General features: G+C 40.2%; 2 protein-coding genes across 4 annotated transcripts; one reads left to right on the forward strand and one right to left on the reverse strand.

The window, feature by feature from the left end:
• The first annotated feature begins 7,392 nt into the window (after positions 1–7,392).
• LYSMD2 (LysM domain containing 2) lies at positions 7,393–18,917 on the forward strand. Of its 3 annotated transcripts, none has more exons than XM_069459783.1 (3): positions 7,393–7,865; positions 16,619–16,950; positions 18,286–18,917. In XM_069459783.1, exons 1-3 carry the CDS (start codon positions 7,593–7,595, stop codon positions 18,326–18,328), a joined length of 648 nt encoding a protein of 215 aa, XP_069315884.1. In that variant the 5' UTR covers positions 7,393–7,592; the 3' UTR covers positions 18,329–18,917. The 3 variants fall into 3 exon arrangements, with proteins under 3 accessions (XP_069315884.1, XP_069315903.1, XP_069315894.1); XM_069459802.1 differs by lacking the exon at positions 7,393–7,865 and adding an exon at positions 8,129–8,252; XM_069459793.1 differs by lacking the exon at positions 7,393–7,865 and adding an exon at positions 8,248–8,435 and having other exon boundaries at positions 18,286–18,790.
• Positions 18,918–22,516: 3,599 nt separating this feature from the next.
• SCG3 (secretogranin III) lies at positions 22,517–57,956 on the reverse strand. The gene is made up of 12 exons (XM_069459816.1): positions 57,866–57,956; positions 57,177–57,229; positions 56,522–56,567; positions 56,211–56,426; positions 51,496–51,638; positions 50,535–50,684; positions 47,804–47,981; positions 43,919–44,035; positions 39,292–39,375; positions 37,236–37,373; positions 26,536–26,616; positions 22,517–22,635 (listed from the first exon to the last, which is right to left on the reverse strand). Exons 1-12 carry the CDS (start codon positions 57,954–57,956, stop codon positions 22,517–22,519), a joined length of 1,416 nt encoding a protein of 471 aa, XP_069315917.1.
• Positions 57,957–60,114: the final 2,158 nt, after the last annotated feature.

Here is a 60,114-nt window from a genome sequence, read left to right on the forward strand (position 1 = left end):
ACTTAGTACGCAAGGAAATAGGACATTTCATACTTAATAACCTTAATAGTACATCCTCTATGGAAAACAGTTTCATTGTTGCTCAAAAAGCTAAACATGGAATTACCCTGTGACTCAGCAATTCCACTGTCTTGTATCTACCCAAAGGAATCAAAAGCAGATATTTGTATAACAATGTTCATAGTATACCAGTTGGTATACTATTGGCTATTGTATATACAAACATTATATATTGTACATATGACATATATATAATGAACATTATATACCGGTGTCCATTATTCACAATAGCCAAAAGGCATGAACAATCCAAGTGTCCATCAATAAATAAATTGATAAACAGAAGGTAGAATATCTATACAATGCAGTATTACTCAACCATGAAAAAGAATGAAGGTCTGTTACATGCTACAACCTGGAAGAACCTTGAAAACATTATGCTAAGTGAAATAAACCAGACACGAACAAATATTGTACCCTTCCTTATATGAAATATCTAGAATAGACAAATTCATAGAGACAGAAAGTAGGTTAGAGGTGACCAGGGACTGGGGGAGGCAGGAATGGGGAGTTATTATTGAATGGTTATAGAGTTTCTGTTTGGAGTGATGAAAAAGTTTTAGAAATAGATAGTAGTGATGGTTGCACGTTGTAAACAATTAAGGCCACTGAATTGCACACTTAAAAATAGTTAAAATGGTGAACTTTATGTTATATATGCCACAGTTTTAAAAATTAATAATGTAGCCCCCCCTCGCCCTGGCACTTCCCTAAAACACCTGTCCGCATCCAGGGCAGGGGACTATAAATAAAAAATATATAAAAGTTTTAAATAAATAAATTATTAAAAAATTAATAATGTAATATAAATATGCAAAAAATAATTGACTCATACACTTTAAATGAATTGTATGGTGTGTGAATTGTATCTCAATAAAGCTGTTAAAATATGCAATTATGTAATTATAACACAAATTGTATATCTGTGCTGCTATTGATGAAAAATTGTTTCCAGTTTTTTGTTATTTTGAACAATGTTGCTATGAACATTCTCACACATGTCTCCTGGTGGACAGGTACAAGATTTTCTTTTTTTTTTTTGAGACAGAGTCTCACTCTGTTGCCCAGGCTAGAGTGAGTGCCGTGGTGTCAGCCTAGCTCACAGCAACTTCAAACTCCTGAGCTCAAGGGATCCTACTGCCTCAGCCTCCCGAGTAGCTGGGACTACAGGCATGCACCACCATGCCCGGCTAATTTTTTCTATATATATATTTTAGCTGTCCATATAATTTCTTTCTATTTTTAGTAGAGATGGGGGTCTCGCTCTTGCTCAGGCTGGTCTCGAACTCCTGAGCTCAAACGATCCGCCCACCTCGGCCTTCCGGAATGCTAGGATTACAGGCGTGAGCCACCGCGCCCGGCCAGATACAAGATCTTCAACAGAACATAAACAATATTTAGCATTGCAATTTCTACAATAGGGCATATACAGTATCTAGTATTAATTTATAGGAAATGCATGTGTATAATTTTGCAAGATAATGGCAGAGTGTTTTTCAAAGTGGTTGTACCAAATTGTACTTTCCCAGGCAGAGTGTAAGAATTCCTATCTTCACCAATAACCAGTTTTGCCAAATTTCTTAATTTTTGCCAATCTGCCATTGGATTGTCTTTTTTTATTGATACGGAGGAATTAGCTCTTTAAATATTCTAGATATTAATCTTTGGTTTGTTGTATATGTTACAAATAAAACATTCTTGGCCACCATAATTTATGTAGTTTCTGAATTCAGATAGCCAGAGTTCAAATAATGAGGGATACCTAATTTTCAGAATCTGTTTGGGTATGATTTTCATGTAAAAATTAGATGGAGTTTGGATAATAAGGGATAATTTAAACATTTTATTCAAATATTTTTGGTTCCTTAGGATACCAATATCTTGTCTTAGTTTCTAAGTTGTCTTTTCATTTTCTTTATGATTTCTTTTTGTTAGGAGATTTTTTTAAATTTTAGTGTTGTCATGCTTATTGATCTTTTCTTTTATGGGTCATCCTTTTTTTGCCTTACTGAAAGAAATACTTTCTTACTCTGAGATCACAAAGATATTTTTCTATATATTCTTCTAAAAGTTTTAAAGTTTTTACCTTCCACAATTAAGTCTTTAATCCATCTGAAATTACACTTTGTTTACAGTACAAAGTAGAGATGTGAATAACGAGTTGTCCTGATATCCTGCGCTTCAGAGACCATTCCCCAGAGATATGCAGTGCCACCTTTGTCATAGGGGAAGTGCTCGTACATTTGTGATTCTGTTTTGTGGCTGCACTATTCCTATCCATTGGTCTCGCAGCATCAATATCACCCTGTCTTAACTAATATAGCTTCATAATAATTCTTGATAGCCGGTAGGGAAATTTCCCTTTGCTTATTCTTAAGCGATATCTTAAGGTGTAGCTCACAGTAAAGGCTGTCTGTGAGTGTTTACTTTTCCATGTCAGTTTTACAATTAGCTTGTCATGTTTCTTGAAAACTCATATTGGTATATTAATTGCTATTGCATAGACTCTACAGATCAATTTGTAGAATATTGACTTTTTTTAGATAACAAATCTTCCTACCCATGAACATGGCATAGACTTTTCATTTATTTAAGATTCCTTTAATATCACAGTTAAATTTTAAAGTTAAAATTTTTTCTCTATAAAGGTCTTGTTCATCCTCTATTACATTCATTCCTTGGTTCTATTTATTCAGTTATTAAATCTATTAATATTTTAACATTAAAGCACCCTTAAATTTCTGGGATGAAGTCATCTTGTTCATGATGGATTATCTTTTGTAGGCACTGCTAGATTTAGATTAATAATATTTTAAGAGTCTTGTATCCAAGTTTGTCTTAGTCCATTTGCACTGCTCTAATAAAATACTATGGACTGGATAGTTTATAAACAACAGAAATTTATTTCTTACAGTTTAGGAGGCTGGGAAGTCCAAGGCCAAGGGGCTGGCAAATCCAGTGTCTGGTGAGGGCCTGTTTTTTGGTTCATAAATGGCACCTTCTCATTGTGTCCTCACATGGTGGAAAGGGGTGAATGAGCTTCCTTGGGCCTATTTTATAGGAGCCCTGATCCCATTCTCTGCTGTTATGCCGATCATCTTTTCAAAAGATCCCACCTTGGTATACACTGGCCTTGAGAGTTAGGATTTGGGGGCGGGGGAACAATCAGACCATAGCAATATATTTATGAGTGATGTTAGTCCATAATTTTCCGTCCTTATACCTTTCTCAACTGGTTTTGGTGTCATGGTTATACTATGACATACTTGGGATTTGGTGTATGGTTGTACTGTGGACCCCACTGGGGATTGTTCCTCCTAGTTCTGTTCTCTGAAAGAGTTTACATAAGAGTGGATTGATCTGTTCCTTGAAAGGTTGATAGAATCTTCCACCAAAATCTTCTCACACTGATTTTTTTTTTTTTTTTGGTAGTGAGATTTTTTAACACTGGTACTGATTTAATTTCTTTAATGGTATTTATTTAATGGTTATTTGGGCTTTCTATGTCTTCATGTATTGGTTTAAGCAAGTTGTTTATGGCTCTGTTTTTTAAGTCATCCTCTTTTTGAGAACTTGTTTGGAGATTCTAGCAGAGGAGTGCAACTACTCATACACCTTTGACCAAAGACTATCCTGCTATCAGGGAAGGTCTTCCTCTTTGACCAAGAGCTCAGCTTTGAGAGAGACGCATACAGAGCAATGAGGGAGGCAGGGGACGACTGCCTAGCTTGCCAGATCAGCCCAATCAACCCTGGCGATCAATGGGGTGACAGATGTTATAGCCAGATTGCCCTCACATCCGTGGGTGTCCCTTTTTAAGCCACCAGCTCAATTATGAATTTTATTTTAAAAATTTAATCTAAATTGTAAATATTTGTAGTAGGAGGGCTTCTGTGTTAGTTTAGACTGTCAGGTTGCCAGAACCAGAACTCTAGTTATGTACTTGAACTTTACTAGATACTGCCATTTAGCTCTTCCAAGTGGTTGCACCAATTCACATTGCCATCAACACTGAGAGTTCTTCTTGTTCGACAACCTCACCAGTACTTAGAATTATCCAATTTATTAATTTTTGTTAATATGATATCTATGAAATTATGGTTTTTAAGTTGAATTTCCTTGCTTACTGGTAAGGTTGAGTATCTTTTCCTAGGTTTATTGGCCATTTGAGTTTTCTCATCTGTAAATTGTTCATGCCTTTTGACCATTTTTCTAATGGGTATTTCTCTTTTAATAATTTGTGGACATTTTAATATATTCTGGATACCAATATTTTGTCAGTTATATTTGTAACAAATATCTTCTTCCATTTTTATCTTATCTATTCAAAGTTGTAAGATGTCTTTTGATGCATAGAACTTTTTAAGGTTGAAATATAGAATTTATGTGTCTTTTTTGGTATGGCTTGTATTTTTGGTATCGTGTTTAAGAAATCCTTTGCTATACCAAGGTTATAAAGATATTGTTGCAAAAGTATTAAAGTTTGCTTTCCCCAAGTATGTCTTTAATCAATCTGTAATTGATTTCAATGTATGGTATAAGGTAAGGATCAACCTTCATCTTTTTTCACATGAATCACTAATTGTTCCAGCAACATTTATTGAATATGTAATCCTATGTCTGTTATCGATTAAGTTCTCCAACATGTATGGATCTGTTTCTGGGCTTATTTTGTCCTTTGTTGCATTTGTCTATCTCAGCATCAGTACCACACTAGTTTAGTTCTCATAGATTTATTCTAAGTTTGATGGCTATGAGGATAAGTCCCCTTCCTCATTCTTCTTCAGGAATGTCTTGGCTCTTGTCAGCTCTTTATCTTTTATATGAATTTTAGGATAACCCTGTCATGTCCTTTGAAGAATCCTATAGGGATTTTGGTTGGAATTTTAATGAGTATTTATATATTCATTTGGGAAGAAAAAGATGTTTTCATTATATTGTATTTCTCATTCATAAATATGATATATCCCTGCTTTTATTTATAGTTTATTTTATGTACATCAATAAAGTTTTTTATTTTTCCATACAAGGAATGCTTCTCTTCTGTTAAACTTATTCCTGGAGATTTTTGTTGGTATCTGGAATGTCATCTTTTTCACACTCATATTTCCTGATTCATTGATATCATTGATGTTTGCATATTGATTGTGCATTTATAACTTTGATGAACTCTTAATAGTTGAACTGTTCCAGTGTAGACATTATCTGTGTTGCCTGTAAGCATTTTAGTATTGCCTACCATCTGCAAACAACAGTTTGTTGTTTCTTTTCAATCTTCATTTCCCTCTCTCCTTCTTTTTCTTATTGCATTGGCAAGGACCTCAGGAACAATGTTAAATGGAGGCAGTAATAGAAGGCTTCCTTTTCTTGCTCTTCTCCTCAAATGAAATGTTTCTACTGTTTTACCTTTAATTGTGAGGTTTGCTCTATATTGTAGGTAGATACATATAAGGGCAATTTTGAAGTTCTGGTTCAAGAAGAAAAACAAATAAAAAATTCGGTATGAGCCACAAATTGTATATATTAACTTTGATTCTTTGAATTTGGGAAAAATAGATATGAAATTCACAGGAAGCCCCGATATCTGGAAACAGCCCAGGTATCTAGGGGAACAAAACTCACCAAAGACCCTAACTATGAAGTATCAAATAAATATTAATTCAAGTTGGTGAATTTTGGGGATTAGAAGAAACTCTAGTGCAGAAAACCAAAAAGAATCATGGAGAAAATTCTGAGTATTGTGTGTATTATATTTCAGAGTATTTTTAACTGTTTTGGAGATGTTATATTATTAAGGATATTTTATGGCTAGAGAAATTAAAAATAACTGGGGATAGCTTAGAAATTAGCCCTAATAAGACAGAAGTGGGATGGCTTTCAAATCTCTCTAGATTTTTGGTGGTAAAATTTTTCCTGCACTTTTACAGACAGCTTGGCCATTTTGTAAAGTAATTAAGTGATCATCACCTAACTTCTTTCCTATTGGCTCATTTTCTCCCTTTACTTTAGGTACCTACTTTTTGGTCTTTTGGTAATCTCTGACTTTTCAAAATTATCTTCCTGGTTTCTTATTTAGGCCTGTCTTTCCCCTTTAATTCAGCATGTCTCAAACTAGAAATTCTAAAGAAAAAAGAGGTTCTATAATTAAATGAGTTTGGGAAATACACTGTTAAGCAAAATCCAATAGCTTACTTCCCTGCAGGGCTTCCAGAGCCTTCAGTTTTCTGATGTGCATTGTGAATCTCCAAAAAGGAAATATAGCTTGCAATGTTACCCCAAGTAATACAGAACGCTTTCTAATGAACACCTAATAACACCTCATGTAACCCAGTTCTTTAATCTTCAAATAGAAACTTCCAGTCCTTTAGCAATTTTTTCTTAGTGGAAAACATGTTATGTGCTGTCTCATTACTAGATTGTAAACTCTTAGGGAAGTTACCCCAAAGTTATCCAATCTTGTCTATATGTTGAGACTCAGGTTCCGCCTCTCTCCTAGGTCCTGGAATGGACACCCGAAAGTTCATGTTCGGCAGACTTGTGCTAAACAATCTCATTTAGCCTTCAAGATCTTTTTACTACACCTCAATTCAACTACTTGTGATCATGTATATTTTTTATTTCACTGAGGTAGGCAATGCTGGAGCTAAAAAGATGAGTAAGAACTAGTCTTTGGTAGATTTAATGGTAGTATCTGGGTGAGTTAAGATTTCGGGTGTCAAAGAGGAAACTGATAAGAAAAAAAGACGGATGCAGATAGTAAATTAGTGAGCCAGGAGAATGAACTGTATGCAGTCGGGCTTTCACCGCAGCCCAGGACTAAAATTGGCACCGGTGTGCAAAGAAGAGTGAAACTCAAACAACTGGAAGGTTATTTTGAGGCCACCCACCAGGCCTTAGAAGCACTATAACTTTTGGTGTAATGTTGAAAGGACTGCACCCTCCAGGCTGTTGAGATGGACCTGGAGAAGCTGTGTGTTTGATGCTATTAAATTTTTCTGTGACGTGGACTTTGAGGTCACTAGGGCGGGGGCAGAAACGTACCCTTGGCGTTAGCAGAGCTTTCAGGTCTGAGCAAGCTGGCCCCTGCTGGAGAGTCAACAGAGGGAGCAGAGCAAAGCTTTGTTTTTTTGCCGTGGCCAGGGTCCTGCCCAGGTTCCGTCTGCAAGGCGCAGGAGACCACCTGGCTCCCAGGACGCCTACGGATGGGCCTCTCTTAGCCGCCGCGGCTTCAGCGCGCCCCCGTTTCCTCGCAGGACTGGGCTTTCCTTGGACTGGCGGGCAGGGACGAGCCGCGGCAGTCGGCCGGCAGCTGCGGGAGCTCGTTCTGCTCTTCCCCTTGCGGGTGCGCGAGTGGCGCGGGCCCCCGGGGCAGGCAGGACGCGGAGAAGGGAGGCACCAGCCATGCCCGGCCCGCCGCCCCCGCGGAGCGGCCAGCCGCAGCCCCTGTGAGGAGGCAGAGGAGGCGGCGGCGGAGGAGGAGGAGGCGCCGCCCCCTTGGCGAGCTCCCCGACCTGGCGGCCTCGGCAGGACCCATGGCGGATTCCTCGCCCGCGCTGTCCCTGCGGGAAGGCGGCCCCCGCGCCCCGCGGCCCTCGGCCCACTCGCCACCGCCGCGCTCGCGCTCCGGCTCCGAGTCCGAGGAGGCCGAGCTGTCGCTGAGCCTAGCCCGCACCAAGACCCGCTCGTACGGTAGCACGGCCAGCGTGCGGGCGCCTCTGGGCGCCGGCGTCATCGAGCGCCATGTGGAGCACCGAGTCCGCGCCGGCGACACTCTCCAGGGCATCGCGCTCAAGTACGGAGTCACGGTGAGCAGGGCGCGCCGCCGCGGCCCGGGCTGCCAGCTCCAGGGCGGGGGAGGCGCTGCGGCTGGACGAGGGGGGAGGGGAGGACTTGGGGTGTCAAGAAGGCAGCCATCCGTCCCCCGGCGGCTCTGCTCCACGCGCTCGCTCAGCGCGCGCTGCGGGCGACTGCAATGGTCGCCAAAGAGGGTCCTGCAGCCAGGGGGGCGGGCCGCCAAGACTCCCTCCCCAGGTAGCCGCATCGAGTTCCCGGTGTCCTGCCCAGACTCAGACCATATCTGTCGCGTGAGGAAGGCCAGGGAGGACTAGGGCTTTCGCACCACCAGGAGCCACAGTCACCTGATTTTGCAGTCCCGAGCATGCTACAGTGTATTTACTGAAAGCAGAACTGAGGTGAATTTTATACTCTGCATAAACAAGCTCTATGATGAGTCAGGAATGGTACAGTTGTACCTACTGGATGGTTCTGGTTCTATCGATTATGCTTTATTTAGAAGTGAAATTACACCCCTGGGCTCGCTGGCAACCTTGAATGTGACACCTGTCGCTAAGCAGCAGCCAAGAACTGTGGTCTAGGTGAGCTGGGGGGCTGTGTTTATTACAAATTTATAAGTGTGTGTGTCTTGCGTGTATTTCATTACACCTTTTGGAAGAACATGGAAACCTGAGGGAAAAAATTGTTTCATTAAAATTACTTATAATTAACTCTGAGCTACGTGATGGCCTTTTTACATTTGAGTTTCGTATCAGTTTTCAATGTTCTTTCCTGAAGCACCTTAGACAGCAGTGGGAAGAAAGATGATCTTATCTATATCTTTCTCTTAAAGTGAAACTCTTTCTGGCCCTTTACCCAATGAGAGAGACTGAGTAATTTATTTTGCATATTTGAGGGGGTGTATGTTTACCTATCAGACCCTTCTATCATTTAAACGTTTTGAGAGCAGGAACGTTGCTGTGCAGTCATATACTGACATTATCATGCCCTGGAGAGCCCCATTCTGCCCTCTTGGGAGTTCTCTAAATGTGAACAGAGACCTGCAGTTCTCCATGTGCATTAATGGGGCCTGATTTGGGTCAGAGCCAGAGGAAAGTAGAGTTGGGAAATATCAGTAGCTACCCTCTGCTGAATGCCTGCTGGGTGCCAGGCATTGCATTTGTCCTGTTTCATCTTGATCTTATTTAATTTGACTTTCACAATAAGCCTAGGAGATAGGTGTAATTAATCTTTTTACAGATGAGAAGGTGGATGAGAGGTAAGGATATTTTCCAAGTGTGATTATTTATTGAGACCATCTTGAGTGAACACAGTGATAAAGCATTTGCTTTCCTCTAGATATTACTTCTGATAACCACCCTTATTTTTATCCTGGTTACCAGAGAAGGAAGGTCTTTTCTGTTTTTCATGCATCATCCCTATTAGGCTCGGGTGTCTGTACCTAGGAATCTATGATATCCATAGAAGTGTTATTTCCCGTTGTCCCTTATGGCAGACTCTGCAACCCACAGCCCTCTGTGGTTTCACTTTAGTTGCCTATAGCTCCTAGACATCTGCTGCTGAAGACTAAAACTGCAAGATTTAGTTTGCGGCTAGTTCTCAAATCTCTAAAAGACAGCTGCCTTTACTGGTGTGTGTTTCCTCCCCCCACCAGCAGTGGGTCTTTACACTGAATTACATTTAGGTTTAGGGTTGGGCACCTCTACCATAGTAAGAGGCAGCTGAGGAAGTGAGTCTGGGAAACCGAAACTATTTTGGCTGAGTTGAGAAACTATTAAATAAATACAGTTCAAACCTCAAACATGAACTTGACTGGCTGGAGTTTCCCTGGCTGTTTATCTCCACTGAGACATTAAGGCCCCTTCCCTAGCTCTGTATTCAAGATTTAGCTATTGCTTTTTCAGTGATCCCGGCTAATCCCGATTGGAGTCACACGTCTGGAGGAAACCGACCTGTTCCACGCTGCCACTGTCAACTTTTTGTTTAGAAATCCTGAAAAAACCTCCAGAGAGCAGTATAGGAACTGCAGGTGTTAAGGAGGCAGCCCAGTGGACTTTGCTGTGCGTCAACTTTTTCTTTGTCTCTGCTTCTCCCAGGCAGCTCACCTGTCCTCTCTCCTCTCCAGAGGCCACCTCACCCTCCCAGTACCCTCAGTTAGTTCCTATCCAGTTTTACTCCCAGGGTTTTCTCTTCCTCTTCCAATTAGCTGCTAAGCCAAGTTGTTGCTTAACATTTCCCCTAACAAGTGACCTTGCTGAGAAAAGGCAAAATGATCACCATTTTTAGGAGAATGAGCATTGTGAGTTAGAAGCTGAAGTATTAACATATGTAAACCTTTAGTGTTTATAACTTTAGCCCCTGCTGCTGGTGGAGGTTGTTGACCCTTGCTAGGTCAAAGGGAAGAGAACTGTAAATAGTGCCACCGGAAGCGAGAGGTATGGTGAAGTGGACTTTAGTAATTTGGGGTTTTAGTAGATTCTCATGTATTCTTTTTTTAAAAAAATAGCTTTATTGAGGTATAATTACAAAATTCACCCTGCTTAAGTGTATAATTCAATTATTTTTATTAAAGAGAGTTGAGACAGCTCTCTAAGTTGCACAACTCAATTTTAGAGAAGTTCCATCACCCTGAAAAAGGCCCTGTGTCCATCCCATTCCTCTCATTCTCTGTTCCCCACCTCAGTCCCAGGCAGCCACCAATCTACTTTCTCATTTATAGATTTGCCTTCTCTGGACTTTTCCTATAAGTGGAGTCTCCTGTACTCTTCTAAGACAGCATAGAGAAGGAAAAAGCCTTTTTCCCATGAGCACGTGGCAGTGCTGAACTATGATTGCCACCAACATCTAGAACATAACAGGAGACAGATGTGGGGGTGAATCTTGGGAGAATCATTTAATTTTTTTTCTGTAAAAATAATAATAGTCTGTTTTCTATAAAATAATAATCAAATGGGAGTTGTATGTGTATATGAAAATGTCCGTAAGCCACACAGTACTGTGAAAATGTTAGTTATCTGGAAATGTTTTTGGAAGGGCTTGTCTATTTTAAGGAATGGAGAGGAAGAAAAAGAAGTTTTGAATATTGTATTCACTGTTAGGTAGGTGAACTAGTGATGCTGGCCCAAGTGTCCTTTTTTGTTTTTTTCCTTAATAGCTACTCTTGTGAACCAAGTGTCCTTTGGGGGGAGTTCTCAGCCATGCCCAGTGGCTGCTGTTGAGATACCTTCTAGAGGGGAAGTTTTGCAAATTCCCTCCAAAGTAAATTCACCTTTATAAAAGTGTATTTACCAGGGAGTCATTTTCAGTAAGTTGTTTTTAAATTATTGATGGCACTCATTCTGCCTGCTTTTACCACAACGACCGACCTTGTGGCCATCTGTTAGCTTTCACTTTCTGTATTCAGTAATCTGTTTCTTAGTGACCAGAGAATAAATTTGTATTTCAGTGAGTCATGCTATTCAATCCTGATTAGCAGAGACTTGGAAATGAGAGCATGTGATTGATGTGGCCCGTACCCCTACTCATCCGTCTCTAAGAAACAGAGGGTAGTTCTGCATCACTTTGAAAAGGGCACCCTTTCAAGTCGCAGCATTCACAGGATCTTAGGAAATACTGAACAGAGACAGGTAGGAAAGCTGTAGAGTTTTCCAGCTCTTCCTTGGTTTGGATCATGACTTTCCTTATCTTTATGTGAGGTGAAATTCCCAGAACAGTAGATGCACCTATGGTCAGATAGAAGTATAAAACATTCCAAAGCAAAGGAAAATAACATTTCACCATTTTGGATCCTCCATGGTTTCTTGTCTGTGCTACCACGGTTACCTCCATAAATGGGCTTCCTGTGTCCACTAATGCCTCTTGTTAATCCATTTTTCCGCACAGCTGCTGGAGTGATCTTTAACTGTAATCAGATCATGTCACTCCCTTCCTTCATCCTCTACTGGCTTCTCATCACATTTAAAATAAATTCCAAATTCCTTACCTTGGCATCCAAGGCCCTGCCTGGCCTGAAGTTTGCTAATTACTCTCTATACTTCAGCCACATGGTTTTTTCCTGCTCTGGGCATTTGCTGCTGTTCTTTCTGGCTGAAATGCTTTTTTGTTTTCTTTTCTAGCTCTGTGCACGTCTGGTTTTATACCATAACTTTAATAGAAGTGACAGAGTTTAAAGCCTATGTAGTTGGCCCAAGCCATTGCTTGCGAAAAAGAACAAGTTAAGATCAAATTTATTACCTTTTGATAAAACATTTCAAAACCTTTTGTCACAGGGCAGTGACAACATATTATTTATCTGGGCTTCTTTATGTGAAATTTTCTTTATTTATTCTTACTTTAGGGGAAAATTTTTTTTTATTTTTTAGTTTTTTTGAGACAGAGTCTTGCTCTGTCGCCCAGGCTGGAGTGCAGTGGCATTATCATAGCTCACTGCAACCTCAAACTCCTGGCCTTAAGTGATCTTCCTGCCTCAGCCTCCCAAAGTGCTGGGGTTACAGGTGTAAGCCACTGCACATGGCCAAAAAAAAAATTTTAATGGGAAAAAATTCCTACCTCCTTCCTTCCAACATTTTTGGGTATTTCTTGTGTGCCATGTGTTGTTCTTAATACTCGACATGAATTAATTAATGATCGTTCATATTGTGAGGAAGGAACTATTACCATCCTTACTTTGTAGATAAGAAAACAGAGAATGATTAGAAAGTGGCAAAGTTAGGATATGAACCCAGAAAGTGTGTCCCCAGAGCCTGTTCTTTGAACTCCTACCTTATATTAAACTCTTTTACCTGTTTTCACCTTCAGACTCAAATCTTCCCTGTTCTCATATTGGTTCCCACCTTGATGGGAACAAGCTATGTCTCTATGTCCCTGGTCCCCTTGGTGCTACCATCTTGTGTGTCATCTTTGAATCCAGACCACAAGGGTCAACATATACCTGAAATGTTTACTAATGATACTGATATGAAGAAGATGCGGCCCCCGACTTCAGGAAGCTTGTGGACTGGGTAAAAGGGCAATCAATAGTCAATCAGCATGCAGTGGTAAGTGTAAGAGCTCGGGGGAGCCTTGCCCTTCACCGCCCGTGGACTCCCTGACCACACCCAGTCTCTGACTCAGTCTCCTTGTCTTTGCTCAGTATCTTTGGCCCCTTGCCTGGCTTTAGTGGCCTGTCATGCTCTGCGTTCAGAGTCCCAGCAGGATGCAGTAGCACACTCAGAGGATGAGGCCGAACCGGGTTTAATGAAGGGACGTTGACAGAGTGTGAGCAGGGTTTAGGGAACCAACAAGGGATGGTGAAGTTCCCAGAGACTAGCTATGGCAGGGAGATGTTACCCCTAGGCCTGAAGGGCCAAGGGAAGACTGGCCAGATCTGGAACCTTGGATGGGGGGTGCCTGGCAGGAACCCTGGCCACCAGTCACGGTGAGGTCGTGCTGCTGCGGTTGGAATACCAAGTATAATTCCAAGGACAAGGGGCCTAGGGTAATGCAGTTCTTATTATAAATGGTCAGCCTCCTAGGGTTTAGAGCAGGTTCAAAAAAAGTGGGGAATGGATTAGGAAGTGAAGGGAGGTTTAAAAGGAGAATAATCTGTCTTGAGTTTTCTGCAATTAATAAAAAATAGAAAAAGAAAATAAAAGGAGAAGATACAGCCTAACATACAACTTTTACTACCCATTTCTGGTTACTTCCCTGGGTTCGTCTTCTACACCTGTTCCTCTGACCTGTTATTAATTTATCTATCTATCCGTCCAAAGCACTTAGTGTGTATAAGATCTTTGTCAGACCAGGGAGGCTATAGCAATAACCAGTTCTCGCTCTGAAGGAATTCGCAGTGTACTCTTGCTGTTCCCAGCCCTGCTCAGCAATTCAGATCCTAGTGCTCCCATCTGTTTCTGTCCTCCATCATTATTCCCAGGAAACAATGACTATTAGCAATCACAGGCCCCTTCCAATAAGCATTTCAAAGGTCACTGTGTCAGCAAGGGCTCTTTCTGTTACAAGTGACAGAAAACCTAACTCAAATTGGCCTGAGCAAAAAACAAAAAGAAAAAAAAAAAAAAACCCCGAAACCCCAAGTGGAGCTTATTTGCTCCTGGAACCCAAAGGTCTGAGCTAGTCTGGCTTCAGGCTATGATCCAGAGGTCCCCATGCCCTCCTCTAAGGTAGCTTCATTATCAAGTTCCACACGGTGGCAGGATGACTGCCAGCATCTCCAGCCCACTGCTTCCAGCAGAAAAAAATAGAGAACTTTGTCCCTGACAGACCCAGCAAAACTCTCCTTGCATGTCTGAGTGGTTCTGAGACGCGACTGTGACCTATCAGGAAAGCCAGGGTGCTGTGATGCTTCAAAGGGCAGGACTGAGTCACCTCTCACCTGGAGCCAGGGGAGCGCAGTGCCGTTGGAAGCCTGTGCAGCAGGAGAGGAGCTGGCTGCTGTCTGGAAGAACTAGGGGTGCCACAGGCAGAACAAGGAATATATTTGAACTTGCTATGGACAAAGCGTTCAAGCTGTTTAACCCTTTCAGGTCTAAACCTAAACTAGAGCAGAAATACTTGGGATTTTTAGATTTTAATTTGGTCTCTAAAATGCAGCTGCCCATGTTTATGTTCTCTGTTTCTCACCTTGCCTTTTCTCCTTAAACTAGAACACAAAAGACCATCCCTTCTCTTTTCTTTAATGTAGTATCTGTTAAAGTAAAAAAGAAAGCTGTGTTTGTACTATTTGCATGGATTCAGCTTATAATAAAGCAGGAGAAATAGGGCCCATTTATATGACTGTTGGTCTTACAGGCTTTTTGAAGTAGAAATATAATTTTTTTCACTCAGAATTAATTTGGCATTAAATATTCCTCATAATGTGGTTCCATTAGTCATGTGCTTTAATCTAGGTGTTGTATGGATTTTAGAATCAGACAGAAATCTCAGTTCAAACATTTAAAGAGGTCAAATCAGTCATTTCTGTGGGCCTTGATTTCTTTATTGGAAAATGGAGAGTAGTAAGTATTATCCACTGCCAGGCACTCTTCTAACTACTTTCGTTCTCTCTCTTTCCATGTGTGTATAAATATATGTATGTATACACACACACACACACACGCACACATACATGCACACACACACGCACACAATATTTTAACATTCTCTCTCTCTCTCTATATATATATATATATCTCCTCTATGTGAGTGTGTATATAAACTCTCATTTAATCCTCACAACATCCCTGTGAAGGGTAGATGATATCTGTGTTACACATGAGGAAATAGGCTCTGTAAGTGACAAGCTCATGTTCGTACAGTCTGTGTTGGTGGAGCTGGAATTTGAAGCAGGCCTGTCAGATTCCAAAGCCTGTGTGTTTAGCTATTGTACTACACTGTCTTGGTTACAGACTTTGCAAGAAGGAGTTGTGGTGGAAATTAGATGCTACAGTGCATGTAGAGTGCCTGGCTTGGTGCAGGTTCCAGGCTTGTACAGTGGAGAAGTCTCTAGACAGATTATAGTAGGGTGTGATGAATATCGAAGTAGGCATTTCTCCAACAAACTCAGGACCAGCATAGTTTGGGTCCTGTCTGCACTGACTCGTGTTGTGGACTTAGGCATGCCACTGAACTCTCTTGAGTCTCCGTTTCCTCATTTGTAAAAAGCGCTATAAAAGAGTTTGAAGTTATAAAAACCTGTATTAAATTCTAGCTTCTTCATCTGCCAGTTGTATGATGAGTCCATGGTACATAATCTCTGTGAGCTTTGTTCTTTTTATTTGTGATGTGGATCTTCAGGTACCCACTCTACAGAGTAGAAAGAATGAGACACTGTATGTACAGTGCCCCCACCTGCTTTCTTTACCTGTCCCACATCTACCCATTCTTCAAGGCCCATCTGGAATCAACAGAATCAAATCAGAACCACCACCTTCTCTGTGAGGCCTTTCTTAATGCCTGCAGCCCTGCCTCCATCATTCTTCCAAATACTGGTACTTATGTCTCTACCACCTCCTGTATCTGTTATATACTCAGCCTTCTGTATCCACGGGTTCTGTGTCTGGGGATTCAGCCAACCTCGGAAAATTAGTTAGGCGCACAGTGGTTGTGCCTGAACATGTACAGACTTTTTTTCTTGTCCTTATTTCCTATTCAATATAGTATGACAACTGTTTATACAGCATTTACATTGTATCATGTATTATAACTCATCTAGAGGTGGTTTAAAGTGTACAGGAGGATGTGCGTAGGTGATATGCAAATGATATGCCATTTTATATAAGGAACTTGAGCGTCCTTGGATTTTGTTATCCAAGGGAGGTCCTGGAACCAATCCCCCACAGATACCCAGGGACGACTGTATTCGCCAAGCACAATTCTAGAGACATGGGAAGCATTCCATAAGTAAAATTGCAGCGATAATATTTGTTTTAAGTTATATAACAGAAATGTTAAAACAAGAATGGAATTTCCTAAATAAGTGCTAAAAATTTTACATTTTTTAATTTCAGGGATTTAAGGCCACTGACATTAAAAGCTGCCTTGTTGGGGAAATAATGTAGTGTGGGAAATTAGTCTTTCCTTTTTTGAAATTGGGAAACAGTATTTCCTGACATCTCTTGAAATAACTAGGGCTTTCTGGGGAGGTGACCACACTGGAATGAAGAATCTCAAATCGAGAGACAGTATTGCATACATTTAACTCACAAATATTTGTAGTTCTGTGTTGTATAACAGGCCCTACTCCTGGACTTGCTTATGTTAACTCTGTGTTTCCTTTTTTATATTTTAGATGGAGCAGATTAAAAGGGCCAATAAACTGTTTACCAATGATTGTATATTTCTGAAGAAAACTTTGAACATCCCAGTTATATCAGAGAAGCCTTTGTTGTTTAATGGACTTAACTCCATTGATTCTCCAGAAAATGAAACTGTTGATAGCAGTTTTTCTCATGAAGAGGAACCAGTGGTAGCTGGGGAAGACCTCCCTCCTCCCAGTCCTCAAGAATCTGATGTTCAGCCCATACAGCCTGAGGAAGTATCAGCCAGAGATTTCCTGCAGAGACTCGATTTGCAGATTAAGTTATCAACACAGGCAGCCAAGAAACTAAAAGAAGAGAGCAGGTAAAAATACCCTGGTTCTAATGTCAGAGGCTAAATAAATTACTATTAAGATGTCCTTGCTGGGCCAAATCTTTCTTTCTTTCTTCCTTTCTTCCCTCCCCTCCCCTCCCCTCCTCTCCCATTCTCTTCTCCTCTCTTCTTCTCTTCTTTGAAACAAAATCTTGCTCTGTCGCCCCGTCTGGAGTGCAGTGGCATCAGCCTAGCTCACAGCAACCACAAACTCCTGGGCTCAAGTGATCCTCCTGCCTCAGCCTCCCAAGTAGCTGGGACTACAGGCATGCACCACTACGCCCTGCTTTTTTTCTATTTTTAGTAAAGATGGGGTCTCACTTTTGCTCACACTGGTCTCAAACTCCTGACCTCAAACAATCCTACTGTCTTAGCCCAAATCTTTCCTTACTTTCTTTCCTTTTTTGCTTTAAAATCTATGTTTTCATTCTAGAAAGACATTTTAAATATATGAAATCTACCAGAGCTACTGCCTGCACAAGGCTTTATCTGTTGCAGTGCTTTTGTCTCTGTTATTTATTATAAAAAGTTTGCTGCTTTGCTTTAATAGCATCACTATCCAGCTAGCAATTCTGGATAGCTGCCAAGTAAAAGCATCTCATTGACACCTTCAAGGGCAGTAGTGCCCTAGGAAATACTTGTAAAATACTGATTCTTAGAAAATTTGTCAGACCTTGTCTGTTATTTGTTACTGGGTAGTCCCTACTTAAGAACTCATGTGAGCTTTTTTGTTTTTTAATTTGGTACTAGGGCTAACCTTTCTCTCTCCTAAAAAATTGGTTTCCTTCTTCCATTAAGATTTCAAGAAGGCACAACCTACTGTGTTTTTCCTTTTTTGCCTTGGCTACTGAGAAGCTTGCACCTAAAATTGATACCCAGGTTCAACTACTGTAATATTTGTTATGGTTAATATATTTGTTTCCTTCTCCTTTCCTTAGTCCTGATTTTTTATTTCTATTTTATTCATCTTGTCATTATATTTGTATACAATTTGTTAGAGGTCACTCAAATCCTTTTGAGAAAGAGGTGGAATATAAAAAACATGAACAAATATAAATATGAATATAATGTAGTCTATATTAAATATATTTAAATGTAATATAAACAAATTAGATATGATGAACAAATACCATTATTTTTTTCAATAACTGAGACACCAGTAAAATGGAGACAATAAGATATTCCTTATTGCATGAAACACCAAGCCTTAATAACTTTTTGTGTTCCGTACAACTTTGAAGGCATGCACAATATTCTAAGTTGATATACTCCCGCCCTTCTTTGGCAAGTATAAACACTGATTGATTCTGTATTTCTCTTTTTCAGAAGTGAAGAAAGTCCCTATGCAACTTCCCTCTATCACAGTTAGGTGATTCGGGGGCATGACTCAAACCTGGATTAAAATATGGTTGGACCGTGAAGGATGCGACGACTGAAGACTCGGAAGCATCCCTTCTGGAATCCCATAGTGTACATCTTAGAATCATAATTTACCTACTACAATTGCACTGAAGTGATTAGTTTCCTCTGGCTTTCTATAAATTTAAGTCTTTATTATGGCATGATGGCAAAATTGTATCCTAAAGCTCATCACTTTTGTAGGTGACGATAGTTTTTAGACTAGCTTTTGTAAATACTGGTTGACATAAAGCATCAAAGACTATTTATATATTTAAGCTAAAAACAATGGTTATCTCCTTATGAAATCCTAATTATGTGAAAAACATGGTTGCTGTTGAAGTGATGCTGAATTTGCTGTGTGTTTATAACTTAAGTGCTATAAATATATATTTCGATATGTATTACATATTCTGTATTAAAATAAAGAACCAAATTTTGTCTGCTATTTTGTAAAAATAAACTACAAAGGTCTGAATGAGGAAAATAAACTATGTTTTCAAATTTGAGTCTTCATTTTTTTTGACAAATGGGAAAATAATATTGATTTTTAAATTCTATATTTTAAGTGGTGACAGCTTCTCCGCCACTATAATGGTTTTTATTATTATAAATGCAATTTTGAAAAAAGTTTTAATCTAAAAGTAAATCATCAACAGAGTAGTGCCAGCTAGAAAATAATAATAAAAAATAAAATAAAATAAATTACAGTTGATTTGCTTTTAGATTATTAAAGCTTGGAATTTTAATTGACTTATTGTATTTCAGATATAGTCAAAACATGGAATAGAATCAAAAGAACAAATAAACAATACCATAATCTGACACATTGCTGAATTCTAATTTAGATTTCATTGCCAAGTCATTTTATAGAGTGTTTTGTAGTCACTGTACTCATTTGAATTGAGAGTTAGGTTTTTATTCACGTAATTTGTCTTGCCTTTATTATATGTATAGCTTACAGCAGTAAACTTTAAGCAATATATCATCTACATTTAAATATTTATGTGGTCTTGATTTCTATTCAACTACTAAGATAAATAAATCTTTGAACTTCTACAAAAATTCCCCATATTTACCCCTTACCAACATCCCAAAAAGAGTCTGCTATCTGTGGGGCAAAAAGGACTTTTTTTTTCCTTTTTTCTTATTTTTTAGAGATGGGGTCTTACTGTATGCCCAGACTGGATTTGAACTCCTGAGCTCAAGTGCTCCTCCCACTTCAGACTCCCACGCCACTGTGCCTGGCTTCCCTCTTCCTGTTCTCCCTTTTTTCCTCTTTTCTCCTTCTCTTCTCTTCCTTCCTCTTCTTCCTCCCTGTCTTGTTTTTCCAGGTCTTCCATTAAGCAGGAAACAAGTGCCCTTAGGTGTTAATATAGCAGAGCTTGCAGAACCAGAACTGCACACACCCAATCCTTGAGACTAACCAACAGGCAGTAGATGTCTGTGTCTTGCTGATTTTCCTGTTTGTTCATAACATATATAATCTCTTGAGTTTTTTTTTTCTCATGTTATTATAGCATCTTTGCAATAGGGTGCTCTCTTGATCATGCTTTGCTGTTTTCTTGTATGCACTACTACCTGAACTGTAGGGAGTTAGTTGGAAGAGGAGAAAACTAAAAGAAAAAAATAAATAAAGGAAGAAAATTAGTTATGTATTTAAGGCTCAAGCAAGCCTCTGCAGAGGCCTAGGAACTTTTAAAAATGTAGAGTTATCATGCTGTTTGCCATAAAATGATTGGAAATTTGAGAGTAATCCAGAAGATATAAATCCAAAGACACTATCCAAAAGATGTAACATAAGCTCAAATCTGAAATTACGACATCTCAATTTTTTTTTTTTTTTTTTTTTTTTTGAGACACAGTCTCGCTCTGTCCCCTGGGCTAGAGTGCCATGGTGTCAGCTTAGCTCACAGCAACCTCAAACTCTCCTGGGCTCAAGCAATCCTCCTGCCTCAGCCTCCCAAGTAGCTGGGACTACAGGCATGTGCCACCATGCCTGGCTAGTTTTTTTTTTTTTTTTTTTCCATTTTAGTTGCCTGGCTAATTTCTGGCTAATTTCTTTCTATTTTTAGTAAAGACGGGGTCCTGCTTTTGCTGAGGCTGGTCTCAAACTCCTGATCTCAAGCAATCCTCCCACCTCAGCCTCACTGACTACTAGGACCATAGGTGTGAGCCACCACACCTGGCTCTCAAAAATTTTTTTCTGAGTGGTTTATTTTTGCCTAAGGTCTCTCAGCAATTTCTAGCCAAAACATCATTCATCTTCAAGGTACTATTGACTTTGAATTCTTTGTGGCCACAGCTGAACTGTACCGGACAAGAGTACTTCAGTCTCTACCTTGTGCAGAGAATCACTGTGGAGGGGGCTGAGAAACAAAAAACCTGGGTTCCAGTCCCAGCTTTACCACTTCCTGACCACATGAGCTTAAACATATCCTGTGCTCTTGTTCCCTTTGTGAACTAGTTTCTAAAACAGAACTGATCATCTTCCTTTCATCTTGGTCATCGATAGGAGCTAATGAATGCCAATGTCCTTTGAAAGCAAGTAAACTCTCCAAATAAATTTCTTATTTTTAAAAATATTGCATAAATATTTAGATACATTATAGAAAAGTGAACCAATAAAAAGCTTTAGTCAGAGTCAGTTTATTGTCTGATGGAGAAGCAGCCTGTTTGGACATGGCTGAAGTAGAGTTAGTCATGTTATCAAAAATGACTCATTAAAACAATCTGACTCACTGTGCTTTGGCAAGTGTTATTTGGGAGAAGGTGTTTTTAGTTCCTTCTCCCCACTCACCAATGGGCACTGGCTTCTCTAGAACATATTGAGTTTAGTTTGGTGTATGTCAGGCTTTGGTTTTTGTTTGTTTTTGCAACTCTTTGGAGAGGACAGAAAAGAGAAGCAGCAGTCCCCGACCTGTGAAAAACAACAGCCCTGTGAGTTCCCTGGTCCTTACCAAAGGTGCCGTAGCCTGGAAGGGCATGAAAGACAGCAGTGTAGGTACAGAAGGCTGTTTGAAGTAGTGACAGCTAAGACACAGAGCATTGTGTTATTTTTACTATTTTAAGCAAATATATAGAAAAATATTTATGTAATTAATTTACACTGAATAATCCATTTTCAAAGCATTCTTTGGTGTGGGAACATTGACCGTTAACATTTCAAGAGGACCTCAGGCCACTGTGTGGTTGTTTCCAGGGCCGAGTTTGTGGTGGTGGCTGAGGAAGAGGAGTTGAAGGGACTTGCAGGGACTTGAAGTTCATTAACCTCTTCCTCCAGGGAAGCTCCTTTATCCACTTTGGTTCACAGGGAAAGAAATGATTTTTATCTCTATTTCTACCCTACTGCCCGGCCCTTTGCTCTCTGTCGAGACACCTTGACTTGGGTCAAATCCAGTTTAGATAACGGAGATCCGGCATACATTTTTACCTTGCTTTATGTAGTGTTTATGACCTCACTTGTCTTCTTGGAGAGTATAAATACCCTGTTTATGAGTAAACTCAATCTCTGAAAACTCACTAGTAGGAAATGTTAAGAGCAAGAGGAAGTTGTTAATAAACCCAACACATCCTATGCCTATTTTTTAGGTCCCTTTTTGTGCCACTGGGCCTCATAAAGAGCTAGCTAAAAAGAACAGCCAAAAAAGCAGATGGTCCTGCTCATGCTATGAGGCTTTGCGTAAATGGGAATTTATTTCAACTCCCCAAAGGGATCTGCTAGTGGAAACATCTTGTTACAGCCATATTCTACAGGGTGCTTCAGGGAGTGTGTGCGCGCGTGTGTGTGTGTGTGTGTGTGTGTGTGTGTTAGAGAGAGAGAGAGAGAGAGAAAGAGAGATAGTGGAAAGAAGGTTTAGTTTTAAGTTCAGTCCAGTGGAGGCTTTTCCAAAGCAACATATCTGATTATAAAATGTACATCTATGAGGAAATAAGGATTCTATATACAAAATCTCAGCTTGCATACAACTTTACTTTTCAGATAGTTTGTACGGCAAGAAGGCTATGTTTTAACCACTTCTAAAAGGTTAACTACTGTAAATTCAGCACTTTCTACTGATCCTTGGGTCAAAAAAACTTTAATCACAGAATTAGAAGTGTTTTAAGCTATATTATGTTTTCTCAAACAGCCGAAAGACTCCTGGATCTGTTGCCGTTTTTACAGGCTGCTGTAAATTCGCTTGATGGCCTTGGCTTCTTCCTTATCAAGAATGCCTTTCTCCACATACGCATCGGCTTGTTGGTTGATGAAGTCCCTCATCTTTGAAAGGTCATAATCTGGAAAATATTATTAGAATGTCAGGAGCAAAGATGAGGAAAGACCAGTCCCGTTACGGTGATTATCATTAACTGAGAGGCATTTTGTACGATAACACAATTACCATTCCTCGCCTTTCACATTGGAAAACCTTTTAATTCTTGGCATCTGCACTTTACAGTTTGGAATGATGTTTATGTGTATTATATTATCTCATCTGCTCTTCATCACAACCCTGTGAGGTATTCAGGTGGGGAGTACCATCCATTTGACCAAAGAGGGAATCGGCTCATGATCAGGACTTTGCAAACTTTAACGTTTATACCAGTCACCTGGGGTTCTTGGGAAGTTGCAGATTCGTATTCGGTAGGTCTGGGGTGGGGGCCGGGTTTTGCATTTTAAGCTCTCAGGAGATGCCAATGCTGATGGTCCGGGAACCACCCTTGGGGTAGCAAGATCCTAAAGCTTAAGTGCCTTGTTCACATAGGTAGTAAAAGTTATTATCAAAACCAGGTGTTCTGACTTCTCGATCTTGTCAACACCAGGTTAAGTACCTGTGGATGTGACAACCCACATTTTTTTTTTCCAAATTAAGAATTACCTTGATTACTTCATGTTGTTTGAATGGTATGCATAGAGCAAAAAGCCAGCTGTAACCTTTTAATGGCTTCTCTGTCCCACTTAAACAAAATCTATTTAAATCATCAAACTACCACCCAAAGTAAAGAGGCTGCCTCTGGCATCTTTCTGAAGGCTTAAAAAAACTCCACATCTTCGTTTGATTCTTTAAGTACTATATGATTATAATTGTAAAAGACCAGAACGGAGCCCTGCCTCAGTCTGTAAAGGGGAGAGAAAGGAGGGACAGTGGATATAAGAGCGCAGAGGGATTCGCAGGCACCATTAGCCAGCCTCAGTGTAATCCGAACCTGGGTCGCTTGGGTATTTTTAAGTCCTTACATAAAAGGAAAACAAAGCATGAAGGACTCTCCACAAGCACTAAGTGTTTACCATGTCAAGGTGAGCGAGGCTTAGAGAGAGCTCGTCCCCCTCGGCCAGCAGGCACTTGCTCCCCATTAGGGCACGGCCATGAGGACTTAGAGAGAACTCCCAGCATTGGGCACTTGACAACCATCATCTTATTTATGCCTTACAAAACCCCACGAGGTATTGTGACATTATGTTGGGGCACTTTAGGTCTCAGGTAACAGAATCTCTCTCTTTGACCTTCTCCTGCCCTCCTTTCACCTGCCCAAGGCAGGATCTCATCTGAGTGTGGGTCTGTGGGTCATAAGGGCCTCATCTCAGAAAGGGTCCTGCCCCACAGCCTGGAGGAAGGAATGCTACACAGAGTGCGAGAAGAATCTGAACGGACAGGGCTTGGCGGGTTTGTCCAATCACATTTCTATGGTTATCAATTGTGCCTTTTCAATGAAGTCTCCATAAATGGCCCCAGAGGACAGGGTAAGGGAGCTTCCGGATAGCTGGACACGTGGAGCTGCCAGGGAGGCGACTGAGAACTCATCCATGTGCCGGGAGGGTGGAGCGCCCACCCCAACTCCACAGGGGTAGAAGCTCCCGTGCTCGGGACCCTTCCAGAGCTTGTCCTACATATCTCTTCACCTGGCTGTTTGTTTTCATCCTTTAAAATATCCTTTGTAATAAACTGGTGAATGTAAACTGACCTCTGTGAGCTGCTCTAGCAAATTAATCAAACTCAAGGAAGGGGTCATGGGAACCCCAACTGGAAGCTGGTCGGTCTGACATTCTGGAGGCTCAGATTCGAGACTGGTATGAACAAAGGGGTGGTTTTGTGGGACTGAGCCCTCAACCTGTGGTTTCTGAGGCTGCCTCCAGGTAGACAGTGTCAGAATTGCACTGAAATTGGAGAACACCCAGCTGGTGTCTGCTACCGAATCAATGGCTTGCTTGGTGTGTGGGGAGAAGCCCTCCCACATTTGGTCACTGAAGTCCTCTGCGTCGAGTGTTATTTTTTCCACACCCCCAGGTAAGCATTAGTATCCCCATTTCAGAGACAAAAAAAAGGACAGAGGGGGTAAGTCACTTGCCCAGGTCTGTCTGTAGTCCCTCCTTGCCCATTCTACGGCCTTGCAGTACTGAATGTTAACACTGGCTCTTCAGAAGTGGTTGCAGTGTCAATCAATTCTGGGACAAATAATGGGACAAAGGGCAAATTCCCAAGGATAGATGTGGAGAGGTACAGTGATTTGAATGGACAATCAGGCAAATATTTTGCTTTCTTTTGGAAAGGAAAAACTGTATCTTTATGACATGGGCGTTACTCTGTGCAGTGGGAAAATCTCTCAAGAGATAAGGGCTGGGATTCATTTTCTTAAAAGCACACTTTTTTGTAAAGGCTGCATAAAGATCTTATCATCCTCACTATCACATCACACGGACCTCCCTTTCCTGGGTTTGGGAAGGGGATTCAGGCCACCCAGGACCCTGACAAACGAAGGTTATTAGCAGCAGTAAAGAAAGGTCAGAATGAATAGTCTTCCTGTTCCTACAGCTGCAGCTACTGAGCGGCCCCACGACCTCGATCCCCACAGGCTTTGAGAGATGACCCAGAGTCCAGCAGAGCACGTATGAGGGCAGTGGGGAAAGAGCACCCTGGAATAATCTGGGGAGAAAAAATTCTGACGCCAGAGCCCTGTCCCCAGATTTTCTGATTTAGTGGTGCCGGAGTGCAACCTGGGCAGCGGGATATTTAGACGCTCTGCAGGTGATGTGGGTGCACTGTATTGGGAACCATTACTCATCTCATTTGAAAGCATCACTCTGCAGCTGCTCTGGCCAGACACCTGGGAATCATGCCAGACTCCTCCCTCTCCACGGAGCTCTAGAGTCCCTCCCTTCCTCTTTATGTGCTCTGCCTTGCCTTAGTCTAAGCCCCACCATTTCTGCTCCAGATCTTTGCCTCCTTATCTTTCTCCTGCCTTCTGGGGGTTTCTCTTTTCAATCTGTAGTCCCACTGCTGCCAGATGGATTTCTCAGTTCTTAACCTAATTAGGCCCCAAATTAGGCTCCCCTGGCTATAACCAACCTCCTTTGCAGGGTGCACAAGGATCTCCTGGTGTGGCCACTGCCCACTTCCCAGCCCTGTTGGCTGCTCCTCCCCGCAGACACCCAGTTTTTTTGCAGAAACGAATGGCTCTGGTTCCCAGAACCACCCCTCTCTTTTGAGCCTTCACGGGTACCCAGTGTTCCCTCTGCCTTCATCTCTCCTCACTGGGCACATTCCTCCTTACCTTTTCCAGCTAAGGCCTTCCTGTGGCCCTTTCTCCCAACTCTCTCTGTCCTAGTAAGAAGATCCACCCCGTCCTCTTGCCTCTTTGGCACCACTGCACCTATACCCATGACAGCGCTGAGCAGGGCCAGCCAGAGCTCTGCTGACGCTGTGAGCGTCTTGGGCGGGCCGCACCTATCATCCCTCGCATCTCTGACGCTCACAACAGGATTTGGTTCGGGGTTTTGTCTTACGTAAGTGAGCGACTGCTTTTGTGATTGCAGGGTACATTTAACATGTGCTCAGAAAATGTCACTGTTTAAAATATTCCAAGAAAACGGGGGTAGATAAAACAAGACTGACAAAATGTCGATAATTATTGAAATGGGTAATGGACACATGGGGATTCATTATACTATTCACTCTACTTTTGCTTGACATTTTGCATAATAAAATGTAGACAGAAAAAAATGCCTTTGCTTGAAAGGCTGATTTGAATAATGAGAGAAATGGTGGTTCTGTTCCCCTCTGCGTCCGAGAGGTGACTGGGGTCTTTTTGGGCTCCGAGGGGAGACTTTAGAACAGTCAATTTGATTGCGGGAATCTTTATATAACAAGAGCCCCCGACAAATGGTGAAGTTTGCAGTGTACAACTGCAGTAAGTCCCTACCTTCTTTATTTCCCTTTTTGTCATGTTTCTTCAGCCATTCAATATTCTTCCTGATGGCTTCCAAATAGGCTTCTGTTTTTCCTGGAAAAGGCAAGAGAACCATATCAAACACTCATAAAATAGCACTGCATCTCTTTCTAAAGACCACATTTATGTTCAAAACCACAAATACTGGACTTATGGAGCAGTTGCAAGGTGGTGTCCCTAACTGGGTAATGTGCATATTTGAATGTATATGTGTGTGTGTGGGGGGGGGGGGTTGTATGTGTCAAGGAGCATTATCCACACACACAAATAAATACAGTTCGATGTCCTGGCAGAGAAGAGTTTTGATTCAGTTTACTAGATAGGTGGGTCCCTACAATTCTCAGATTGGTTCATTTCTGGTTAGGGATGGTTATTCCAAACCAAGGCGCGTTATCAGGTCAAGGACTGAACCAGAATGGAAGACATTTAAAGGACCCCATCGCTTCAGTTAAAAATCCAAATGTGTGGCTTTGTGTAAGCAGTTCTATAAGTTTTCTGCCCAATCCTAGGAGGGGATGTGTAAAAACTCAGATCAAGAGGTGATCAGGCCCTCACTTCAAGGTTTGGATGGTGAACCTTGGAACTGGTTTACTCCCCTGGATGTAAAACTCTCCAATGGGCCTCAAGCATGGCTTGGGAATACCCGGCATCACGGAAGCACCTACTCTATGATGTTTTTTATCTGCATGGTTGTCTGTAAGTGGAGATTATCATCAACTTAGAGATGAGGAATCAGAGAGGCTAAGTGACTTGGCTAAGGTCACACAGGAAATAATAGCTGGAATTTGGACTCTGGTCTGCTTAGTTTCTGTTACCTACATTATTTGAAAGATAAGGCCCCGTCTTCAGACACGGACACTAATGCCTTGTTCTTTATCAAAGAAATCAAACATCCCCTTAACCGGGTGAATCCTTAAGGCTCAGAGTGTCAGTACCAAGAGACGTGGTCTAGGGAGTACAAGCTGGCTTTTAAAAAGAGGCTTGCAAAGTCCAGAGCCTCTGCAGAAGCAATGGCTGCAAAGCTCAGTGTGGTGACAACCCAGGCTGAGCCCCCTCTTGAGCCCTGTTACCTGCAGTCTACTGCGCACGCTTCTTGGTTGGGCTGCCTCTACCGTGTGCTTGTTACGTGCCAGGGACTGCACTTTGTGCTCCAAAATGTGTTAGCTCTTTTATTCTTCACAACAACCTTTAGAGGCATTCCTAATATTATTCCCATTTTACAGGTCAAGAAACTGAAGCACAGAGAAAGTAATATGCTGAAGATCACATAGTAGAGCCAGGCTTGAACCCAGCTGCATCTGACTACTGTCCATGTACAATAACACTGCTCTAACAGCTGTCGATGTTCCAATTTCCATCATTGCATTTACCTTCCTGTGCATCTTTTTCCTAATCTTGAAGCCCACTCTTAGCTCACCACCAAAGGGCTCCATGGTATCTGGTCCCTAAAGAAGCACAGAGACTCTCCTAAGCAGAAAGGTATAAATGGATGACAGAAGAGATTCACAATGTTTATCCCTTATTCATTCCAATATTCTGGGTGGAAACAGCCTTGATTTCAGTGGCTTGTTTTCAAGAATGTCAGAGCATGTGAAGAACAATATCCCCTGGGTGATGTTATGATATAACATTACAGCACAATCAGTACAGAGATTTTCATTGTCTATTGCCTGTTGAGGAGAAGATTAACCAGATTTGGTGATATAAAAACAGTGTTTTCTGTTTAAAATTAATTCATTTAGATAAGGCATTTTTAACATGCATTGTGGATGGGGGAGGTGGGAGGGGGAGGTGGGGATGTGTAAATTCACACCTAGTGGGTGCGGTGCATACTGTCTGGGGGGTGGGCACAATGTAGCTTTGACTCAGCAGTGCAAACGCAATTTATGTGATCATAGCGTTTGTGCCCCTGTAATATTCTGAAATAAAAAATAAAGTCAAATTGCATTAACCTTTATAAAAAAGATAAGGCATTTTGAACAAGGAAAGAAATCTTAGTGTAGACTCTTTCTATATAATACAACTGCATTGTTTTTAAAGAGCTTAAAGCAAATTAGTGATCCTCATGGGGTTTGCTTTAATGAATAGATAATGATTTGTCATTAGCACATTAGGTAGTTAGGGCTTCTGATACTTTTGAGTATGTCTGAAAATAGTCTCGTTTAAATAATTTTAAGCATTTTTTCCACTATCTCATCCATGATATTGTGTCACAACGTGATGAGCTTACTTGAGAAAAGCAAAAATACAGCTTAGTCTCTGTTAAAATATTGCATTAAAAATTCTGAATTAAGACATTAAAAAAAATTATGAGGTTTTTATCATAGTGTAGCAGACATTCCCCACTGTCTTGCCTCCCTCTCTCCAGATATGCTAATGATGGACATGCTCAACGGATGGTGGATAAAATGGGTAGATCAGTGCATCAGCTTCCTTGTTCCTCAGGCGTGTTCTACCTTCAGTTCCCCAGAGGTCTTCAGTGGCATTGAGCTGAATTGCCCACAGCGGAAGGCTGCTCATTAACACAACTTATATTGGCTTCTTTCCTTTCCCTGTCTCATGTACCTACCCCGCAGTGGTGCTGCCTGGGGTCACCTCCCAATTAAACTCCTATAAATCCTTCTCTTAGGGTCTGCTTTGGAGGGAACTTGACATAAGCCAATTGGAAATAGAGGTCTCATCATTACCTTGTTAGGTTGCTTTGTGCTAAGGAACGAATTACCTATAAAAATGGTGTGGGATTTTAAAAATATGAAATGTATGAAACGCAAATGTATTCACTATATTGACATTATCAACCCACAACAAAGAATGAGTTTACTACAGCTTAGAGAAAACTAGACTACAGGCCATTAAGAGACTAGTACCTTATGGGTCATAACACATGTGATAAGGACAGTCTCTCTGATTTTAAACGGAACACCCCATCACCCTCATCCTCCTTTTATGCTTTATTTTTATCCGAAAGAAGGTGATTCCTTATCACCTTCTACTATATTATATAATTTGTTTATTAAGTTTATTGTCTTTCTCCTTTAGAAATATCTTGTTTGCTGATGTACCCTCATGCCTAGAACTAGGACTGACACATAGTAGGCCCTCAATAAATACTTTTTGAATGAGTAAATGGATGAAGGCTTCCTATATAGAAGTCAAATTGAAATTAGAAGTATGATCAGTGAGCATGGAATCCAAAGTAGGGAAATCTATGCCATTTATCTCTTTTTTTTTTTCAATGAAAATGAATTGTTTATTGGAAAGACTTGAAATTTAATGGATTCTGAATCTAAATGATATGTATATGAGAAATAATTTAAAACATAGATGTGGTAGACATACTATATCCACATGTCATTTATTCTTCACAGAACTCTATGAAATAAGTATCATTGTTCCTATTGTCTTTTTCTTTCCTTTCCTTTCCTTTTTTTTCTTTTTGCCTCATCCCTGGTGGCAGGTAAACATTGTTCCTATTTTACTTATGAAGAAACTAAGACTCAGAGAGGTTAAGTGATACATTCAAGGGGACACAGCCAAGTAAGGGTCAGAGCCTGGTTTTGAACCAGAGTGAATCTGGAGCCCCTAGTGACTGGAGCTGGGTCAAATTCACCTTTTAGACTAGAGGAATTTAGTGTCTGTTGTTATCAAACTGGCAAACAAGGCAGTGCTTGTTAACCTTCGCTGCACATTAAAATCACTTAGCCAAATTTTAAAAAGTCCAATGTCCAAGTCACTCCTCAGACCAATTAAATCAGAATCTGGGGATAGGGACCGAGCATCAGTATTTTTTAATGATCCCGAGGTGATTCCCATGTGCAGCAAAGTTTGGGAACAACTGCCACCAGTATTGAGACCTCCACGTAGCTACAGCAGCACTGGTGACAATGGGAATAACAGCAGGTGTTCCTCTGTGCTTGGAGAGAAGCAGCTTGTTCCTATTTACTTTTCTCTAGAGCTGTAAAGCTAATCTTTTATTTACACGTGTGCACTGAAAACCTATGAGTCTACTTTGGAAAGCTGGACTATTTTTTCCCTAATTTATTTCAGCTTCCTTTGGAAAAAAATAGCTCATGGCTGAAGTAATAGAGCACAAAAGCCTTAAAACATATGCCGAAGCAGATGGGAAGACAGCCAGAGTCAAGACGCAGCCCTGCTTTTCTGGCTGTTCTGCTTTTCTACGCTGCAAGGGAAATATCTTTTTTTATACATAAATTTGTCCTGACCCTAATAGGTTGTTCTGACCACTCTCCTCCTACTCCCCTGCAACAAAAGTGTACAAATCAATAGGATTAACCTATTGCATACTGGATATACTAAAGATATTAAGTATTCTAAGAATATTTATAAAATTAAGTTTGATATAATGCTTAGAATTATTGTCAAGGCTACATGATTACAGTTTTGAACTGCAGAAAGCAAAGCAACTGATACTGGCATTGTGGACACCAATATGGGCCACAGAGCCATTCAAGAATTTCTGTATAACGATGCCATTTCACATGCCTCTAAGATGCAGCATGGAATACTGGAATAGCACCGGATTGAGAGTCAGGGGACATGGGTTCAAGGCCCAGCTTTGTCACTCTTTGGCCATGAGATCTTGAACAAGTTACTTCTTCTCGGCCTTGTTTTGCTGATTTATAAATTAAGGGGTGAATTCTAAAAAAGAAATTCATGGTTTGCACATATGGGAAGAAATTCTCCCTTGCTATTCTTGAAAAACCTATGTCTTCCATGCCTGTGCTTAGCTTCCAGCCCACTTGCTGACTCCCAGGGGAGAAGACTGAACTCACTATTTATGGACATTTCCAAGAATGCTTTGGGACTTGAATGGAAGCATAAATTTTCTTCTCTTATGTTGCTTAAAAAATAAGAGCATCCACATGAGTTAGGTAATTTATTATCAATGTCTTAATGAAACAGGCTAACTTTTCTGGCTCCTATAAAACAAAAATAGGAGACTGATAGGATATTTAGGTGAAAGTTATCTTACAGATCTCCTTTTTCAACCTAACTTTATTATCTAGCCACAAACTTGACAAATGAGTCAATTTTCTGGCATTGGAATAAGTTTATGGGTGTTATAATGTTTATTTCATCCCTTGGACAATTTTAAAAAAAGACTTTCAGTGACTCACAGAACAGACGTGAATGAGTAAACATCCAACTGGCAAAAAGAGCCACACTTAGATAATGGAATAGTTTTTCAGCAGGGATAGGATGATTAAAAAGAAAAACAATAAAAAAAAATAATGGAATAGTTTTAGTTTTATTGGGTCTCTAGAGAGCAATTTACTTGAAAAATTAAACAAACTTATAGATTTGGTTGGAATTAGAACAAATTGTATTTTATTGGCATGTCTCTAAATTTAGGAATAATTATGGAATCATTCAAATAAATGCACCAATTAGAAATCAACATTTTAAAATATTATTCTTAATGTGAATCCCTATAGAAAGCAATAATTTAAATAGTCTAAACTATATTCAAAGGTGAATTCAAAAGTGTCATTTTACATCACTGGTAATGAAATTGTTTTTTTTATGTTAAGCCTGAAATGAGATGCATGTAGACATACTTTGTAAATTGAACATAGGGTAATGTTATTATTATTGTTTTTACTATTGTTCCTATTTACATTCCTTACAGGACCCAGCACATGCTAGGCATGTTTAATAAATATTTGCTGTAATTAGATGAGGCCATCATCTCCCACTGCAAGATCAAAATGAACTATCAACAGATATGTCTGCCAATGGGTCCTGCTTATAATTATTTCCTTAAATGGTTTTAGCTGGGCCATTTCCTCATCCCTTGTTCTACTCTGTAATGTCCTCCAACTTTCTCTCCTGGAGGGATCACATTCTACACACGCCTGGCTCATCAGTAAGTGGGATGTGCCTGCACATATGTGACCTGTGTTGTCCTTGGCTACACGGGAGTTAAGAACTACTCTCAGTCATTTCAAAGCTTGCTCAAGTCCTCAAAGGCAGGCATGGGTTCTTCTATTCCGTCTGCTGCTGCTTCCTGAGCACGGTGCCAGACATGCCATTGAAATAAATGTTTATCACTGAATAATGTCCCAGGAAACCCAGTCAACCCTGTCTTGGCCAGGTGCGGTGGCTCATGCCTATAATCCTAGCACTTTGGGAGGCTGAGGTGGGAGGATCATTTGAGGCCAGGAGTTTGAGACCAGCCTGGGCAACAGAGTAAGACCCCATCTCTACAAAAATCAGCTGGGCATGGTGGCATGCACCTGTAGTCCCAGCTACTTGGGAGGCTGAGGTGGGAGGATCCCTTGAGCCCAGGAGTTCCAGGTTGCAGTGGGCTAAGATCCATGCCACTGCTCTCCAGCCTGGGTGACAAAGTGAGATCCTGTCTCAAAAACGAAACAAAACAAAACAAACAACCCCACAACCCTGCCTTCACCCACATGGATGCTTTAATTTTTCTACCTAGAGAAAATAGGTGTTTCCTCACTGAGTTTTATAATAACAGTGTCCTTGAAAAAAGTGCAATAAAGCAACTGTGAATACAAAGATCTATGTCTTAGTATGCCCTTTTGGGGATTAATTTATTTTTTTCCAGAAATGTCAGTCCTTGGCTTAAGCTCAGTTTGTTTTTTTCCTAAACTGTATTAGAATCAGTTGTCCTTATCCCAGAGTAATGGAGTCAGGGGTAATATGAATAAATTACATCTCTAAATACCTGGCGGGGGGCAGGGGATTAGTTTTAACCCCAAATTCCTACCCTCTTCCGTATGTTTCAGGAGATCCATCACAAAGAATAACACTAACTGGATAGAGTTTTACTATTCTCTCTCCCCATTACTATCTGACGGAAATCCTAACGAAAAGAGAAATCCACCCTTAGTCTCCAAACACTCACATCCTAAACAGGCAATAGAGGGGTTACCGAGAATTACCTCCTTCATATTCCATTTTTTACATAATGTTTTTTAAAAGAAACAAAGAGACCTGTTAGCACCCATTCCTAGAGATCTTTGCACAGCTATGCAACAATATAACGTGTTGTTTTAAGCACTGAGTATGCTGCCCCAGCAAGTCAAAGGACCTGGCGCATGGCTTGCTGCGTTCTGGGGAAACACCATCCTTACATGTGGGCTGCTCCCAGAGGGGATGCTTGAGGCATGCTGGGTTTCTGTTGCAGTGAGCTGTTGTGTTCTGTGCTGCCAGTTCCTGGTTCTCTGTCTCAGGCCACAGGCCACTCTTTGCCTGGTTAACTATTTTTAAAAAGCTTATCACTCATCCTACACTTCACATTCATTAGGATAAAACAAAACAAAAAAAATTCCACAAATAAGAAGTGTTGGCAAGAACATGGAGAAACTGGAACATTTGTGCACCACTGGTAGAAATTTAAAATCGTGTAGCTGCTATAGAAAACAGCATGGTGGTTCCTCAAAAAATTAAAAATAGAATTACCAAATGCTCCAGTAATTCTACTTCTGGATCTATACACAAAAGAATTGAAAGCAGGATATCAGAGAGATTTATATACCCATATTCATAGCAGCATTATCTACAATCACCAAAATGTGGAAACAACCCAAGTGTCCATAGACAAATGAATGGATAAACAAAATATGGTATATACATACAATGGAGTATTATTCAGCCTTAGAAAGGAAGGAAATTCTGACACTTGCTACAACATGGATGAACATTAAGGACATTATGCTAAGTGAAATAAGCCAGTCACAAAGGACAAATATGATACTATACAATTCCACTTATGTGAGGTCCCTAGGGTAGTCAAATCCATAGAGACAGAAAGTAGAATGGTGACTGCCAAGAACTGGGGGGAAGAGGAATAGAAAATGATAATGGGTAAAGAGTTTCAGTTTTTTTATTTTTGTGGGGGTGGGGAGACAGGGTCTTGCTTTGTCACCCAGGCTGGAGTACAGTGACATGATCATAGCTCACTGCAGCCTCCAACTTCTAGGCTCAAGGGATCCTCTTCCCGCAGCCTCCAGAGTAGCTGGGACTACAGGTACACGGTACCACACCCAGCTAATTTTTCTATTTTTTATAAGAGACAAGGTCTCACTGTTGCCCAAGCTGGTCTCAAACTTCTGGGCTCAAGCGATCCTCCCGCTTCAGCCTCTCAGAGTGCTAGGATTACAGGCATGAACGATGGTGCCCAGCCCAGAGTTTCAGTTTTTCAAGATGAAAAGAGTTCTAGAGTTGGATGGTGGTGATGGTAACACAACAATGTGAAGGTACTTAGTGCACCTAAACAGTACATTTAAAAATAGTTAAGACGGCAAATCTTATGTTATGTGTATTTTACCACAACTTCAAAAAGAAGACATTAAAAAAACAGTTCACCATCCATTCAGGGTAAACCTACGGTTGGGTGGAACTATCAAAACAGCATGATGGGTCTACAGGGTCCCCAAACATGGTACATATGTCACCAGTTCTACCTTCCCTTGCTCATGACAAGCATTATTAATTGATCATTCCAATACTCTTTCCTCCTGAGTCCAGATACAACATCATAACCTTTCTCAACATAGGCTACTGCCAAACAATTGGAGTTGATACATCAGCTATGCCAATGTAGGAGAAAATTGTGATGGTCTATGAAATCCATGCTAGAGAAAAATCCAAACAATAAAAACTTCACAGAATAGGCAAAATCAACATGGACTTGATATATTAAGGAAAAAATTCTTTTTTAGCCCTATCTCAAAAAAGTTCCAATAGCTAACATTGAAGCAGTGTCTGTCACCGCTATCGCACTCACTTGAACCCAGGTTCCGACCTAATTATATAAGTATTTTCTAAGAAAAAGAACCAGAACTTCTTGAGGGGGAATTGATTTCAAGTCTTGGGGAAAGGAAAATTCAGAGTGGGTCTAGAATATCCTGTTTTTGCCAGAAAGGAAAGATTATGTGTTAAAAGGACAAAAGGGAAACTTAGGGAGCTCCTACTGCCCAAGCTATGCCAATTTAAACATAAAATCATCATCCTCATCAACTGCAACAACTTAAACAAATGGAAAAAGTTAATGTAAAGTATTAACAAAGGTAGTAGCAATATAAAAGGGAAGTATTTTATAATTTTTTTTGTTACTATTGAGTTTCAAGATATTAAATGCACAGCTAGTTTGTTCCTTTTCTACTTCATATACAGACATTGTAAAGCATGGGTCTATTATCAAGTATGAATATGAACCTGTTTCTATTTGTGTAAGCAGGAGAGACTGGGTGGGGAAACTTCAAGTGCACCAGGAAGTGCCTTCGAAATTAAGAGCTATACCATGAACAAGATCAGCCCTTATGGTCTCTTAACAAGGAATAAGCAAAGTTCATCCACTCATTGCCACCGATGGTTATACATGATAACCAATGAAAAGCACCCCTTCTCCCCCACGAGAGCACTGACCCACTCCCTCAGCTCCCAGGGAGTAATCCCTGTGGATGAACTTACCAATGAGACACTGATAAGACATAAGTGAGGTTCCGATTATTAATACATCAAAGAGGTCAATATATCATAATGACAGAAAAACAAGGTACGTTCAAGCCATCTATTCACAAATTCTGGTAAAGACACTGAGTTTCAGTAAAAGAATACCTATTTGAGACATAGGGATGTAAAATTTCCACACGTAACTAGCACAACTTTGTAATAAAAGGTGCTTGAACTATGGAACCATATAACCAGATCCCACATTCTGACCTGAAATCAAAGGGTTAACAATTTAGAACTTACAGACTCATTGATATTGAGTCCCTTTTTCTTTGGGGGTCTGGTAAAGTTTCTAAAATCCTAGGAAGATGTAAATCTTATATTATGTAGATGTATATACGCTATTTAAGGAAGTTTGAGATATATAGTTGCAATCACTGGTTAAATAATTCAGGAAATTTGCTTTGTTAAATTCATAAATTTTGATGACCTTGCTGAATAAGTAATATGTGACTATTCAGAGTGTTAAATAAGTTTAAAGAAATATTGCACAATAAATTCTTAAGATTACAAATTATTCATTAAACAACATACAAATTGTCATACACATTCCTCCCCAAGCACAAAAGTCCATTGGACACTAAACCCTCAAAAGATGAAATCAGTTTGCCATCCCAGGAGACTCAAGACCATTAAAAAAGATTACTCTTCAAATAAAGGTACTACATGCCAAATCTTTTCTATACAGATCATGCTAATTTCTCAGATTTGGGGGGGGCTTGCTCTTTGTTTTTTGTTTTGTTTTTTTTTTTTTTTGAGACAGAGTCTCACTCTGTTGCCCAGGCTAGAGTGAGTGCCGTGGCGTCAGCCTAGCTCACAGCAACCTCAAACTCCTGAGCTCAAGCGATCCTCCTGCCTCAGCCTCCCGAGTAGCTGGGACTACAGGCATGCGCCACCATGCCCGGCTAATTTTTTTTCTATATATATTTTTAGCTGTCCATATAATTTCTTTCTATTTTTTTAGTAGAGATGGGGTCTCGCTCTTGCTCAGGCTGGTCTCGAACTCCTGAGCTCAAACAATCCGCCCACCTCGGCCTCCCAGAGTGCTAGGATTACAGGCGTGAGCCACCACGCCCGGCCGGGGGGCTTGCTCTTTGGATCACCCTACCATGACTAGTGAAAGCTTTTGCTTCACCAATTGCATTGCTAACCTAGAGCTGCCAAATTTGTACCTTTTGGTTCATCTGTCTTTCCTCCTGGGTTGGAGTTACCATCTTTTGTAGAATCCTTCAGGGTTCCATATTCTTTTTCCATCTTAGCAGCTTCCTCCTTGGTACTGTCTGTTTCTTCATGACTCTTTTCTGATGGTGCTGTAATCAGATTACAATGTTGTTATAACCCTATTTCCTATCTATTAATTAATTCCTGATGTAGAAATAAACTTTATTGAAAAGGTACAGTTAGAGGTCAGATCATTTTTTTGAACTGAAAGGATTCTTCGTGATTATTTCTAATCCAACCCTCTACCCCCACTACACAGAAGAGGAAACTGAGACCCAGAGAGGGGAACTATGTGTATAAAGTCACCCACTGAGTTAAAAGAAAAGCTGGCCAACCCTCAGCTTTCTGGATTCTGACTTGGCGTTCTTTCCCTTCTGCCACACTGTGCCCTTAGAGAGTGGCAGTCTATTACCCAGTAACAGTCTATTAGCACCTAAGGTTTGGGGCTAGGGCAAGATTTCTTTCCTTCTGCCCCTTTCTTCACACTCTCTTAACCCTGGTAACTCTAAATGCAAAGAAGAGGCTTGGACACTTGCTGTCTGAAAGGGATAATGCTTGCTTACTTCCCACTTAAAAATAACGACATTTCCTTCCAGCAATCATGTGTTGAATTAAAAACCATAAACCTTGAAGTAGGTAACCACTTAAAAACAATTGTAATGCATCCCTGCAGCCAATAAAATATTTGGAATCTCAAGCAGTCAAACCGTTTTAATGAATTTTTAATTTTTGAGACCAGGTCTCACTGTCACCCAGGCTGGAGTACAGTGGTATGATCATAGCTCACTGTAGCCTCAAATTCCTGGGCTCAAGTGATCCTCCCACCTCAGCCTCCTGAATAGCTGGGGCTACAGGTGTGCACCACCACGCCCGGCTAATTTTTAAAATTTTTTCTAGAGATGGGGTCTTGCTATGTTGCCGAGGTTGGTCTTGAACTCCTGGCCTCAAATGATCCTTCTGCCTCAGCCTCCTGGGCCTCAGCCTCCCTGCTGGGATTACAGGAGTGAGCCACTGTGCCCAGCCTGTGTTTTTTTTTTTTTTTTTAATATAGAAAAAGCAGGAAAGAGGAAAGACAGAAATCAGTTATTGTTTCATGTAAAACATCTACTAGTGTGCTGTGGTATGTGTAGAGATGTATAATTTTTTTTCATAGTTGTGGTATGAAATTTTGAAGAAGGAAGAAATTTTGTTCTTTGCTTTTGTCATTAATATCATTATGGAAGGATGTTTCCAGGTTATTAGAAACTACATGAAAACATATTTTAAAGGGCCATATATTATATCCCCAAGAATATGTGCATAATTTCTGTGACAGGGACAAATAATTAAAGTACAAGAATTTGCAACTTGCAATCTTTTCTCTTTTTGCTCCACCCTCCTCCTTGAAAGGAGGCTCCTTCGCACAGCTCAGTTCTGTGGTGTTTGCTGTGCTGGGCAGGGTGATGGGTGGAGATGCCAAGAGAAGGAGGGTGGAGTAAATCACACTACACAGGGGCACAGAGCATCCAGAGGAGACAGAAGACCTGGGAGGGGAGAGCAGAAAGCAGAGGAAATGGGGTAGACAGATGACCAGGGACAATAGTCTGGACAAGGGGTGACCTGGGGAGAGAAGATATCTAAAGGAGAATTTTAGGAAAGATTGCTCAGTTCGTGATGTAGCCCTTTCCTTTGGACCTAAAATTCTTAACTACTTCCTAAGGCTCTTCCATAAAGACCTATATTACCTTTTAATGTTTTTTTGGGGGTCAGATTTCTGTATTATGACTGTCCACAAAATAGCCAATGTTATATCTATTTAATCTTATGTTGGATTTCAGATTTTAAAACTTTTTGAAATCTGTAACTCTTTATTAATGTTTATTGAAGTTCATTATTTATCACTCAAAAGGGTTATTCTTCTAAAAGCTAAACAAAAATTAGTTAAATAATCAAGTTGACTGATGAGGAGCTAAAAATAAATAAATAAATAAATAAATACATTTTTAAAATTAGTTAAATAAATCATACCTGGGAAAAGCTTACTTTTGTTGTCAGTAGCATTTTTTTCTAGTTTGTTTTTGGTCTGAAGGGCAATCATTTCATCCAAGTTTTCTGAAGGAAGGAGGGAAAGAAGTATAATTTTATTCCCTGAGAGATAATATCAAACTTTCACTAAAAACATTTAAATCTCACCAGAAACATCACAATAGCAATTCCAAAATATTAACACTGCTGGTAAGATGCTCTGACCTGGATTTTATCTCTCAGAATCATAGATTCTCAGGATAGAAAGGTATGTAATTTGAGATCCTCGAGTTCAGACTCCTATTCAGCTAATTGCAGAAGTCCCTTTATCATCTCTGTGGTCACTGCTGGAACACTTTCAGGGTTGGGTCTTAGCATGCACACCTGTGGTTTTGGCCTACTCAACACAGTGTAGAAACTGCACCTCGATTTTCCTTTGGGAAACCCGGCCCTCTCTCACTCTCAGAACACATGACTTCAGTGGTGGCCGAGTAACGCAAGCCTGACCAAGCAGGGTCTTCCATGAACCTGGGCTCTAGTGATTGGCTCAAAGAGGAGCACATGGCTCAATCTAGGTCAATGAGACTCAATGCTAGGACTACTGGTAGAAAGAAGCTCTCTTTCCGCTGGGAGTGGAGGATGCACTGGCAGGATGCGAGATTGGGACTGACCCACTATCTTGTTCCCACAAGGAGCAGCCTGTCTGGAATGAATCAACGTGCAGAAGGTTAGAGCTGGGAGATAGGAAGAGATCAACTCCTTACACTGGTGGAATTCACAAAGCCCCTGCAGACGTTTTAGTTACATGAGGCAATAAATTCCCTTTTTGCTTAAGCCAAACAGTTGTAATTCCATCATTCAGGGCACTCATGAATTCAGGAGGGAGCCAGTTCTACTGTTAGGTAGTCTGAGGGGTGAGAATTTCCCTACTCATATTAAGCTGCAATCTGTATCCTTGTCTTTGTTCTAATTCTGCTCTTTGGAGTAACATCAGATAAGTGTAACTAGACAGGAGTCTAGGCTGTGACTTCCTCAAGGTAGACAATAGATTAGAATCTAGACTGTTTGTACTCGGTTATTCAACCAGCCACATATCTTCTCTGAAATAATGATTATAGCTGGCAACCTTTGTAATCACCACGCTCCGTGGAGACCAGAACAGAAAGGCAGGTCCCTGCTCGCCACGGGCTCAGATGGGAGGAGGGGAGGCCAGTCAAGCCTCCTCGCTCGTGCTGTCCTGAGCCTTCGGGGGTCTGAGGGTGGATCTTCATGGCAGCAGCAGTCAAAGCCAATGTGCTTATACAGAAAAATTCTTAAAAATATAACTCATATTCTGATTGAAAAAGTGATACATTTTGGAGAAAATTAAGAAAACAGAAAATTATTTTTAAAAAAACACACTTATTATGCCCAGAGATATTTTGGTATATTTCCTTCCAACTTTATTTCTATATATGTGTGTGTATATATATATATATATATATATATAAAATCTCCATTTTTTTAGCGCCAAAATTGATGTTATATTCTAAATGGCTTTAAGCATTCAACATTTTATCATAAACATTTCTCCCTGTCACTAAATAATCTATATAAACAATATTTATATTATATATGTAACAAACATATATAATTATTTTAATAACAAACATTTAAAATAAAATTTAAATAGTCCATCATAAGAAAAAATAATTTATTTTAGATAATCTTCTCTTCTGGAATATCTAGCCTATTTTCACAATTTTACTCATATACACCAATGTTGTCCAATAGAACTTTCTGCAATGATGGGCATATTGAATTCTGTGCTGTTAAGTATGGTAGCTACTAGCTACGTACAGCAAGCGAGCACTTTAAATGTGCCCAGTGCAACTGAGAAACTAGATATTAAATTTTATTTAATTTAAATCACTTTTAATTTCAATAACAATTTGTATTTAGTGGCTACCACGTTGGACAGCAGAGCTATAAATGGTAGTGGGAGTATCTGCCTTGCACATAAGCCTTTGTGGCATCTCTCACTCATTTCCATGGGATAAATGACTAAATGTAGAATTTCTGAGTCACAGGGTATACGAAACAGTTATTTATCTGAAACATCTTTGATGTACTGTTAAAGGAATAATGTAAGCCACATTTTTATTATGAAGCACTGTGTGTAATATAAGCCCATATTTTATTAAATAAGATAAATGAAAGAAATGACATCATAGGTATGCACACACGCACATACTTACACACATGTAGAGGAAAACATCTGGAAGGTGTCAATATTGTGAATGATTTTCACTTCCTTTTAAACATCTTTTTGCATTGAATGACTTTTTAAAATAAATATGCTCTTTTATAATCATAAAAAGCAGTAAAACTATTTTCATGTAGAAAAAAATGGGGCTCATACAGAGCAGTCCTGGATTACCCTACCTTATGAGATTTCCTCTTCTATTTAATTCTCCCTCCCCTGTCAGAGCAAGGGGCTGTGAGGGCATCTTGCCCAAAATATATTAAGGATGAATGGCATTTGTTGATTCACTAAACCAAGCAGGAATCAAGAGGCTTTTTTTTTTTCTTTTAACTTTTTTTTTTTGAGACAGAGTCTCGCTCTGTTGCCTGGGCTAGAGTGCTGTGGCGTCAAGCTCACAGCAACCTCACACTCCTGGGCTTAAGCAATCCTTCTGCCTCAGCCTCCCGAGTAGCTGGGACTACAGGCATGCGCCATCATGCCCGGCTAATTTTTTTTTTTCTATATATATTTTTAGTTGGCCAGATCATTTCTTTCTATTTTAAGTAGAGACAGGGTCTCACTCTTGCTCAGGCTGGTCTCGAACTCCTGACCTCAAGCGATCCACCCGCCTCGGCCTCCCAGAGTGCTAGGATTACAGGTGTGAGCCACCGCGCCCGGCCAAGAGGCTTTTTTTTTTTAAAAAAAATAAAAACAAAAATTGAGCACTTGCAATGTGTCTAGTACAACCTGAGAAACTAGATTTTGTTTTATTTAATTTTAATTAATTTAAAAAATAACCTACATGCAAAATCAAAGAATGTCCAAGTTTATCTATAAAGTTCAAGGAATAGGGGTTTGCAATCTTTTTCTGTAAAGAGCTAGGATAGTGAATATTTTTGGTTTCTTGTAGGCCATATATAGTCTCCATTGCAACTACTCAACTCTGCTGTTGTAGAATGAAAGCAGCTACAGACAGCACTAAAACAAATGAGCATGACTGTGTTCCAATAAAACTTCATTTGTAAATATTGGAATTTGAATTTTATATAATTTTCATGTGTCATTAAATGCTATTCTTCTTTTGATTTTTTACCCCAACCATTTAAAATCTAAAAGACATTCTTAGCTTACATGCTCCACAAAACTAGGTGATGGACCAGATATGGTCTATGGCCAGTAGTTTACCAGCCCTTTTATTGATAACAAAGTCCTTAATTTAATTTAATTTTGTTTTATTTTACTTTATTTATTTTTGAGACAGAGTCTAGCTCTGTTGCCTAGGCTAGAGTGCAGTAGAATCATCACAGCTCACTGCAACCTCCAATGCCTGGGCTCATCCTCCTGCCTCAGCCTCCCGAGTACCCAGGACTACAGGTGCGCCACTACACCACTATGCTAATTTTAGAGACAGGGTCTTGCTATGTTTCTCAGGCTGGTCTCGAACTCCTGGCCTCAAGTGATTCTCCCACCTTGGCCTCCCAAAGTGTTAGAATTATAGGAGTGAGCCACAGTGCCCAGCCCCAAAGTCCTTCATTTTATAGATGCAGAAACTGAGGCCCGGCGAGGAACAGTGCCTTCCCCAACGTGACACAGTTGGCCCATGGCAAAACTGAGACCAGGAGTCAGGACATCTGATGCCTAGGCTAGTGCTCTTTCCTCCTCGCCACCCACAGACCTCCAAGAGAAAATCAAGATTCTTAGTCCCAACCTTCCAAACACAACACAATAGAAAAAACAGTAGTGAGTCAAATTTTAATAAAATTGTCTCCATGGAGATTATAAGAGAATGCTAATAAGACAAAATGTAAGCGTGAAATGTTTGTACTCAAGCCAGATCTATAACAATACAAAGTTGAAAATCTCTGGTTTATTTTTTTTGTATGTTTATTTGTATTTTTTTTTTTTTTTTTTTTTTTTTTTTTGAGACAGAGTCTCACTCTGTTGCCCAGGCTAGAGTGAGTGCCGTGGCGTCAGCCTAGCTCACAGCAACCTCAAGCTCCTGAGCTCAAGCGATCCTCCTGTCTCAGCCTCCCGAGTAGCTGGGACTACAGGCATGCGCCACCATGCCCGGCTAATTTTTTCTATATATATTTTTAGCTGTCCATATAATTTCTTTCTATTTTTAGTAGAGGTGGGGTCTCGCTCTTGCTCAGGCTGGTCTCGAACTCCTGAGCTCAAACGATCCGCCCACCTCGGCCTCCCAGAGTGCTAGGATTACAGGCGTGAGCCACCGCGCCCAGCCTATTTGTATTTTTATTTATCAAACAGGGAAATACTGGTTACCCAGATGATTTGGACAGATTGGGGATAAATTATCAAACTAGTGAGGTAATTATTGCCAAGTTCCTAACTTACTTTGAACAATGAAAACTACCGTAGTAAAAACAAACCAAATAAGATTCTCACCAAGGTAGGAAACACCTTCTTCTGGAGATATTGTGCCATACTTTACCATCATCTTCACAAAGTCAATCAGCGTTTTCATGATAGTAATCAGTGTTTCTTTCTCTTTTGCCTCTTTTTCTAAATAAAAGAATAAAATAATTTAAAGAAAACTGGTGGAGTATAGCTTCATCTTTTAATGTCAATTTATAAGTAAAACATGTTATTGAAATATTTCTCCCTACATTTATAACTAAAGCCTTTATCTGTCTATCTATCTATTTATTCATTTATTTATTTTCAAGACAAGGTCTTGCTTTGTTGCCCAGGCTGGAGTGCAGTGGCACTATCATAGTGGCACCATTACAGCCTTGAACTCCTCAAGTGATCCTCCTCCCTCAGCCTCTGAGTCACTGGGTCTTCAGGTGCATGCCACCGTGTCCAGCTGATTTTTATTTTATTTTATTTTTTTAGAGATGATGTCTCACTATATTGCCCAGGCTGGTCTTGAGCTTCTGGGCTCAAGCAATCCTCCCACTTCAGCCTCCCAAGTTGCTGGGGTAACAGGCATGAGCCACAGCACCCAGCTAAACTCATATATATTTAATTTACAAAAAAATCTAAGAGTTGATTGGAAATACAGGGCAATGTATAGCTATACCAAACTTTTCCAGAAATGGGCAATTATAACTTCTCCAAAAGGGTTTAAGTTAATCTAAAATATTTTACTACTAGAGTAGATGATAAAGAGATAAGTTTCAACCTGAGATAACATGAACCCGAAAGGAAGGATAGAAGATTGACAACCCAACAACTTTTCTCTACGTAGCCGATAAGTCTTTGAGGGCAAGAACAATCTGTATTCATTAATGAAGCTTAATTTTCTGAGTTGAAAATAAGAACACATAGATGTTTTTAGTTTTTAAATGAAAGATTGATTTTTTTAACAGTAGTATATATTACTTTTTAACTTTTATTTCATTTGAAAGAATATATACAGAGAGTAAAAAAGATTCCAATAGTTCAGAAGTAAATAAAAGTGAAAAGTAACATTCTCTTTCTCACCCCGCACCCCTTATTGCCTATAGGTAACCACTATTAACAATTTCTTGGGAACCCTTTGTATTTGACATACTGTTCTACATCTTGATGGAACAAAATGGCTAATTTGATGCCATAGTAGCTAAGTAAATACTTTAATTATCAAATCAGAACAAATGTAATTCCATTTTTGAAGAAAAGAAGAACAAAGATGCTAGAGGGGAACCCATTTTCCCTATTCTTTTAGCTGTCATGAAGGATTTTCTGTAAATACTCCTAGCCTTTCTCCGAACCCTTTCATCCTTCCCACATACGTGGATGGTAGGCAATATCCATTCGTCTACACTTCTCAATGGATGGGGAATTGGAATCTTTTTTCTTTCTACTTGCCTGGAATAGTAGACAGCTAGGACCTGAGATACTTGTCTGCTCTGCAGACTCAAACCATCCCTGAGATTGGCTTCTAAGTTCTAGACCTAGGAGCAGGGAATGAGCAAGCCCAGTGTTGGCTCTCACTCTAAGCTACATTCTACATCCCAGTGCTTATCGGTAACAGAGATAATATTTTGTTTTTCTACCTGCTTTATTATTTCTCAGTTGGTTCAGACCATGGGTGATAAAGACAGGTACTAGCGAAGACCTCAGTGTAAGTATTTAAATTAAAATTCTACAAAAATAAAGGCAAGAAGGAATGGGGTGAAGGAAACTGAAACATAAAAACAAATAAAATAAAGACTATCCCATACAGTAGAATTTTCAAAATGCCATCAAAGTTACAGGTTGGGAGGGACGGAAAGTGGGAGAAGAGGTGGGAGAAGAGGTAGGGGAAGAGATTCTGGAAAAGAACTGGTAAATAAAAACTTCAGCTATCACATTATTTGCTCAAGGTCACATCTGTATAAGTACTCGGCATCATGCTGGTGCTCTTCACTGATGAGAAGTGACTCACCAGGATGACAGAGGTTCTGAGCTGGGTATCTGCCAGCCCATGGGGCAAGATGGCTCAGAACAGACCCTCAAGATGTATAAGCCCTGCGGACACCAGCAGAGGGGCCGGTGCCATCTGGCCAATGACTGAAATTGAAGCACAAAGGATGTTCTCCAGAAATGAAAGCTTACTTTAAGGTCACTTCTTGGGGGTGGGAGGAAAATAGATTACAACTAGAAATCTCTATATAAATGTTCAATGTGGAGCTGAATCTTTGAACAGGGAAAGGAAAAGTCATTAAGGCAGTGTAGGACATCTGTTTGAACAATAACAGAAATATTGTACATTTATTATCCTTCTTGCAGCTTAACCAACAATAATCATGAACTGAAATCCTCAGTTAACTCCGTGCACATATGAGCAAAGAGATCAGGGCACATTAAAGACTTCGCTTTCAAAAAAACAAATAATTTCCCAAGTATGTGGGGCTCCTGGCCTCCTCCTTTAGTCTAATGCTCTTCATTTTAACTCATTTAAAGGCTGAAACTGAAACTGTCTATAAAGCAATTTCTCGAATAATTTTAAAAAGGATGAATTAGGTTTCATACACTGTTCCCATTAAGGGAAAAAAATGAGTAGAGGCTTTTAAGTAAAGATTCTATGCAAATGGCAGGATTTCCTTCCTGTTTTTTGCATGTTTGTTTTTACCACAACATGGATGAGCCTAGAGGACATATGCTAAACAAATAAACCAGGCACAGAAGACAAATACTGTACAACCTCCCTTATATGTGGAATCTAAAATAGTCAAATTTATAGCAGCAGAGAGTAGAATGATGGTTGCCAAAGGACAGGGGGAGGGAAAAGGGGGGAAATATTGGTCAAAACATACTAAGTGTCAGTTATGCAAGATGAATACATCAGCATGGTGACCATAGTTAACAATACTGTACTGTATATTTGAAATTTGCTAACAGGATGGATCTTAAGCTCTCTCATTGCCAAAAAAAAAAAAGGAAAAAAGAAAGAAAGAGGCCGGGCGCGGTGGCTCACGCCTGTAATCCTAGCACTCTGGGAGGCCGAGGTGGGAGGATCGTTTGAGCTCAGGAGTTCGAGACCAGCCTGAGCAAGAGCGAGACCCCATCTCTACTAAAAATAGAAAGAAATTATATGGACAGCTAAAAATATATATAGAAAAAATTAGCCGGGCATGGTGGCGCATGCCTGTAGTCCCAGCTACTCGGGAGGCTGAGACAGGAGGATCGCTTGAGCTCAGGAGTTTGAGGTTGCTGTGAGCTAGGCTGACGCCACGGCACTCACTCTAGCCTGGGCAACAGAGTGAGACTCTGTCTCAAAAAAAAAAGAAAGAAAGAAAGAAAGAAAGAAAGGAATAAAATTGGTGACCATGTGAAGTGATGGATATGTTAATTAGCTTGACTGTGGTCATCATTTCACAATATACACATATATCAAAAACATCAATTGTACACCTTAAGTATATACAATTTATATTTGCCAATTATACCACAACAAAGCTGAGAAACAAAAAGAGCTTCAGTAAGAACTGAGGCTGAACTGGGTCAGCGCAGGGACACTGATTCATCTCCATATCTGCACAAGGCCCTTTCCGGCACCTGTGCGTAGCACATGTTCAATAGCTGTTTGTTGAACAAATAAATGAACCCTCTGCTAATAAGAAGATTAAATTATCTAGAAACTCCACCTTTCCTGATTACCCTTTCCTAAATATTTCCATGACTAGTATTTCTCTTTCAAAAAAAAAAAAAAAAAATCAATGTGACCTGTTTTTCCCCAAGCATACAGTGTATGTTATTGAGGATTGCATTTAGAAATTGAAAACAGGAAGAAAAAAAACCCCACCCACACATTTCCTAGAATTACTGTTTCTGTTCCACATGGTCAGAAAACACAGTGGTTACCTGAATCAATACTTTTCAGTAGTGCATAGAAGTTTGGGAAATACTGGAGTTCCTCAAAGTTGTCTTCACTGTAGGTTTTAGTTCTCCTTTCCAAGCCATTTGTCAAGGTTAAGGTGTTAGATACTGTTTCGTCGTTTTCCCCATTAGTAAAACCATCTTGAATTGCTGCCACTGGAGTCTGCAGTGGGAAAAAAAAATCAATAAAAAATAAGCATTTTGTTGCAACTAATGAAACTCCAGCTAAATTCTTTCCCCTGTGATGCCCTTGAATGTGAAGTGCAAGAATGCCTCCTCCTTTGCAAGATCCTGCAGGTTCAAACCTATTTCTAGGCATGTGCACTCTAATCATATAGAAAGGTCACTGGGGCTTAGAAAAAGGTGCTCTGCCCTGAAGACCCTGGCTCCTGCTCAGGGGAAAATAGACAGGGAATTTCTAGGTTCCTGCTCTGGCCAAGTTCACCTCCATAAGTTCTCATTAAGTCTCTCACAGAATCTACCGTGAGGGATGGTGCCAGGATACAGAAAAGCCTGTCATAATGTCTAACACCAGCAGAGAAGTCACACTTGGGAATTTTGGGGTGACATTTTAAGGGCTGTCTGGATAGATAGATGCACAAAATCTTTTCTTCTAGACATCACCTTTGTTCTGTGTTCTCCATCTGAGTGAATGGTCCATTTTCCATTGAGTGAACTAGATAGAAATCTAGAAGCCTTTCTTCCCTCTTTTTCTTTCTTTCCCCCCATTCAATCCATTACTAGCCTTGTTGGCCCTAGATTCAAAATTTATCCCAAATTTGTACATTTCTCTCTCTACTGTCCCACTGTAGTCCAAGCAGCCTTCATCTCTCACCTTCCAACTGGTATACCACCCACCTTAAACCTATTCCCAACACCACATCTTTTACATTGTAGCCAGGGTAATCTTTTTAACAATCTGATCATGTAACTTCTTTGATTAAAATCCTTCAGTGTTTTCTCATGGCTCTTACAATAAGGATCTGAACCATCTATGGCTCATAGGCTCTGCATGGTCTGGCCTGGGTCCATCTCCCCAGTCTCTTCTCTCTTTGTTCTCTCTGTGCCAGCCACACTGTCCTTGTTTCAGTTGCTTGGATACTCCACACATCTTTTTCTACGTGGTGCCTCTTGTGTTCACAAGTTAACTCCTATTTGACCTTCAGTCCTAAGCTCAAGTTACTTCCTCAGGGAAGTATTCCCTGAGCCTAAGTCCAGGACAAGATTCTTTTTTTACAGACTCTCACAGAACTGTGTTTCTGTCCTTAGAGCACTTAATGCAGTTGTAATGAAAGTACATGACCATTTAAAGACATCTACCTCTTCCACTAGACCTTAAACTTCACAGGAACAGGGATTATATTTTTTTAAATGAGCACGGTATTCCCAGTGCTTAGTATACAGTTGGTATTCAATCAATATTTGTGGAAAGACTATTTCATTTGCGTTTCATGCACATTGATGCATTCAGATAACATGAGTAAACAGATCAAGCATACGAACGTTTTAGAGATGGGTGAATGGGAGCATGCGCTGGGAGTGAAAGAGGATGAAAATAGCTGTGTCAGTTTTAGTTCAAACCAGTATGCTTGAGTGAAAGTCATGAGTTCCTGGTTAAAGCTAGAAAGTTTTTTTAGAGTAGGTGAATCTTCAAAAGCTGTTTAAAAAGATGGCAACTGGTGGGGATTGGAAGTGGGGAGAGCAAAGGAGAGTTTTTAGGCTATCGAGTAAAAAATGCAGACCCAATTTCTATTTTCTAGCCTCTCTAAAACAGAACCGTATGCCTCTATACTCTTGCTTTGTATTTGAGACAGGATGTTGGAGGAGATGAGGATCCACGGGCCTGGGTGCTCTGGTGAAGCAAATCAAAGGAGAAGTGGGAGTGTGGTACCCTCCTAGGGTCAGCTTCATCTAGCGTTAAGAGAATTCAAGGTGAGGAGAAAGGTTTCCTTGGTTGATGCCAAGGAAAAGATGAAGAGGCAAGGAGTCTAGAAGGGGAAGGAAGAATGACTAATCTGGGTGAAGGGTGACAGACAGGCACCTAAACCAACAGAAGGGGAAGGATCAGGTAGAAGAGCACAGCCTGGAACAGACAGGCAGCATCTGGCAGCTAGCTCTGGGAAATGCGAAAGCTGGGGTGGCAGAGGATCAGATCAACCCACTTCTTTTTGGGGATGTGGGGACAGATGATGACATCTACTGTGAACAGATGTTGGATACCAAAAGAGCCATGAGATATTTGGTTCCAGTACACTGGAACTGTACAAATGGTTGTTATTATGTGATGTTATTTCACATAATATTATGTATTATTTTACTGTGTGGTATATTATAAGATTCAACCTTTACTATATAATAGACTATAACATGTAATCTTTTAGTTATTTTCAAAGTAGAGCTCATTTATGTCTTTTAACTTATTGGTATTTTATGAATATACTTATTTTTTTGGTAAGAGATGAGGTCTCGCCGTGTTGGCCAGGCTGGTCTCAAACTCCTGACCTCAAGTGATCCTCCTGCCTTGGCCTCCCAAAGTGCTGGTATCACAGACATAAGCCACAGCACTCAGCCTTAAACAGGCTAAAAATGCCACATACCCCAAATATTTTGTGGCACCAGATAAGGTATTAATTACATGCAGATACAAGTATACACACACACACACACACACACACACATCCATGCACACACATACACAACACATACATGTACATACCACTTTCTCTGGTATTTTTCCAGGCTGATTCTCAGTCCTGCTTGTGGGTTTATTGGGATCCTGCTCATAATTGTTGGCTTCCTTTGAGATTAATTTTTGTAAAACCTCTGCTACTTCATCTTCCAGTGTGTGTGCCTGACTTTCTGTGATCTGTTAGAAAGAAGCAAAACATATAACTGCTATTCCCAGTCTTGTGACTTAAAACAAAAAATCAGGACTAAACTCTGTAGTCGAACACCTATTTTTAAAACAGCAACCTTCCGAACCCTCTTTCAGACAGCCCCGGCTTATGCCTCCACTACATGCCGGCCGTTTTAGTGACTGCCCAGCACTCCCGGACGTGTCTCTGGGCCCATGGTCCGCCCTGTCTGCTGAGACCCACGGAACACTTATTTTGAGAAACACCCTGAGAGTTGCTCCTCCACAGCTTTGGTCTTAGGTAACCTCTGAAACTCCACATCATCGGCATCTTAGTAAATCCTGTCAGGGCTGCTCAGGGCTGAGGAGCAAAGCTGAGGTGGATTCAGATGGGATCACTTAAAGGTTCTCAAACACACACTGTATGCCTTTGCTCGTGTTATTTCCTTTTTGTGACACACATGCCTCTTACCTCTGCTGCTTATATCCTAACCATCCTCCTAAGCTCACTTCCAACACTTCCTCTGAAAGGCTTCCTCTGAAGCCTTTCCTTACTGCCAATTGGATATAAGCTGTTCTCTGGCACACTGAACTGCTCTACGGTTCTTAAGCAGCTTGCATTATGGGCGTGTGTGTGCTTGTCTAGTTCTTCTGATAGACTATAAACTCCTGGGGGAAAATAATTATTCCTTACTTGTCCTTGAAACCTGTGGTGACTAGAATAAAGGAGATGCATTATAAACACCTGAATCAAGTGGCTTGGCTCCTTGGCATACTCCAAACTGTACTAAGAATTTGATTTACTCTCATGCATATGACTTACGAGGCCAAGATTCAGCAGTTTAGAAACAATCTTGTCAAACACTCCTCTGTCATTTTCCTCATAAATCCTGGTAGCAATTTTATGGACAATGTCTTCAGCAGTTAAAGGAGTTCCATCTAGTTGATGAAGGCCATCTGGATCATCTAGACAGAACAACCACAATTCCAAACCATGGTGATCTCAGAACTATTTTGTGCATCATATTATATTTATAATCTATACTTTGATTTTGTACCCTCAGATATGTTTGAGATCATTTATGGTGGTGCTTGGTCTACATAAACTCCTGGTTTGCAATAAAATTGGTCTTCAAGTTAACAAGCTATTTAGGATGATAATGGAAATTCTGAAAGCTTCTTATGTGACTACAAGAGGAAAGAAGAGCTGAAGAAAATACAAAAGTCCTTTCCATTTATTATTATCACTAATAATGCAAACAATATTAAACTTTTTATTTATATGGTATACCATATTTATATAGTATGTCATATTATTCAAAGCACCCTTCTATATATTATGTAATATGATATCCCATTTCCATACAAGGAGTAGACTGTTGGGTTGTATTCTCACATGTGCTCCCTGTGCAGGCAAATTCTTTGGGGTAGGGGAGAAGAAACCTACCTCACACCCAGAATCAGAGAGTATGTACTGGAGATTTGATGACGTACCTGGAATAAATATTTACTTCTAACTGAACATGTGTCAGAGTGCCTTTATGTAAGGCAGCTGAATGTTACTAGCCCCATTCTCCAGAGAATAGGGAAATTATTTTATGTGCCTGGAATTCAAATTTTTAAAATGTGGCAACAGATCTGCACAAAGTAATATGTAAATCTCTGCAGAGAAACATGCAAATATGTATCCTTGGCTTTCCTGGGAATGCATTTGGCTGTTCTACTTCAGACTACAGCAAGGGACCATCCTGAGGGAAAGGGTTAGTGTCAATGAAGCATTACACCACATCCACAGAGAACTTTCAGGAATCCATTAGTCTTCTCCAATCTATACCATATTGAATGGATCATGTTTACAAGGCACTTAACTCCCTGTTACCTCTAGGCAAATTGGAAAGGTCAGAATTTTAGATCCAGTGATACCTCTTGTTATCTGTATACTATATATCCTCAGACCACTGTAAAGGAGACTAAGGGTATCTATTTCATGGGACTGTTATGAAGATCAGATGAAATAAGATGTAAAAGCACATTTAGATTGCAAAGTACTATAGGAAAGCTAATATGTTTATTGTTATTATGTGCAGTGGATTTGTATTTCGAAATAAAGGAACTACAATTATCTTCTAGAGGAAATGGAAATTGAATCCCTGGCCAGATTCTGCCCAAATAATCCTCATCATAGTCACTCAAAGAAAGAAGGACCTAATATATCTATTCTGAGCCTGCCCTTTTTTCCCATGGCTTTGGGGATTCAGACAGAGAATTTCTCCCATGGCCTTTCTCCCACATTCTGTGGAAATGGAGGTGTATTCAGCCTCAGGTGGAATATCTTCTTCTTGTTTGGAAAAAAGCTTAGGAAAATGAGTGGGGCAATCATACACAGAGGACTGAAAGTTCTACATCAGGATATAATTGCTGAGCTGTGGGCGAGCACATAAGCTCTGAGCTTTTTGATCCCTCAGTACCAGAGTGGCAAAGGAGCAGGAAAGCCCCTATGGAAAATAAATAAATAAATAAGTTCCCCTCCTGGCTGGCTGAAAATTGGGTTCATCATCTATTTTTCAGGAACAGAGACTATGGCTTAGGTCTGATTTTTCCATTTGTGGGTTGCAAGTCAGGCTCTCGGGAGTATGTGGAGCAGTAACTGCCCCAGTCTATGCAGAGGTGGAAGAATTTATTTCTCTTCCCACTTATCCCTCAGGATCTGAAACAGGAAGAATATTGGTTGCTTGCTAGAGCTGGAAAATAACTGAGATGACTGTTTTTCAGTTCATTTACTTCACAACAGGGAGGATGTTGGTAACCCACTGAAGAAATGCCTCTTTCTTCTCTGCACTGCTGTATTTTCTTGAGTCAGGAAGTTAGGTCTCCCCTAGCAGAACTTTCCTGAATGGGTCAATAGTGGGATACTTGACTACTGCTCCTTACCTTCCACTGATTTCCCTTTGCTCTTCTAAAATAGACAGTATCACTCAGAATGACTTCCCTATTGCTCATGAAGGGGTATTTCACCCCCCCTTCACCCCCCACCACCCGACACTTATAACTTTGGTTAAGCAGCCACAACATTCTGAGTGGATATCAAAGGGGCTGTGTCCCAAGTCATCATCTGCCCAGTTATGTTTTGAATTCCTAGCATCTAATATAGCACTTGGCATTCATTTGTTTAATAAAATTTTTTTGAAGTCTTACTATGTGCCAGATACTGGAAATGGAGTGATAAATAGGTTAGGCATGGTCCCTGACTACACAGAACTTACTGTCTATTTTATAGTCTGATACATAGTAATTCTCAACAAATATTTGTCAGGTCAATGCCCCTGTAGTCCCAAAGCACTACTTTATAAAAGAAACTTGGAAAAATCCTAAACCATGTATACAATAGAAAATACTGAAAAGGAGAACTGAAGGACCCTTATAACACAAGCTCATTTGGAAGTTTCCTAAAGGTGAGAGTGGGTCTGGGAATGCACCCTGCAGAAGTTAGTCTACTTTACACTCCCTTCTGGGATGAAGACTACATGCTTCTGATGTTCTATTCAATTTGGTGGTCCTAAACCCTCTGTCCCAGGATTTTCAGGGCATGAGGGGAGACCAGAAGCTTATCCATAAACATCTCTCCAAGAACCTTCACCCAGCTTCTTTGTGATCGCAAGTGGAGTTAAATAACTCCTAGGGCAAACCTAAAGCCATCAGGACTAGCACTTGGTAGTTGCAAATGTATTTGGGGTGGTAATAAAATATTAAACAATTTAAAAATTAGTTACTCAAGTTAGTGGTCAAATCCTAAACAGATCTGTGTCTCTATGTGCACATACCACCAATCTGACCAATCCAGTCAAACATTGCACTATTCTTTTTTTTATTAAATCAAATGGTCAGTTTAGTCAAAGTGGTTGAATCTGTTTTGCATGTGGTTATAATCAGTGTCTCTTTATTTCTAGTCCAATATTTTAGGTTAAAAAGTAGAATTCAAAAGTAAAAAAACAAATTTCCCCGAGTAGCATGGAATATGACGTGTCAAAATATAAACCATTGCTGCCACCCCAACTCATAGATACACAATACACTTCTGAACTCTCCTCAGGCTGTTATGTCCTTTGAAAGTCCAAGTTAATTGTCCATTGTTTTCTGGAAGAAATAATCAACATGATTCTCCTGTAGACATGGAACAGAATAAAGACATAGAGAAAAGCCTGTACACTCACCCCTACGCACTGGTCCTCGGAATAGAAAACACTCGCTTCCTCAATGTCTACCTAAAGCATTTCATTTATTCCCTCATGTGGTCTTTCATTTGTCCATTCATTCATTTATAAATTCATTCCACGAATTCATGAGCATCTAGGCTCTGGGCCTACGATGTCTTTGTTCTTGTGAAATTTTCAGTTTAGTTTTGGAGAGAGACATTAATCATAGGCAGTCACACTTAGGAAGGTAAAATTACAAACTGCATTAAGTGAAGGAAAGTAAGAAGATTTCTATTAGCTCATGTGTGCTGGGTGAACCTAGAAATGCAGACATGAACCAGTCCATGTAAAACTGTGGAAGCCACATTAAGGATGTTTGTTTTTAGCCCAAGAGAAATTATAATCTACTAAAAGGTTTTATGAAAAAGAGTTGCATGCTCATATCTGTGTGTTGAAAAGGCCACTTTGTCTGCCACAGGAAGAATGAGTTGGAAAAGGTAGATAGCAGTTGCTGGGAGAATTATAGATTTTGCTATAGTTCCAGTGAGACATGATTAGCACTTAGACAAGGGTGGTGGTGATTAGGGATAGAGAAAAAAAAAAAGAGAGATAAATGAGAGTTAAAATTAATAAGATTTGGTGGATTAAAATTTGAAAGGTGAGGGAAAAGAGAAATAGTTTGATCCTAAATTTTTGTCTTGAAAAATTGGATGGATAGTAGTGCCTTTCCTAAAGAAAAAGCCCTCTTTAGGGGTAGGTTGTGAGATGGACCGAGATAAGTTTGAGGTGCTTCTGAGACTTCCAATGGAAGATGTTAAGTGGGTAGACAGATAAATAGGTCTATAGCTCAGAGAAGTCTGGGCTAGTGATATGGGACATCAGGATATGAATGTAATTGAAGCCATGGAAAGGTTAGAATGATTAAAGGAGCAAGGATATGGCTAGAAGGAGAACATTGAAAAGGAAATAGTGGCTAATTCACCTTTAGGGGGGTATTTTATTGATGAAATTATTTGAAAATTATTATATTTTCTTTGTGCTAATTGTTAAAATTAATTGGAATGTTAAAATGAATTCAATAACAAGATATAAATAGATTTTTAAAAAATGTTCAAAGCATCAGTAAAGGAACTTTTAAATGGAAAATAAAATTTGGGACTCTGTGGAACAGGGGCTTTGCACACTATCAGTAAATTTGGGCTTTATCTCAATTTTGGACTTGACTAACAAAAGATTATGAGTGTATAAGAGATATTTTTAAAGCATAGGACTTTCTTTTAACCTATTATGGGAAACTCCAAGTTAGAGAAAATAAGTAGCAAAACAGTTCTTTTTTCTCATTTACCTTGAAATTTATGATCCAATCCACTCTTAGTAGAATCATAATCATCAGTCAGTCTTCGATTCTTAGTTGAATCAACATCTTCTACATTCAATTTATTATCAAATGGGGAGCTTCTTATGGATTGTCTGTCTTTCTCAATTTTTTCCTTTTCTGTTATTGCCTTTAGCAGGTTCAAGTTATCAACAAAAGAATAATTGCTTTCACCTGGCTTGTTTTCTGGAAGAAAAGCCCCCAAACCCAACATAGCCATTTTAGTTCAGATTTTCACAGCCTACATTATTTAAATTAACATCACCAGGATTTCTTTGTACCTGGAGGGTATGTGTTTTTAATCTTGTCTGCTTCTGCTTCAGCAATCTGTGAAACAAATGGGACATAGACCAGGTTTAAAATCATCGCTCCACTACTTACCAAGTGTTAAGAGCCAAATGATTTAATCTCCATGAGATTTAGTTTTCTTGTTTGTATAATGTAGATAATAATTCCTATCTCAAAGCATTGTTATAAGGATTAAATGAGATAAAATAAAGGGAAGATGCTCTATAAATGTTAATTCCTTTCTCCTGTAATATTGGTGAAACATTAATCTCTGGTTAATTAAGCAATCTTACAACAGAGTGGGTATGATGTTGAGCTCACTGGGTTATTATACAGTGAGCTCTATGTATCATACAGAACTCCCTGTATATAACTATTAAAGCACAGAATTTACCAAAACTAGATTTCCCATACTAATTTCTGTGAATTTTACTATTTTTTAAATTTTAATTAATATTTCTTTAAAAAATCTTTTCATTCTTTTTTTTGTTTGTTTTCATATCTCAGCTGTGGGTAGACTGTCAATTTACTATTAAGCTCCTGAGGTTTATATGTTCAAGATGACTAAACTGTCATAGCACAATTAACACTAAGTAATAATAACTAAAGCAAAATGAAATAGCATTTATAATTTTACTTTTGACCTACCTGTTCATTCAGAGGTCTTTCTACACTTAATTCTCTATTATGTAGAGATTTGTCTAGAACAAACACACACAGATATAAATTTAATTGTGCGTTGAAAAGACAAAATATGTCTCATTAAATAAAATCGTCAAAAAAAGAGAAATTAGAAATATTTTTGGATGACTATGAAACCAAATATATATTAACAAAGATTATCAAGATTATCCAATAACAATAATTATCAATGTTGCTTTATTATCTCAGTGTATTTCCTGAGTTAATATTATAGAATCACACTTTTTTTTCGGACCAGAAATCTAACATACAGTTCTAACACTTGGCTTACCAGCTATTCACAACTAGAGAGAACATAATTTGGATTGGTATTATAAATAGAATATTTGAGAAAGGTGGCAAAACAACTAGGAAAAAATCCAAGCCACTTTAGGTAAAAAAAAAAAAAAAAGATCTCCCTTTTTCAAAATAAGATCTTTAAAAACCACCCATGTTATGGTTTTATCGTTTAAAAAGTAAAGAAAAAAATCTGTCTTCCGTCTCTAAATTCAAACTGATTTCTCTGTCGATGTTCATGGACATGATGTGATCATTTTCTAGGAGGCAGCGTGATTTACAGCTCACGGATTATGTCAAGCTTTACCTTTTCGTGGCGAAATAGGAGGGAGCTGGGGAAAAGAAAAGTGTCCACATACCTTGGCCGCCTCCCGGTTTGGGGAAAGCTTGAAGTGGGCTAATGTGGAACACCAACACCAGAACGCAAGTGCCGGTCCAGAGGAACCCCATCCTTTCACGCTCCGCTTCAGAAATCGCCCGGCGCCGGGCTCCCGCAGCGGAAGCTTTTGTTATGAATGAAAAGGAGGCGTAAAAACAGGAAGAGCCGGGAGGGCGGGCGCGGGGAGGGAGAGTGGCGGGCACCGGGCGGCCGTGGAGCCGGCGCGGCTGGGAGCGAACGGATGAGCAAGGGCTGCGGGCGCTCGGAGTCAGGTCTGCAGGTGGAGGGAGCGCTGTCCGCGCCGTGGGTGCTGAAGTTCCTGTGACGCGCGGCGGGCCGCGGGGCCGCTGGGGCGTTGCTTTACTCCAGCTCCCTCCTGGAGAGGAAGTGAGGGAGGAAGCGCATGCTCTGTGCTAGCCAGAGGCGGGAAGGGATGGCGTCAGAGACTCCAATGCTACTCCAGTCCCCCGGGAATGGGACGCGGGAGGGGCGACAGACCGGCTAGCGTGTTTTCTCTGCTGCAGTCGTAGGGCTGCTCCTGCGCTCAGGGTCAGCTGGATTGCCGTAAGCTAGACATAATTGTCATAACCTCCCAAGTAAACGTCACTTCAAGGACCAAATGCCTTCTCTGCCTGTGCACCTGTCAAGGAGACTTAGATAACCTTGTGCAAAGAGTTCTGCTTTGGGATTCTTCTGGGGTATCTGCTCCAGAATTCCTTCTTTCCATTCCACTTCCTGTACCTAAAAAAGTAGATATAATTCTAATATTCTTGTAAAAGCCCTGCCTTCTGTGATTTCCAGTGAGTGACATGCTGAGCATTCCTTGATGCTCTTGTGTCTCAGCCCTACAAAGTCTTTTGAATTGGGAAATTCAAGAAACATTCTTTCAAATAGTCAGATTGCTGCTACACGTCCTCACTCTCCTAGATGCTGAAACAGAATGACAGCAAAAATCATTGCCTGTTCCCCTAAGAGTGAGTGTTCTCATCAGTCCTGAGAATAGCTGAGCAGCAGTGGTCAGTTTCATTCTAAGATTCTCCTTTTCCCACCAAGTGCGAAACTTTCCCTTCACACCCACCCCCACAAGCAGGAACACACAAGTGAATTAGCAAAAAAGCAAAACAAAACCAAAAACAAAAACAAACCCGCTGCAGTTCTGTAAAACTCTTTCCTGGGATTTAATTTGCCTAAGGACCTGGCTGTTCCAGGGGTCCTTCAAGAGAGCGGACAGTCAAGAAAAGCATTTTTCATCATAACTAAGTCAGGGAGGTGCTTCCTATACTCTGAGAATATATATTCCCAGAAGCCGAAGGTTGTTGCATACAAAGAGCTATCAAAAGATTTTAAATAATGAATACAAGCAACACCAATGTGAACAGGGTGCTGAGTAAGCTCTTTAGTCTCTGATTTTTAAACAGAACTTGGACTCTTTCCTTTGGACTGCAGCATGCTGGGAACCAGTCTGAATAATGACCAAAGAGAAGGATTCAGCACAATCAGGCCTTTGATTTCTGCACCCTGCTTTTCAAGGAGCAGCTCAAGTACCTAAAAACAAACAAACAAACAAACAAACAGCCGAGCTGACAAACAAATCTCCCTCGTTCTGCAGATTTTTGAGTTTGGAAATTACTCAAATACTTCTTTTAGGGATCTAAAGAGTACTTATAAATCTAACAGCTACTTCAAAGCAAATAGCTCTTTCTTGGCAGTGATCACATAGCATTATTACCCCACTATACTGCATTTTTAAAAATTGTCACCTTTTAAAATCCCAGGTTGAATGAAGAGTAAATTTCCTTAGTTTCCTCTTCTTTAAAACAGAGATGGCACGGCCGGGCGCGGTGGCTCACGCCTGTAATCCTAGCACTCTGGGAGGCTGAGGCGGGTGGATCGCTCAAGGTCAGGAGTTCGAGACCAGCCTGAGCGAGACCCCGTCTCTACTAAAAATAGAAAGACATTATATGGACAACTAAAAATCTATATAGAAAAAATTAGCCGGGCATGGTGGCACATGCCTGTAGTCCCAGCTACGCGGGAGGCTAAGGCAGTAGGATCGCTTAAGCCCAGGAGTCTGAGGTTGCTGTGAGCTAAGCTGATGCCATGGCACTCACTCTAGCCTGGGCAACAAAGTGAGACTCTGTCTCAACAAAAAAAAAAAAAGAAAAAAAAAAAAACAGAGATGGCAGGCTCTGTTTACCTCACACTGTTATTGTGGAGATCAAATGGGTA

Source organism: Eulemur rufifrons, chromosome 2 (genome assembly GCF_041146395.1).
Source record: "Eulemur rufifrons isolate Redbay chromosome 2, OSU_ERuf_1, whole genome shotgun sequence".
Taxonomy (NCBI): Eukaryota; Metazoa; Chordata; class Mammalia; order Primates; family Lemuridae; genus Eulemur; species Eulemur rufifrons.

Coding starts and splice junctions, on each gene's coding strand:
- LYSMD2 (XM_069459783.1), top strand. CDS start 7,593: ATGGCGGATTCCTCGCCCGCGCTGTCCCTGCGGGAAGGCGGCCCCCGC. Junction 7,866..16,618: donor CGCTCAAGTACGGAGTCACG/GTGAGCAGGGCG, acceptor TTTATATTTTAG/ATGGAGCAGATTAAAAGGGC. Junction 16,951..18,285: donor AAACTAAAAGAAGAGAGCAG/GTAAAAATACCC, acceptor TCTCTTTTTCAG/AAGTGAAGAAAGTCCCTATG.
- SCG3 (XM_069459816.1), bottom strand. CDS start 57,956: ATGGGGTTCCTCTGGACCGGCACTTGCGTTCTGGTGTTGGTGTTCCAC. Junction 56,568..57,176: donor AAAGACCTCTGAATGAACAG/GTAGGTCAAAAG, acceptor TTTGTTTCACAG/ATTGCTGAAGCAGAAGCAGA. Junction 50,685..51,495: donor AACTGCTGAATCTTGGCCTC/GTAAGTCATATG, acceptor TCTTTCTAACAG/ATCACAGAAAGTCAGGCACA.